The 72,089-nt window shown below is 36.2% G+C and overlaps 4 protein-coding genes and 2 pseudogenes across 6 annotated transcripts; 2 read left to right on the forward strand and 4 right to left on the reverse strand.

Moving 5' to 3' along the window:
* Positions 1–1,242: 1,242 nt before the first annotated feature.
* LOC128125876 (cryptochrome-1-like) lies at positions 1,243–22,974 on the reverse strand (annotated as a pseudogene).
* Positions 22,975–23,362: 388 nt separating this feature from the next.
* LOC111886904 (uncharacterized) lies at positions 23,363–29,093 on the forward strand (annotated as a pseudogene).
* Positions 29,094–44,149: 15,056 nt separating this feature from the next.
* On the reverse strand, positions 44,150–46,269 carry LOC111886933 (binding partner of ACD11 1). 2 transcript variants are annotated; one of them, XM_023883172.3, is made up of 5 exons: positions 46,071–46,269; positions 45,186–45,311; positions 45,043–45,118; positions 44,828–44,905; positions 44,150–44,745 (listed from the first exon to the last, which is right to left on the reverse strand). In XM_023883172.3, the coding sequence occupies exons 2-5, from the start codon at positions 45,221–45,223 to the stop codon at positions 44,356–44,358; spliced, it is 582 nt and encodes a 193-aa protein (XP_023738940.1). In that variant the 5' UTR covers positions 45,224–45,311; positions 46,071–46,269; the 3' UTR covers positions 44,150–44,355. The 2 variants fall into 2 exon arrangements, with proteins under 2 accessions (XP_023738940.1, XP_023738939.1); XM_023883171.3 differs by having other exon boundaries at positions 45,208–45,311; positions 46,071–46,267.
* Positions 46,270–59,148: 12,879 nt separating this feature from the next.
* LOC111886885 (syntaxin-22) lies at positions 59,149–61,402 on the forward strand. Its single transcript, XM_023883127.3, has 7 exons — positions 59,149–59,587; positions 60,039–60,132; positions 60,240–60,379; positions 60,456–60,530; positions 60,613–60,770; positions 60,998–61,098; positions 61,206–61,402. The coding sequence occupies exons 1-7, from the start codon at positions 59,391–59,393 to the stop codon at positions 61,269–61,271; spliced, it is 831 nt and encodes a 276-aa protein (XP_023738895.1). The 5' UTR covers positions 59,149–59,390; the 3' UTR covers positions 61,272–61,402.
* A 468-nt stretch (positions 61,403–61,870) lies between these two features.
* On the reverse strand, positions 61,871–63,794 carry LOC111886903 (probable xyloglucan endotransglucosylase/hydrolase protein 30). Its single transcript, XM_023883143.3, has 4 exons — positions 63,036–63,794; positions 62,844–62,944; positions 62,434–62,642; positions 61,871–62,369 (listed from the first exon to the last, which is right to left on the reverse strand). The coding sequence occupies exons 1-4, from the start codon at positions 63,331–63,333 to the stop codon at positions 61,871–61,873; spliced, it is 1,107 nt and encodes a 368-aa protein (XP_023738911.1). The 5' UTR covers positions 63,334–63,794.
* Positions 63,795–66,014: 2,220 nt separating this feature from the next.
* On the reverse strand, positions 66,015–68,902 carry LOC111886945 (transcription initiation factor IIE subunit alpha). Of its 2 annotated transcripts, XM_023883186.2 has the most exons (9): positions 68,810–68,902; positions 68,563–68,691; positions 68,050–68,170; positions 67,837–67,953; positions 67,649–67,758; positions 67,191–67,569; positions 66,855–67,100; positions 66,463–66,655; positions 66,015–66,344 (listed from the first exon to the last, which is right to left on the reverse strand). In XM_023883186.2, exons 1-9 carry the CDS (start codon positions 68,830–68,832, stop codon positions 66,256–66,258), a joined length of 1,407 nt encoding a protein of 468 aa, XP_023738954.1. In that variant the 5' UTR covers positions 68,833–68,902; the 3' UTR covers positions 66,015–66,255. The 2 variants fall into 2 exon arrangements, with proteins under 2 accessions (XP_023738954.1, XP_023738956.1); XM_023883188.3 differs by lacking the exon at positions 68,810–68,902 and having other exon boundaries at positions 68,050–68,285; positions 68,563–68,786.
* Positions 68,903–72,089: the final 3,187 nt, after the last annotated feature.

The raw sequence follows: 72,089 nt of genomic DNA on the forward strand, positions 1-72,089 counted from the left end.
ATAACGATGAAAAAAAAAGGCTTATAATTCTCAGACTTGGAATTTATAGGAGATGTACGTCATAGACAGTCATATCTTTGCAAAACGAGGCTACTGAACTTTTGGAATTGGCATCAGCTACCAACTCTTCGTTACTAATGACAGTTTTACCCGCGTCAGAAATGCTATCCACCAGTATATATAAGTGGTCGTTAGGGTCATTGCTGGAAGATTCTTAAACAATACCCTACACCAGTAAAAAATAACAAGTGAACAAACCTACACCAGTAAATTCTTCTTTCTGTTTAAAAAAAGTTATCAAATTTATTCAATTATGTTATCAATTAGTCGCCTTCATAACATGAGAGCATTTTTTGATACCCTTCTTGTGCGCAATTTTCTGAGTTCATTTGATATTGCATCAATTGATGCATCCATCTCAAAGATAGCAGTTGACTGAATAATTGGCCCAATATTCACAATTTCAATTCTGCATCAAAGTCCATTTTATTTGACATCCAGAAAGGGCTAGCGGCGCAGCTTGTTGCCCGTTTGTCTTCAATCGATATGTATTGAACTAACAAAAGCAAATAATTTATTAAATAATCAAAGGAAAACCTGGTTTTATCTTTGACATCTGTGAGTCAATAGACAAAAAATATGGACATAATTACATGAATATTCCATTCAATGACATAAAAAAACAAGCTAAGGTCATCAAATATGATTACAAGCATAGAACTTTTTAGGGCATACTGACCATAATTGAACTACTAATGGCAAGGATCATTACCTTGGTCAGATCTTCAATCATAGATGTTGCCTTGGTGTACTCTCCCAATTCTGTTAAGATTACTGCTACCCCCTGTAAAACCACTTAGATAGTATTTGGAAGTTGTCTCATGTGAAGAAACAAATTATAAGATGAAGTCAGGGTCAATGAACATTTGTTTTCTTGCTTATGGAAGTAGATTTTGGTGATTTATATGTGATTACCTAACATACTCATGACCCCGGCCAGGAACCAATATCACCTTCAGAACCCAACAAGCGATACTTTAAACTTGCCATATATAACAAAATGTCAAAAGTACCCTTCTTGCATAATGTAGTAAGAGCAAGAACATCAACATGTACCTGTACAGCTAAACTCATCAACAAATACATGATCCTTAGGATAGGAATCATCAAAAAAACGGATTTATTGCAGTCAAAGCATATCCATGGATTTCATCATATAATATCGCCTCCATATCATAACACTTACCCTGTTTGCGAAAGCCGCCTCCATTTTTTGATTAATTGATGAGATTACGTACGCTTCTGCAAATAAGACGTATCTTCACCAACAAACGTCTCCAAGAAACTAGAAGTGGAAGGCGACCATACAGGCACAATACCCCCATCTCTTTCCCTCGAACTTGAACTCGAATTGTTGGGAGAATTCGCCGGCAAATCATCCGAAATTCTCAATGCCCTCGTGATATCAATCGGTGGCTGCATATTACCCGTTCTCACCGTTTGACCATCTCCATCTCCATCTCCATCTCCGCCTTGATTAATCGGAACCTAAATTTTCCAATTTCTAAAGACGATTCCTCTTCCCCTCCCCTAAACAACAACGTCGTCATACTCGGAACCATTTGGTCTTCATAATGACAGATCGTGGTGGTCGTAGGGTTTGTCCTCAGCGTATTCTCATCCATCTCCATCTCCATATCTTGAGGGAAAGCATTCAGAGCAGTTTTCGATGAGTCTCCAAGCCCTTCTTCTATCCCGTTTTCCAGAATCCCTCGAGAAGATGCTTCATGCTGCCACATTTGAGTAAGCGCTTCATGTAATCGGGCTTTTGCCTCATCTATTTTCACAATCGGGTGAGGGTAGTTGGATCCGAGCTCGATTCCGGCGGCTTGAAGGACATATTCCGGTGTTATGAAGCAGAGGATGTTGGTTCCTGGAATCAGCAAAAGTCAGGAATTCGTGATGGCGAAGAGATTTGGTGATGGTGTGAGTTTGCTGTGGGAGAAAAGAGGAGCAATGAGTATACTAGGGTTTTTTTGGGGTATCTGAGTAAGAGAGAGAAGAACGGTGGTAACTTAATCCTAGGAGGTTGGATTCGGAGTTTGGAGCATTGGAATCAACTGGAATGAATTTTATGAGAAAGGGCTGAAGAACTCGACGAGTTGGTCATCCAACTCGACGAGTAGAGTTGGGTTTTCCCGTTATTGGATTCAGAGTGAACTCGACGAGTTGGTGGGACAACTTGATGAGGGACTAGGGTTTTTCCCCGATCTTATGGACTCTGCATGGACTCGATGTCAAGTTCACGGTCGTGAACACCCTTTCCATATATTTATCTTTCTTTCATTTATTCCTCATTTCTTCCATCCTTGGCCGTAAACCTCTCAAATTCTCTCAAGTATCATGTAACACCGGAAAAATTAAAGCAAATTTTCACATTTTCAAAACACATTGTTCATTCATAATTATTAATAAAATCTCATTGTATCATAACTCGGTTCCACAAAACATTTCCCAAAATCGAATTACATAAAAATCCATGTGTGAGTGTACGAATTATGTCGGCGCCTTCCCGCGCTCCTCACTAGTACCTGAAACACATAACATAAAACACTGTAAGCAAGAAGCTTAGTGAGTTCCCCAAAATACCACTCTAACATACATTAGCCACTCAAGGCTATAACTCTGCTGACCCTCTGGTCAGTGTGTCTCAATGGGACCCTCCAGTCCCAACTCTCTCTGTGGGCCCTCAAGCCCTAACTCTATGGACCCTCTGGTCCTAACTCCGGAAACTCTGAATCATGCATATCACATATCACAATAACACATAAATAACATACAATATACTAACACATAGCTCTGTTACCACTCTAGGTAATGTATAGTGAGAAGACTCACCTCAGATGTCTCGGTAAATCTCTTACTCGGTAGAAATATGGTCTAGCCTCCACCTAATCACATAAAGTAAATACTCTCATAAATATAACTCTCGAGACTAGACTCAACCCTCTCTTGGCATCCTCAGAAGGGTAGAAGACCATTTTACCCCTCTCTTGACACAAAGACCCCATTGTTGACCAAACCCTTAAAGTCAACAAAGTCAACGGTCAAACTTTGACCCAACTCGCTGAGTGCACTTGGGTGTCTCGGCGAGTCTACGCGTGTCGACTATCCCTCTAGTCTCGCATGACACGTCGAGTCTTTCCCCTGCTTGACGGGTTACACCTGGCATGAATCACGGGGCCACCCCTACTCAACTTGTCGAGTCCCATTATGAACTCGGCGAGTTCCGCCATGAACTCGAGTCCTCTAATTCCCTCTGACTCACCGAGTCATTCCCCCAACTCGGCAAGTACTCACTGAGTGAACTATGGGAAACCCTAGCCCTACTCGCCGAGTCTGTTCTTGGGACTCGGAGAGTCTACGCCATGCTCAAGCTCAAATGACCTCCTGAGGTCAGATCCGTTCCTCTAATCCATAGATATGGCCTCCTTAAGCAAAATAAACACATAAAGTCTGGATATTGATGCCCATGCAAAGATCCAATGGCTCTATTTGAAGAAATGGCCTCAAAATGTCACCCTAAGCTCATATTACCCAATGTCACCCCATAAAGATCAGGGAGTTAAGGTCTCTGGACCTCTTTGGATCCAGATCCGCAGCCTCAACACAAGAAGGGACCAATTGCACCATCAATCACACTCTAAATGGGCTAGAAACCCTAACTCTTAAGGATTAACACCCAAAACTGAAGAAGGATCGAATATATACCTCAATATGAAGTTCTTAGGCTCTGAAATCCACAGAATAGCGCCTTCTTTAGCTCCCTCTTGACTTGGTCACCTTCTTCTTGCAAAAACACCCACACAAGGATGAAAAATGGCCTTTCCTTCCTCACAAATGCTCTAGATCGCTTAGGGTTTCACTCAGGGGTCTGGTAGCCGTAATTGGTGGCTATAAGCCCCTTTAAATAGGCCTCAAACCCCGAGGATTAGGTTTTCATTAAACAGCGCGTACTCATCGAGTCCACCAGTCGACTCGCCGAGTCCGGTCAATAACCCGAATGGAATTCGCGACTCTACTCGGCGAGTCTAAGCATCAACTTGCCGAGTTCCTCCAAAATCTCCAAAATAAATGAATAAATAATGTACCTGGAAATCTGGATGTTACAATTCTCCCCCACTAGAATCAGACTTCGCCCTCGAAGTCTCTTTCCACAAATAACTCTGGATACTGCTCACACATCTCTAACTCCGGCTCCTAGGTCATCTCGGAACCCTTCCGATGTTGCCACTGGACCTGAACCAATGGCACCTCCTTGTTTCTCAAAGCCTTGATCCTTCTATCCCGAATCGCGATCGGCCTCTCAACATAGTTCAGGCTTGCATCCACCTGAATGTCCTCTAATGGAACCACTGCCGACTCATCAGCGATACAGTTCCTCAACTGAGACACGTGGAAGGTAACATGAATCTGACTCAACTCCGCAGGTAGCTCCAAACGGTATGCTACCCTGCCCACCCTGGCGGTCACCCTAAAAGGACCAATATACCGAGTCCCCAACTTGCCTCTCTTCCTAAATCGGATCACTCCTTTCCAAGGAGATACCTTTAGGAGCACGAAGTCACCAACTTGGAACTCGAGCTCCTAGCGATGCCTGTCTGCGTAGCTCTTCTAATGACTCTGAGCTGTCAGTAACCTCTGCCTGACCTGCTGAATCTGCTCAGTTGTCTGTAGTACTATCTCTGTACTACCCATCACATGCTGATCGACCTCACCCCAGCAAATGGGAGTCCGACACCTCCTCCTATACAACAGCTCAAAGGGTGGCATACCGATGCTCGAATGATGGATGTTGTTATAGAAAACTTAGCCAAAGGCAAAAATGTGTCCCAACTCCCTCCGAAGTCCAATACACATGCCCAAAGCATGTCCTCGAGCATCTGAATCGTCCGCTCGCTCTGCCCATCGGTCTGTGGGTGGTATGCGGTGCTAAAATGCAGCCTCGTACCCAACTCCTCATGAAATTTCTTCCAGAACCTGGATGTGAAACGCACATCTTGATCTGAGACAATTGATATCGGCACTCCATGTCGTGATACCACCTCTTTCACATACAACTCTGCCAGCCTCTTAGCGGAAGAGCTCTCACTGATAGCAAGGAAGTGAGTGCTCTTCGTCAACCTGTCCACAATCACCCAAATTACATCGACGCCCCTAATAGTCCTCGGCAATTTGGTGATAAAATCCATGGTAATTTATTCCCACTTCCACTCAGGAACCGCCAACAGCTGCAAATTACCATGCAGTCTCTGGTGCTCGGCCTTAACCCTGCGACAAGTCAAACACCTTTCAACGAACCATGCAACATCCCTCTTCATACAGGGCCACAAATACTCTCTCTTCAGGTCCAAATACATCTTAGTGGCCCCGGGATGGATCGAAAACTTCGATCTATGCTCCTCCTCCATCAAGATGGTACGCGTTCCGCCCACAAACGGCACCCAAATCTGACCCTGAAAGGTCATAAGCCCTCGGCTATCGGTGACAAACTCCGATACATGCCCGATAACCCGCTCCCTCTTACGGTTCTCTGGTCTCACGGCCTTAGCATGGGCCCGTCGAATGAAGTCAAACACTGGGGTCATCACTATCAGCCTCATACAAACATCTCGTATCGGGGCACCCTCCGCCCTACGAATCAGGGCAGCGGCTACAATGTTAGCCTTGCCCGGGTGGTACAGGATCTCACAATCGTAATCCTTCACCACATCCAACCATCTCCTCTGTCACATGTTCAGGTTGGGCTGATCCATTAAATACTTCAAGCTCTTGTGGTCCGTGTATATGGTACACCGAACCCCATACAGATAGTGACACCAGATCTTGAGAGTGAACACCACTGCCCCCAACTCCAGATCGTGGGTGGGATACCTCATCTCATGAGGCTTCAGCTGCCTCGATGCGTATGCTATCACATGCCCCCTCTGCATAAGCACCACTCCCAAATAGGGATGTCAAAAAGTCTCGTGGGACCCCGTCCCGTTTGGGGGATTTTTTTTAAAAAAATCGGGGGCGGGGGCGGGGGCGAGCAAGGTTAACCCCCGTTTTATTTTCGGGGGCGGGGGCGGGTGTAGGCAATCCCGTCCCGAAACCCCCATGGGGACCCCGTTAATAAATTACAAATATATTTACATATGTTAATTATATAAATATAATAAACAATAATATGATTTTGAGCTTCCAAAATTCATCAAAAAAACATGTTTTTAAGTTGTTAGTATAATTTTTTAAAATGCTATAACTTTTTTATTTTTAACATGTAAAATTCTACTATAAATAATTATTTATTACCTAGAAAATAGCTTATTTTAGCCTAAATAAAAACTTATTTTAGCCCAAAAAAAGGTAGCCCAAAATCAATCGGGGGCGGGGGAACGGGGGCAGGGGCGGGGGTAATAAAGGAGATTCGGGGGTGGGGGCGGGGGCGGGGGTAGAAAGGCTAAACATTCCGGGGGTGGGGGCGGGGGCGGGGGAATGGGGAAATTTCGGGGGCGGGGGCGGGGGATGCACTCACCGTCCCGTTTGCCCCCGTTGACATCCCTACTCCCAACCCCGATATCGACGCGTCACAATACACTATGAAGTCCTTTATCCCCTCCGGAAGGGCTAACACCGGGGCTTCGCATAGTCTCTGGCGAAGTGTCTCGAAGGAGGCCTGCTGCTCTGGGCCCCATGAAAAAGCAACACCCTTCCGGGTCAACTTGGTGAGTGGCACGGTGATCTTGGAGAAATCCCTAATAAATCTCCGGTAATAGCCTACCAATCCTAAGAAACTCCTGATCTCGGTGGGGGATCTCGGTACCTCCCAACTCATCACTGCCTCAATCTTGGCCGGATCGACCAATATCCCATTCTAGTTAATGAGGTGCCCAAGGAACTGGACCTCTCGTAACCAGAAATTACATTTGGAGAATTTGGCGTAAAGCCTCTCCGATCTCAAAACTCCAAGGATCTCTCTCAAATGCTCCTCATGATGCTCTCTGGATTTCGATTACACCAATATATTGTCGATGAACACGATCACCGAGCGGTCCAACATCGGCCGGCACACTCTATTCATGAGATCCATGAACACCGTCGGTGCATTGGTGAGCCCAAAAGGCATCACCAAGAAAACTCGTAATGCCCGTAACGAGTCCAGAACGCTGTCTTCTGGATATCCTCATCTTGCACCCTCATCTGATGATATCCAGACCTCAAGTCAATCTTGGAGAACCAAGATGCTCCCTGCAACTGATCGAACAAATCGTCGATCGTAGGCAACGGGTAACGATTCTTGACCGTCAACTTGTTCAACTCCCGGTAATCAATGCACATCCGGTGTGAACCATCGTTTTTCTTGACAAAGAGGATAGGCGCTCCCCACGGCGAACTGCTCGGCCGAATAAACCCCTTCCCCAGCAGCTCCTGAAGCTGCGAGGATAACTCCTACATCTCTGGAGGTGCAAGGCGATAGGGCGCCTTGGCGATAGGTGCTGCCCCCGGAACCAAATCGATACGAAACTCTACCTGCCTCTCAGGAGGCACACCCGACAACTCCTCCGGGAACTCGCGCACTATCGGAACCTCATCAACTGACCTCGGCCTCCCTGAATCAACCCTCGTATCCATCACATACGCCACAAACCCACTACAGCCCTGCTGTAGACTCTGCCTCGCTCTAGCGGCCGAACAAAATGTTGACCCAGAATCTGTACCCTCGCCGTACACCGTAAGAACTCCCCCACTAGGTTCTCGTATGGCCAGCAGCTGTCTCTCGCAGTCGATGACCGCTCCAAATTTGCTCAACCAGTCCATGCCCACGATGACACGAACATGTGTCATCGCAATAGGAACTAAATCAATCGGAAACTCAACGCCAAAAATCTCGAGTACACACCCTTGGATCACCTCGGTGGCATACACCGCCCTCTCGTCAGCTATGGAAACTCTTAGAGGTTGACTCAACACCTCTCGACTAATACTGATGTGCTGACTGAAAGTTAAAGATACATAAGACTGACTCGCACCCGAGTCAAATAACACCAAGGCAGGTACAGAACTCACAAGAAAAGTACCTACGCATAACATAATATAAACACAATATCTCAAACATCAAAATAAATACATGAAAGAATACATACCAGCCACGACATCGGGCGCTGCGCAGACCTCCTCCGTGGTCAACTGGAAGGCTCTCCCTCGCGCCTTCGGTGCCTCGGCCTTTACGGGCCGACTGTATGTAGCTCACACTGCAGCAGGGGCAGATCCCTGAGATGCTCCCTGAGCTATCCCTCGTAACTGTGGACACTTTGCCTTCCGGTGTCCGGTCTGGTTGCAGTGGAAACATACTGCAAACCCCTTAGGGCAATCCTTGGCCATATGCCCCTCCTTGCCACATTTGTAGCAAGACCCCGCTCTGCACACCCCATCATGGCTCTTGCCGCACTTACCACAAGTTCGGCCCCTCTGACTCCTAGGTCTCGAATCAGCGGGCTTGACCCGCTTGGCTGTCGGCTGAGATTGCGTCGGTCGCCGATCTCTCCCCTGAGACTCAGCCTCCTCCCTATCATGGGTCTCTAGCTCTATCTCCCTCTTCCAAGCATTTTATTGAAGCTCAGCAAATGTACGGTACGTCAAGTTCGCCACGAACTCCCGTATATCCCTCCTCAAAATGCTCAGATATTGGCTCATTCGTGCCTGCTCGGAGGACACGTGCTCCGGGCAGAACATCGCCCGCTCATGGAGCATCCTCGTAATCACTGTAATAGACTCAGTACCTTGCTTGAGGGTCAGAAACTCCTGGGCCAAACGCTCCCTCTCCACCTGGGAACGTACTCATCTCGGAACATAGCAGTGAACCTCTCCCAGGTCACTGCAGCAAGCTCAGCAGGTGAATAATGCGCCGTCACAAACTTCCACCGGTCCTTCGCTCCCAAGCGAAGCTAATTCAATGCGAACCAGACTCTCAAATGCTTTGGAAATGAGCAAGTGGAGAAACACCCCTCGATGTCTGAGATCCACCTCATCGCTGCAATCGGGTGTCCACTAGTCGAGTCCACTAGTCGACTCTCAAATGCTCTCAACGCGAATTGGGTAGCTGCAATTGGTGGCTATAATCCCCTTTAAATAGGCCTCAAACCCCCGGGGATTAGGGTTTCATTAAACAGCGCGGACTCGCCGAGTCCACTAGTCGACTCGTCGAGTCCGGTCATTAACGCGGATGGAATTTGCGACTCTACTAGGCGAGTCTAAGCATCAACTCGCCAAGTCCCTCCAAAATCTCCAAAATAAATGAATAAATAATGTACCTGGAAATTCGGATGTTACATATCATCCAACAAAGACTCTCATTTCACCCCAAAAACGTAAGTGTCTCATCTCTTCTTGTTGTTCCTTGAAATCCCTTACCTTTCCATCTTGATTCATCATCTTTACATCACTTTTCCTCAAAGATCTTCAAGTTTGGGGCGTGAACCCTTCATGTGTTCATCATTGGGCCGTAAACCACTCAAGTGGGCTGTGAACACCCATCAATTTGGGCTGTGAACTCCTTGATTGGGCCATGAACACCCCTTTAACCTCCTAACTTGCTTCTAGCACTCTTTTGGTGAGTTATTCTTGCATCCTAGGTTGTTTCCCAATCACCTTTGTAGTTAGATTCGCTAATCACATGCCTATATGTATCAATATATGTCATTTAGGACTCGTTTGTGCCTTGGGACTTCATTCATGGAACTTATCATCCTTATTCAAATCTTCAGTTGAATCACCCACATAAGGTGAGTTCATACCCTTATAATCTATCTTTTAAATGGTTTTAAATGCTTTTTTTTGGGGGGGGGGGGGATACAAGTTGAACACTATATTATTGTGTTAATAATATTTACCTTTGATAACCATCACATTCAAGGGTTTGTTATGCTTTTGTAAGTAATCAAATCAATTCAAAAACTCTTTTAAATGATGTTAGATTATTGTTTATAAAACTCTATTTTTAAAGTACATGCATAACTTAGTAGATAATCGAGTCTTTTCTACAAATCAGGGACAGTTCAGGACAAACATATTAGTAAAATATAATAGGTATAGTTTAGGGGTTCAGAACATACTATAACAAGAACAGAAAGGAACATACATACTTTTACAAGAACAAGATAACAATAATGTGAAACTACTACTTCACGACATAACAATATACTTGTTATGTCGCGTTTTGTAACCAGAGTCTCCTGGAGGGGGAGCGGGCATTGTGTGTGTGACAACCCGAAATTTCTATTTTGTACAACATTTCAATTCAATAGAAGTCAGAACAGTTTCTGCTAACTTTCAAGCTTTTTGGAATAATTTTGAGTCTTTGTAAGTTAGTACTTCGGGAGATTTCAGGAGAGAGGATACCCTAGGGTTTATTGTACAACAATAGAGTTCCAAAAACTTCAAGATTTTGGAGTTTACGACCCAAATAGAATTTGGACCGTAAACCCTAGTGACTATATATATATATATATATATATATATATATATATATATATATATATATATATATATATATATATATATATATATATATATATATATATATATATATATGGCACTTTGCCATTTTTCACACTTTTTCACCATTTCAAAGTTAGAACTCAAATCCTCTCAAGTAGCATCCGACTTTTCCTCCTAGATCTTCAACTTGTAAGTGTTTCTAGCCTTATTAAGTTGATATACTACTTAATCTAGTGATCTAACACATTTTCATCCGTGAAATCATTCCAAAAGGCTAGATCTTCAAGTTTCACCAAGAACACACGCTAGTGTTCTTGGACTTTTAGCACCTTTTCAAGCCTTTATCTTGTAAGTACTTCTATCCTGGAGTATGTTAAGGATTGATACACTTCTTTACATCAAGAAAACACCATTGAAAAGCCAAGATCAAAGGTGTTTACGGTCCAAGAACACCTTGGACCGTAAACCCTAATTTAGGGGCCAAAGTGACCCTAGTCCCTTCACAAGCTTTGGAAACTAGTCTAGACTCATTCCTTTATATTTTTAGGACTTGAAAACATCAAAATACCATAATCCATAAGGGTTTACTGTAGTAAACCCAAAAGGAAATGGTCTTAGGGCCTTAAACTCCTCAAAGGAGGGAAATGGTGCCCTAATCTCTTCCAAAGGCTTAACCATCAAGTAGAAATGCTTCTAAAGGACTTGTAGAGATTCAAAACACAAAGTGGTCAAAGAAGCATGAGTTTACGGCCGTAAACTCATGGGTTTACGACCGTAAACTCAATGAGTTATGGTCATAAAACCGTAAACTCATGTAGAGGGTCCTCTTGAACCCTAAACTCAATAGCCAAATCCTACAACCCTTAGATACAATCCTTAGGACTTATAGCACTTAGATCAAGTGTTTTACAAGTCTTAGGATGTCTAATCTTGGTTAATTATTTGTTTAAAGACTAATTGGATACATATATGTGTTAATATATGTTACTTAAGATCCTTGTGTGTGCTCAAGTCTTCACTTGACACTTAGCATCCTATTCAGTCCGTTCATCCCAACCACTTGCTACAGGTAAGTTCATACCCCTTAATCAATATTTTAAATGTTTTTAAATGCGTTTATGGGGGGGATACAAGTTGAATCATGCTAGTTATTATATCAATCACATGTGATTAATAACTAACATACAAATGGATTTACTACACTTTTAGCTGTTTTACCAAACAGATTACTTCAAATGGCTTTCCAAAACATTTTTACTCGTTTAAAACTCTTTGTTAAACTGTCTTACATACTGAAGGTTTCTTTTTAAACCCCATTACAATTGTGTTTCAAAACAAACGTTTTCATTATACTTAAAATTGTTCTTATCAAATAAACTGTTTTCCAACCATTTTACAAACTGACATCAAGTCATCTTTTCTTAGTTGTTAAACTTTCATTAGGTTTTACAAAACTTCTTTTATACTTTTATATCATCAATTGCATGCCTATATATTTATAGTTATATAGACATAAAAGTTCTATCAGTCAATTCAATACCCTAGGGTAGCAAGGGTATAGGTTCATGTTCATACGTACATGTCATATTACTAGTAAACCACGATAGTCGTAGTTTAGGAAGTTACTAATACTATTACTAGAACGAAGAATCATGCAATGAGTCAGTTCTTTCATGATTTAATACTTTCTAGATAGAGAGAGAGAACACACGATACAGCTAGTACACACAGTACATTACAATACATACAGGCTAGACAGAGGGAGAACATACAATACAACTAGCACATTCATTACATATACATTCATGCAGTTATGTGAGCCACTAAACGGGGCATAACACTACCTGTCATGGTCGTTTTTGTATCCAGAATCTCCTTAATTGGGGAGCGTATGAGTTTGCATGTAGATCTATACTGGATTGACTATCCTACACCTTGTTGCTCGCTATAGTGGGACTTCCAAGTCTATGGGTGCCAGATGTCATTTCTTACGGCGTCTTACATCGTCGTTTTACTAGATTCGGTAGCAGGATACAGGCCGATCACATGGTACTTTAAATTACAATTGGTTTAAGGTAGTTAGTACAACGGTAGTTACTTATTACAATACTACAGTACTATAATATTTTCCCATTACATTCACTTCGTGAACATTCACACGATGCACGGTAATGTAAAAACTATGTTTTTGGTTAATGATAGTCGGATTTGGGAAAATACACACTCTTACAAGAGACACACACACACAGATACTAGATGCCTTGGTAGAAGGCCACTTTTAGTAGGAAACATAGGGTTTCTAGGAGGTTCAAAACTTTTACATACTTACAATTCACATACTTACAAATACTTTCTTACAAATTTAAACACTAAACTACTTATGATCTCACCAGCCTTAAAGTTGATACTCTCTTTCAAAATAACTTGTATCCTCGGGTCAACAGTAGACATGTACCGATACAAGGTTTAGAGAAGATGGAGCTCATTCAAGACTCATCTTTGATTTTGATTTATACTTTAGTGTCTATTAGACATGACAGAACACTTGTATTAAAATTATATTATTAATGCAATGGATGATGTTGTTGCTTGTTTACTACTATTTATTGTTGTGATACTGTACATGACGTCCTCCACCCCAGAACGTTTTCGTCGTTCCTGGTTTTAGGGTGTGACAGTGTGTATAGATCTATACGGGACTGACAATCCCATATCCCAACTGTTAGCTACAATTTGGCAGACAAGCCAAGGGGTGACAAATGTCACATTAGTTTCGACGCCAGCAGGTCGTCGTGTTACATACTAGTCAATCATCATGGTTATAACCACCTCACATTTTAACCTTAATTAAACAAATTGGTTTTAAGGTAGTTAGTACTTCAGTACTTACTTTATACAACATTACTGTACACTTTCATTTTCCCATTACATTCATATAGTGATATTTTCACATAAAAGGTAATGCAAACTATTTTCTAGTAAAGATAGTCATAAACTTGGGAAAACATACATTCTTACGAGAGAACAAACAAACAAAACACTCGGGTCTTGGTACATTCAGTTAGAAGGAGGGCTATAATGCTAACTTTATGATTCCTCGGTAGATACATGATGTGTGTGAAACAAACTAGTTTTAATCCTACTAACTTAGACACAAAATAAACACACAAAAGGCAGTGTACCTATCGATTAGTAATATAGTTCAAGCAAGTAGGGTATCGAACACAGGGAACGGTAAACAATTAAAATAAATGCTAATATTATCTAAATAAAACAAATAACAAAAAGGGGGTTTTCTCTAGTTTTACAAGACTAGAAACTTAATTAGAATAACCAACACACAAATTAACTAACTAGCAACTAAAACAATTAATTACCAACTAAATTCAATAGTAAAGAGGACTTCTGTTTAGGTACGACTCATTTGTTCCCATAGATGATTTTAATGTATCGGATTAATTCTTCATTGGCTACCGATTAAGATAATTAGGTTCACGTTCGCTATTTCTAATTCTTAGAAAACAAATTAATTCAAGCAATGGCCAGTTGTCTAAATTAACGGGTTTCCTAGATTATTGATTCGGGTTAAGTAAGACTTGTAATGGTTAATTAAATTGACCCTTCAATTAACCTATTGTTGATGTTCATCAAACAATCTCACACATTAACTTACCTATCTTCTAGTTAATTCTAGTTTCACATTCGTTATTCCTAGACATACAACTATGTGGTCACAATAAATCATATGAAATTAATAACTAAGAGATGTTCATACAACTTAATTACTGATTTATTAACAGAAGAATAGTTATTGTCAACACATAAGGTTCTTTAACAAGCTTAACTAAACATAATTACCAATTAAAATTATTCCTACTCAAATAATCAATCCATGTTCACAAAATTGTCTACCCGAACAGAAGAATAAGTTTTTAGCTCATGATTGCAGTAAACATAAACTCAAAAACAAAATCAAAGTATGTAAACATGATTCAAATCAAAAAGTTACTAAGAATAAACCAAAATTGTCTTGATTCTCTTCACAATTGAATGTAGGTTTGATTCTTCAGTTCCTCACGACCTAGCAGCACTTCCAATCGTTTCTTAGCCTCCTAGGGTTTCTCTCCATCCTCTGATATCGATCTGAAAGTCCCTTTATATAGATTTTCACAAAACAGAGGCTACTCGGCGAGTCCAGTGACCTACTCGCCGAGTCCGTCACTTAAAACACGTGTACGGCAAGTCAGCGCGTCCAGAATCGCGAAACTTCTGACCAACTCGGCGAGTAATCGACCCTACTCGCCGAGTACGTTTCGAATCAGCATTTTCTCAAAACACGAAAGTCATCCGAAATTGTGTCTACTTTTCAGAACATTTTGAATCTCATCAATCGGAGTTACGGTTCATGAGATATGGCCAAAACACTGACGAGGGGTCAAGCTGTCCAACAACATCCTTCTTTCTTCAAAATCCAAGATCCAAGCCTCCAATTGCTAGTTCCGTTTCCTTTTCTATCCGAGCATGTAATTGTTGCTGAAAAATGAAATTATAAACTAATTAAGCACTTTTTGTTCATTAAATGAGATAAAAACAACATAAAGTATTAAGATAATGCATGAATTATATGACTAAATATGCCCATATCAAAATACCCTACACTTGACTTTTGCTTGCCCCCAAGCAAAACTGAATTTTAGTACACTAATATTACATAAAACAATCCCAATTGAACCCATCCATTATGCCAAGACCGCAACGCATGCATTTGTGTCTAAAATTTTCCTAATAACCTCCCATACTCCAAATACTCACAATCCTCATAAACATTCGCCCACTTTTTCCGAACAATGCTCATTTTATGCATCCCTCCGAATCCATCCTCAGAAAACCTCTTAACCTCAAGGTATTTTTGGTTGAGCAACCCAAGCATACATAATCTAGACAATTACAATTTCTGATACCACACTGGAGCTCTTTGGAATTCTTAACTTCTTTGACATTTGATCTTTAATTTTTGGGTATCTTCAACTTTTTTTTTTTCAGAACTTTGATCTTTTAACTTCATACTTTAACTTTGATGCTCCAAAAATTTTTCAAACTTTTCTTGTAATTCTCTCTCTTTTTTTTTAACATGTAACTCACTTTTTTTTTCACTCAAAACCTACATGCTTAAGCAGGGGCGCTCAACTTCAACCTTTATTGGTTAACGATAATAATTTTCCTGGATACATTTCTGGTACACGATGCTAAACATATTGCATCCTTCAAACTAAGCGAGGTTATGTTTTTTTCCCATGATTTCACTAGAATAAGGAAGCCACAAATGCACTAGAACGTATATAGGCTCAACTAAACATTTGGGTCTTCATGCAATCATCAAATATAATACTAGCATGATCCCTAATTGCTTTACCAAAATTTTCTAACTTAGCCCTAGCAATTTTAATGCAAAAATTTCAAAATTAACTAAAATTTCAAGATTTTCGAATTTTAACTAAAATTTTAACTAATATAACCAACCCCTACCCCACACTTAATTTTTGCAATGTCCCCATTGCATATTATGCATGATAAAGAAAAATACTAAAGTAAAGAGGGAATTGGAACAAACTCCCCTGGGATAGCAGTGGCGAGGCTGATCATCTTCAATTTAGCTCCATCTTCAATTAACTTTAGACATGGGAACAACTCTTCCATGCCTTGGGTGTCAAGTATCGTGTGGTATACAGCTCCAAAATATATGGGAAAAACTCTTGGAAATGCTCGGAAAATGATATTCAAAGAATAGAACCAATGCCCATATCAAATGTCATCAAATCTTCAGCTCAAAAGTAAGAAGAATGAGCGACTCGTCGAGTAAGTATGTAGACTCGCCGAGTTGAAGCGTAAATGGCAGAAGAATCGTGAATTTTCACATGGACTCGGCGAGTCCATAAGATGCACTCGGCGAGTAGACCGCTGTGTAACAAAAATTTTATTCTGCCCAAGTCCGTTTCTAATGTATGGGGGTTATATAAACTAATAAATTCCCTCATTTTTCTTCAGGGAATAAACACTCTATAACCCTTCTATCAATTGGACTCATAGCTTGACTCAAAACTTCGTTTCCTCTCTCGCCTAGACTCGATTTCTCGCTTCGTCAGCCTTGACTCTAGACCCTCACATTCATCCTTACACTCAAACTGAAAAGATCAAAAACAAAAACCAAGTAATAAAAAAAAACATTAAAATAAAAAAAAATCCTAAATTATCCTTAAACACTAAAAGTTTAGAAAGAAAAAGAAAGGAAAACTCTAATGACGGGTTGCCTCCCGCAAGCGCTTCTTTTTGTGCGAGTCTTGAGCTGGACTCTCAACTTAATAAACTTCCATTATACTCAATGCCAATCCACCCATTGCATTGAATATTTTCTTTGGACCAATTTGTAAAATTTGGCTCTTTTCTTCTAAAATTGGCCAAACAAGCTTGAATACATAAAACCCAAGAATATTGACAAGGGTTGGGACCGGTCGGGTACTAATCAGAAATGGATCGCGCTTCAGAACTTTCTCCAAAGTTGGAATCGTCACCCCATGCTTCGAAACACAAACCGGAAGAACATGGGACCATGTCGTGGTAATGGTCAAACCACAACTTGGTTCCTGCAATTCAGCTTGTTCTTGTTCTTCGTCTGACCTCTCTGCTAGCAACCTTTGTAGCTCCTCCAAGTCTCTTTCTGGATTAAATTCATCATCTTGTAAATCTAGCTCTTGTGACTCAGATTGTTCTTGATCGTTAGACAAGATGATATCTAACCATTTATCAAATTTCTTCAAATCTTCATCCGAGTCATAATCCTCATCTTCCTGCACTACTTCCTCAAGAAAAGCATCAAAAGCATCGAGATTTGGAAAATACATATCAAATAAAAATAAAGATAAAAATTAAACTAAATAAAAAAAATAATCAATAAAATAAAACCGATAACAATTAGCAAATAAAATTAACTATTCGAACCGTTCCCCGGCAACGGCGCCAAAAACTTGATGTGTGTGAAACAAACTAGTTTTAATCCTACTAACTTAGACACAAAATAAACACACGAAAGGCAGTGTACCTATCGATTAGTAATATAGTTCAAGCAAGTAGGGTATCGAACACAGGGAACGGTAAACAATTAAAATAAATGCTAATATTATCTAAATAAAACAAATAACAAAAAGGGGGTTTTCTCTAGTTTTACAAGACTAGAAACTTAATTAGAATAACCAACACACAAATTAACTAACTAGCAACTAAAACAATTAATTACCAACTAAATTCAATAGTAAAGAGGACTTCTGTTTAGGTACGACTCATTTGTTCCCATGGATGATTTTAATGTATCGGATTAATTCTTCATTGGCTACCAATTAAGATAATTAGGTTCACGTTCGCTATTTCTAATTCTTAGAAAACAAATTAATTCAAGCAATGGCCAGTTGTCTAAATTAACGGGTTTCCTAGATTATTGATTCGGGTTAAGTAAGACTTGTAATGGTTAATTAAATTGACCCTTCAATTAACCTATTGTTGATGTTCATCAAACAATCTCACACATTAACTTACCTATCTTCTAGTTAATTCTAGTTTCACATTCGTTATTCCTAGACATACAACTATGTGGTCACAATAAATCATATGAAATTAATAACTAAGAGATGTTCATACAACTTAATTACTGATTTATTAACAGAAGAATAGTTATTGTCAACACATAAGGTTCTTTAACAAGCTTAACTAAACATAATTACCAATTAAAATTATTCCTACTCAAATAATCAATCCATGTTCACAAAATTGTCTACCCGAACAGAAGAATAAGTTTTTAGCTCATGATTGCAGTAAACATAAACTCAAAAACAAAATCAAAGTATGTAAACATGATTCAAATCAAAAAGTTACTAATAATAAACCAAAATTGTCTTGATTCTCTTCACAATTGAATGTAGGTTTGATTCTTCAGTTCCTCACGACCTAGCAGCACTTCCAATCGTTTCTCAGCCTCCTAGGGTTTCTCTCCATCCTCTGATATCGATCTGAAAGTCCCTTTATATAGATTTTCACAAAACAGAGGCTACTCGGCGAGTCCAGTGACCTACTCGCCGAGTCCGTCACTTAAAACCCGTGTACGGCAAGTCAGCGCGTCCAGAATCGTGAAACTTCTGACCAACTCGGCGAGTAATGGACCCTACTCGCTGAGTATGTTTCGAATCAGCATTTTCTCAAAACACGAAAGTCATCCGAAATTGTGTCTACTTTTCAGAACATTTTGAATCTCATCAATCGGAGTTACGGTTCATGAGATATGGCCAAAACACTGACGAGGGGTCAAGCTGTCCAGCAACATCCTTCTTTCTTCAAAATCCAAGATCCAAGCCTCCAATTGCTAGTTCCGTTTCCTTTTCTATCCGAGCATGTAATTGTTGCTGAAAAATGAAATTATAAACTAATTAAGCACCTTTTGTTCATTAAATGAGATAAAAACAACATAAAGTATTAAGATAATGCATGAATTATATGACTAAATATGCCCATATCAATACATTAGCGATATATATTAATCAAATCCGAAAAACAATAGGATGTGTGCTTTCCGCTTCATTTCCTGTTCCTTGTTTGGTTGTGGGCTTAGAGCAGATTCACACAGTCTAATTTCTATTCGATCTTAGCTATATATATATATATATATATATATATATATATATATATATATATATATATATATATATATATATATATAAGTAATCATAGGGAGTAACATGTATGGGTCAGGTCATAGCATACAAATTCAATATACCGCTTTCTAGTACAAAAACACACTTTTCGGATAGAACATTAAGTAGGTGAAACTAGAAACTTATCTGTAAAAGGTTTAATTCGCATTATTAAACCATTATAACTTAAAGGACCTTAAATGGTTAATCCTATAATACCTTAGTTTATACATCATGTTTATATATAATTAACATCTGATAGGCAGTGGAATGTAAGCTTTCCGCCTTACTTCTTGTTCCTTGTTTGGTTGTGGGCTTAGGGCAGATTCACACATTTAACTGTCTGTTCGATATTAGATTAAATATAACTAGTATAAACTAAGTGATTATAAAAGGAACTATTGTGGTTACCATTTTACTAAAGGAAATATATGACTTTCTTAAAGAATGTTTTCATCAAATATAAAGAACTATTACAGTTAACTCCGTAAGTACCAAATGAATACGCCAGGGTTATATAAAATGAAGATCTAACAAACAATGGGATGTGTGACTTCCGCCTCATTTCCTGTTCCTTGTTTGGTTGTGGGCTTAGGGCAGATTCACACAATCGATTGTCTGTTTACTTTGGATTGTATATAAATTGTATCCATTTAGTACTCATAGAAGGAATTATAGAGTCATTTTTACTTATCACTCACCACATCAGAAAATATAGGATTTTCTGGTGGAACAGGCGAACTTTTCTAAAGAACTTACAGTTTACTTTTCATAACTAAAATACTTATGAACTCACCAGCTTTAATGCTGATCTACTCTTTCAAAATAACTTGTATTCTCAGGAACTAGTAGACAGGTACACGCATTGGGATTCAGAAGATGGAGTATAATATCCTCATGTCTTGTTTTGTTATTTACTTTTGGAGTCGATCTTTTGTGAATCACATACATTGTAAACACTTTAATATTAATGCAATGGTTGTTTGTTACTTTCATTGCTATAATGCATGTGTTGTGATACTACATATGACACCCTCCACCCCCAAACATTTATGTCGTTCCGGTTTGGGGGTGTGACACTCGACGAGTTTGCTAGCAACTCGACGAGTTGACTCGGTTTTTCATGATTTACTGAGTATTGAGGAACTCGACGAGTTCATGAGTTGCACTCGACGAGTTGGGTCAACTTTGACTGTTGACTTCCTTTGACTTTAGGATTTTAGTCAAGCTGTGGATTTTGGAGGCTATGGAGGGGTGGAGTCTAGACCAGCAGTTCGAGTGTGGGATATATTGCTTTACTGTGTGACCTGAGTCTTCTCACTATACTTACCTGAGTGGTAATATTGTGTGACCGGGGGTCTTATTTGAGTTATCGAACGGAGGTTCCTATGTGTTTATATTGAGTTATGTGATATTATGCATTTTGTCTTTGTGATATATGCTATATTATTCTGTGCCTTACTGAGTTAGGACCGGAAGGTCCAAACCGAGTTGTGATACCGGAGGGTCTTCACTGAGACACATGACCGGAGGGTCCACACCGAGCTGTGAGACCGGTGGGTCCTCACTGAGACACATGACTGGAGGGTCCATGTCGAGTTATATCCATGATAGGCTTATTATTTGTGTATGTGGTATTTTGGGGAACTCGCTAACCTTCTTGCTTACCGTGTTGTGTGATATGTGTTTCAGGTACCTCTCAGAATCGCGGGAAGACATCGACTTGATTGTACACACCAATTAGAGGTTATGTTTTTGAGGATTTTGGGATCCTATAAAATAATTGTTGACTTATGTTTTGACAACTTATGTGATATTGGGTATTATGTGATTTTAAAAATGAAAATTTGTTTGAAAATTTAAAGCGTTACACATTTGTAGGTTGAGATGGAACTTCGGGATCTTTCGTAGTGGTGTGTTCCTGTTCCATTTCTTTCGTAGCGTCGTTAATGATTTTTTTCAATTCGTCTTCCTTGTTGTCTGCTGCTTTGGACTCTGAGGAGATTGATTTTTCTGGTTCGTCAAATAAATTCAAGAACTCCTCGTAGAGATTGGAGAGTGGGATGGTAGCATGATTCGTTTTAAGAAAGATTTCCTTTGATGGACCGTCATTCTTCTGAAACTTCTTTAAGTAATTGTCATCAAAAGTGACATAGTACGTTTCTTCTATCCTTTTGGATCTTTTGTTGAGAACCCTATATACTTTAGAAGTTAAAGAATACCCCAGGAAGATACCTTCGTCAGCCTTCACATCAAATTTTTTTGTTGCTCCTTTGAGTTGAAGATAAAGCACCCGAAACCAAAAACATGGAAAAACTTCACATTAGGTTTTCTTTTATCTATGATTTCATATGGAGTGACAGAGAATCGCTTATTGAGGATGGATCGGTTTTGAGTAAAGCAAGCAGTTCCTATCGCATCTGGCCAGAAATAAAGTGGCAGATCAGCGAATGAAAGCATGGTTCTTGCAGCTTCGCACAATGAACGGTTTTTTCTTTTGACTACACCGTTATGTAGAGGAGTTAAGGAGCCAAAGAATTGTGAGTTACTCCTTTCGCAATCAAGAATTCTTCTAACGTTTGGTTTTTGAATTCAAGATCGTTGTCACTACGAACGTTACGAACCAGCTTTCGCAGTTGAAGCTCTATCTACTTTATGAAGTCCTTAAGCTTAGGAGTTGCTTCTGATTTCTATTTAAGAAAATATACCCATGTAAATCTGGAAAAATCATCTACAATAATGAGAATGTATCTGTTACCACCAATTCTTTCTATTGTAAAAGGACCACAAAGGTCTATATGCAAGAGTTCAAGTGGTTTAATGACTTTTGTGTTTACAATCATTGGAGGACTCTTTCTGCTCTATTTTCCCATTTCGCAAGCTGCACAAAGATGTTCTTTGTCAAATTTTAGGAGTGGTAACCCTCGCACATGATCTCCAAGAACGAGCTTGTTGATATCTTTGAAATTGAGATGTGAGAGTCTCCTGTGCCACAGCCAGCTATCATCAGTGGAAGCTTACACTAGTAAACAAATTTTTGGCTTCCCTTTGATGGGATTCATATTCAACGGATACATTTCACCTTTGCGTTATGATTTCAAGAGCACAGTCGTGGACTTCTTTTCAATTATTTCTAATCCTTCTTCGTCAAATGAAACTTTCAGTCCAATTCCCACCACCAACTACGAAACACTAATGAGATTGTGTTATAGTCCTTCTACGTACGCGACCTTGCGAATTGAAAACTCTATGTTGGTTATCATCCCATAACCTTTGATTTCTCCAAGGGAATTGTTGTCGTATTTCACTCTTCCTCCATCCTTTAATGCTTTGAACTCTCGCAATTCTCCCTTCCTACATGTCATGTGATGCGAGCAGCCACTGTCGATGTTCCATTCAGAGTCAAACTGCTCTTCACGAATCACCTGCGAAAGTTAAGAAAATTTAGGAACCTAAAGTTGTTTGGGTCCTTATGAGTTTTTCACAAGAAAATTAATAGCAGGATCAACCAAATAAGTTCGTTTTATTAAAGTTATTTTATCTTGCTTTGTGATTTGAAAAAAAGTAATAGTAGGATCAACCAACTTTTTCTCAACTATCTTAGGATTAGTTTTAGATCTTTTGAAAGGAACTTTAGGCTGCGAAACTATCTTTCCTTTACCTTTAACATCTTGCGATGTCTTGGCTGAATGCGAAACATTCTTGTTAAAGTTAGAGTTGGATTTCTGCACAGATTTCGCATGATTTGGAAAGTAAGGTTTTGACAAACTTTTTGATTCTAGACCTGTGGAGACTTATTATGATGAAAACTCTTAGGGGGTGTTTGGTAAAGGGAAATAAAAGCAGAGAAAAGGAATCAATTCCTATTCTCTTGTTTGGTTAATAAAAAAATCAGGGAATTGAGAAATATACCAATTCCTTTTTCCATTATAACAATTCCCTCTTAAAAATATAGAAAATGAGAGAAAAGACAATACGACCTGGGTCGAGAATTAGAAAAGAAAAAGCGGAGAAATCAAATCTCATCCTATTCGATCCTCCTTACCTACATCTGATTAGATTTTTTTCAACGATTTCATCCTAGCATAATGGATTTCATGCATTCGGCCCACGTTCTTGCGCTACTATTTTCCCTTCCACGTATTGCATTTCACACAACTAACGACTTCACTGGGTTGCTCCTTCTTGTCGATTTTGTCACCAAAACCTTTCAGTTCAAGGTATGCTTGCACGATTCTTGTTAATCGTACTATGGAATATGTTTTGTGAAATTTATTTTTTAGTTCTTGTTCAAGAATTCCTTTTCTGAATTTTGTATGTATAACATTTTTGTATATGTTTGAATCTTGCTATGTTGAATCTAAACTTGGTGTTTGAATCTATTAATTTAGTGTTGATTGATGATCGATCGTCATTTGTTACTGGTTTCTGCTTTAGTTTTATCATTGTATGTACAGGGGCTGTTAGGGATGTTGTCTAATCTTTCAGCATTGTTTTGTTTTTCTCTAACTTTGAACCATCAAACAATACTCATATGAGCTCAGAATGAGGCTAATTTTTTATTTCAAATTGTACTACTCTTTATTGTCTATATTCGAGAATAAAAAAATAGCTTATTTGGTTAAGTTTTGGCAGTGTTATTCATCCATAAACAGGGGTTGTTAAGAATGCTGTCTAATCTTTCAGCATTGTTAGTTTTTTTTCTCTAACTTTGAACCATCAAACAATACTCATATGAGCTCAGAATGAGACGATTTTTTTTTTCAAATTGTACTACTCTTTGTTGTCTACATTAAAGAATAAAAAAATAGCTTATTTGGTTAAGTTTTGGTTGTGTTATTCAGCCATAAACAGGGGCTGTTAAGGATGTTGTCTAATCTTTCAGCATTGTTTAGTTTTTTTCTCTAACTTTGAACCATCAAACAATACTCGTATGAGCTAAGAATGAGACAATTTTTTTTCAAATTGTATTACTCTTTATTGTCTACATTTTAGAATATAAAAATAGCTTGTTTGGTTAAGTTTTGGTTGTTTTATTCAGCCATAAACAGGGGCTGTTAGGGATGCAGTCTAATCTTTCAACATTGTTTAGTTTTTTTCTATAACTGTTAACCATCAAGCAATACTCATATGAGCTCAGAATGAGGCAATTTTTTTTTCAAATTGTACTACTATTTGTTTTCTACATTTTAGAATATAAAAGTAGCTTATTTTCTTAAGTTTTGGTTGTGTTATTCAGCTATAAACAGGGGTTGTTATGGATGTTTAATCTTTCAGCATTGTTTAGTTTTTTTTCTCTAAATTTGAACCATCAAACAATACTCATACGAGCTCGGAATGATGCAATTTTTTTCAAACTGTACTCCTCTGTCTTGTCTACATTTTAGAATAAAAAAACAACTTAATTGGTTAAATTTTAGTTGAGTTATACACCCACAAACAGGGGTTGTTATGACTGTTGTATGATATTTCAGCACTTTTTATAAATTTTGTCCAACTTTGAACCATCATAAAAGCTTCATATAAGCTCAGAATGATGCGATTTTTTTTCAAACTATACTCCTCTATGTTTTCTGCATTTTAGAATCAAAAAACAACTTAATTGGTTAAGTTTTGGTTGAGTTATACAGCCCCAAACTTAACCAATTAAGTTGAATTACTATTTCAAACATCTATTATGTAAATTTTTTTGTAGACATGGCAGGGAGAAACAAACACACATGGACTACTGAAGAGGATGCAAAGTTAATTGAAGCATTGTTGGAGTTAGATGTATCCGAAAAATATGGTGGTGCCGACAATGGATTCAAACCCAGTTATTTGAAGGTAGTGCAACAATTACTAGATGTAAGTCTTCCTAACTCAGGTTTGAAAGTAGGGCCTCATATTAAATCGAGGATGAAGACATGGAAAAAACATTTCAACATCGTGCACGAGATGGTATATGGAACAAACACGAGTGGATTCGGCTGGGATACGGATAAATGGTGTGTTACTGCCGATGCTGAAGTTTGGGATGAGTACATAAAGGTACTATAATGATTATGTGTCACAACTAGCATTGTAGCTAGGAAATTTTATTCCCGTGTAATCATTCAACTATTGTAAAACATATACTCTAAGAAAATATCACCAAATGCTCATTTAAATTCACCTTTTATGTTCAACAAAAGATCTGAAAACCCTAAGGATCCCGATTTGAGTCCATATTGGACTAGGATTTTCTTATTGGGCCTAATGGACCAATGAGCATCCAATTCAATTATTTTGGACATGGAAACCCTATATGGATTCTAAATGGACCCAATTCACAAATATATATAGCATTTTGGACCATTTAGGCCTAGAATGGTTCATTCTAACCCTAATGGGCCTTATTGGGCCATAGCTAATCCAATTAACCTTAGTGAGCCATAAACCCATCCTTTTATTCTATTGGGTCGTAAAAGTTTCCAAGGGCCTTATGGGCCAAAAATTTTATGTTTAGGCTCCAAAGATCCTAACTAAAGTTAATGGTCTCAACTATTCCATTCCTACCCTCTTGGCCAAAAAATCTCGGCCCAACATCAATTAAAAAAAGGGAAATGTGATGATAGTTGACTTAGGAGGTGCCACCTCCATATTGTTCAACATGTAACAATGTTAGATCCCCCATACTTCCATGCAAGTCACCTCACCAACTCTCTCCCCTCTCCTCTTGATATTTCGGTCGAGAACCAAAAACACACATACACACACTCTTTCAAACACTTCCTCAATCACTCTCAAGCATCATTCTCCTCCTTCCTCCAAGATCTCGAAATTTTGCTAGAGTTCTAAGGATCTTCATCAAGTCATTCCAATATTTGGTAAGTTATTGTCAAACACAAGTATCTTCTTTCACCTTAACATGAACAACTCCTTCTTACATGGTTTTATTCCATGATCACACCTTAGAAGCTTCATCAACTCAAGATCCATAACCAAGGGTGTGCTAAGACCAAAAATCTCTTCCACTTCTTCTTCAAAAACCAAAACATCTAGCAAAGGTGAGTTCATACCCCCTTGTTTTTGGTTTTCATATGATTTTTAGGGGAGAATGCAAGTAAAATGTGTAGATCTATGTGTTATATGCATGTCTTGTGTGATTTTTTAGTTTATTTGGTAAAAATGTGTTAGATCTTAGCAAATCTCGAAATTTTAAGTAATATTGAGCAAATATCTATGAACTATGACATTATATACATCACATTATCAATCCAAAAGTGATTACATGTTTAAGATACAAAAGATTTCAACAAAAACCTTGTTAAAGGTCAAAAATTGTCAAGAAAACAAAAGATAAGGACTAAAAGGGGCAATTATGTTTTTATTGGGACCAAACAGGTCCTATTTGTATAAAAAGGGATTTTTATGATAAACATATTTTCCAAAGGGCCAAAAATATAAATTTTAGCTTAATGGGCCAAATTTTTGGGCCTCACGGTTTTGGGCCCAAGATTGCGAAAAAAATGAGGTTTTTGGGGATTAAAAATGTAAATTGGAAAAAGTTTGAATCATAAATGTAAATAAACCAAATTTTGGGGTAAAAATAACATTTATTCCTATATTGGACAAAAAATGTAACTTTTATCAAAAATTGGGCCGAAAGTGACAACTTTTACAAACAAGAGGTTGAAAATGAAATTTTCTGCAAAACTAGGCCATAAATGTCAATATATAAAATTTTCGATTAAATTTGTGAATTTCTAAACATTTGGGACAAAATTTCAAATTTTTATAAATTATGGACTAAAGTGTCATTTTTACAAGACTTTGGGCCTTAATTAAAAATTGGAAGATTATTGGCCAAAAATGTCATTTTTACAAAAAGAAGGCTTTTATCATCAATCTAGTAAACCTCGAGCTAAAACAAACAACGGAACAAAACAAATGAACGAAATACGTCAATAACTATTTATTTGGCCTAATATTCACGTTACTTGGCCATTAGGCCTTATGGGCCCATTTAAGTATATATTGAGCCCAATGTTTTCCGTGACGTGTTTATTGGGCCTTGCAACCCATTTACATGTTAATTTGGGCTTGAGTATGGGTTACATGTTTGTGGGCCTTTGTGGTCCTTTTACATGCCTATTGGGCCCAAATTACCCTCTTATATGTTATTGGGCCCTTGTGGTCTATTTACATGTTAATTGGGCTTGGAATGGAAATTCACATGCTAGTAGATCGTAACTATACCTTTGCGTAATCATTAAACTTCATATACTTATATATGTACCTTTCGAATACGAAAACATACCACATATATGTAAACATTAAACATAGTACAAAAGGGGTTGAGAATCTAGTGAGACATGTCGGTTGGCACCTCTGAGTGTACAATCGTAGCTTGTAGTTATAATCAGAGTTTCCTGGAGGGAAAGCGGGAGTTTGTGTATAGATCTATACGGGGTGACCCCCCCCCCCCCCACCCCACCTTTGTTGTTTGCTACAGCTAGACTAGGCCAGTCTAGGGCGACAAAATCTTGAGCAATACCGACATTTGGAAAATGCCAAGACGGGCAACCTAGTCCTTATCATGCATGGTTATAACGGCTCATATAGGGATTCAATACCAAATTTAACCTTTCGAAGATAAACTCTTCGACCAAGTCAATGCAAAACGACTTATTTAACGATACAAGAATCTAGACGTTGTTATGAAACAGAAAATATCAGATTTTCTAGGGAAATTATTCATATACATTTATCACTTATTCATAATACAATGAATCTAAACTACACTCAAACAACTTATAACTATGAAATTCACACATGCATTTATACTTGATTTTCACATCATTTTCAGACAATTTAAAGAAAATATCAGATTTTCTGGGTTTTTACGAAAGATACAAAGACTTTTATGCAACCATACTTATGAACTCACCAACATTATATATGTTGACCGTTTTCAAAATAACTTGTATTCTCAGGAAATCATTAAGCAGGAAGGATTTGCAAGAATATATGGATTTATTTTGTGTAACCTCACTTATTGCACTTTTATAAACTTGAAACTATGTAACTTATAACAATGTACTTGATGTGAATAATTCTAGTTGTTATATGTAATGTTGGTGATGAATGTGTTATGTTTCATGTATATTCATTGTGATGATAATTCAATTGTTAGTCACATGAGCTCCCGGACGTTTTCGCCGTCTGGTTCGAGGGTGTGACATTATGTTTGCAGTATTTTTAGCATCACTAAAGCATATTGTAAATGAATAGTAACCAGTTAATTTTGTGCCAGTCTTGTAGAGTCATAAAGGTGTTGCATGTTTTCGCAATAAACCATTTCCCCAATTTGATAACCTACGTAAAATCTTTGGGAAGGATAGAGCTACTGGTCATGGAGCTACGGATCTTGGTGAAGATGTGACTAAAGAGACACAAAGAAACTGACATGTTGATGTGGAAGGGTTGGAAGAGATTGTTAAAGAGATGCAACAAACTGCTCGTGTCAATAGTAAATGCAAAAGGACTCCAACGGATGACACGGAAAGCTCTTATAAGGAAGCAACGAAAGAAATGAAAGAGACTTTCAAGGAGGTTGGTGAAAAACTTAATGAAACAATATACAATATAGGAAGACAAGAAAATAAGGAAGCATGTGATACGATAGATAAAGTTATCGAAGATATACATCGCATGTCAAATATCAATGTCAAACATCAAATTAAGGCGATTGACATGTTTAGTAAAGATCAATTTCGTGCCCGAGCGTTTTTTAAGATGACTGAAGAAGAAAAGATTTGTTACATGGAAATGATTGGAGATGACTCAATATCATGATTAGGTTATTTTAAGTTTTTTTTTTTAGTTTTTACGAATATTGAAGTTGAATCTTTGCACATTTTGTATTAGACATAATTATGTTTTTTTTTTTAGTTTTTAGGAATATTGAATTATACTTTTTGCATATATCCTACATTGGACATAGTTTTTGAATAGTATGATTTGCATAGTTCTTTAAAAAGATATTTGTAAGTTATTCTTTTATATTAGAAATATGTTTTCCAATACAAGATGTATAAAAAATAATATTAACTAATTAGAAAATAAATTATTTAGTAACAATTAATATTAAAATAAAAATAATAAAAACATAAAAGATGCGTATTTTGACTAACCAAGATGTACACCATAATGCATTTTTATAAAAAAAATGTTGTTTGAAAATGAATAAACAAGGTAAAAAACTCATTTTCATTTCATTGATTAATACAACCAAACATGAGAAATGATTCTAAAACACATTTCTCTAGTGGATTCTCGATTCTACCAAACTAGAGAGTCAATTCTCTTTCTTTGCATTTCCATTATGTGCAGCAATTCCATTTCTCTCTACCAAACGCGCCCTTAGGGTTCGCATGTGAAGAGACTTTCTAATTTGGATTAGACTTTTCTTTATGAACAAAGTTGGGATTCTTAGACTGCCATAACTGCTTTCTTTCCTTGAGATTCTTTTTTAATCTGGCATTCCTTTGGCGTTTTTGAGCTACGAACTGCTCAGATGATTTGTGAGAACTAACCCTAGGTCTTGACTTTCTGATTTGAGATTCGGTCCGAACAGATGATGTTTCACTTGGAACGTTCTTAGTCCCACTAGGACTACCCTTTTTTGTAGCTTGAATTGACTTTGTTTACGGGTTCTGCTACATATCGGCTCTTCGTTTTCCACGAGGTCATTTCAGATAGACCTTTGGTTTCGTCTACATTGTCGTTTAGAGCAGACTAGAAGAACTCATCACATCCATCTTTGTTATCATCTTCAACCATGGACGTTAAGTCAACTGTTTCATTTTTGTTCAATCTTTTAGTTGTAAAAACTTGGTTAGGAACAGTTTGGGCTTTAGGGAAAACAGTTGCTTTCGCTTTTGAAACTTTAGATTTGTTTATGGAAACAGGTGTGAAATCAACTGAATTTTCAGAAATGAGTACTATATCAGGTGAAGGTTCATTTTTAATAAACTCAGAGCAGTCAACCTCATCCTCCACAAAGATTTCACTCATATCACTTTCATCGTCGAATTCAGAAACATTTTCAACATAGAGTTTATTTTCTGAATTTAACTTGGTGCTTAATGAGTCAAACTTCTGTACAGTTTCAGATTGAATTTTCTCTTTATCTTTTTCATCCAAAAGTTGTTTAAGCATGTTTTTGTGGACTTTGGACTTTATGAAAGATTCAATTTTGTCCAGTCCTACCCTTTAAGCATCTGAAGTTTCGTCTGATGAGATGATGGATTCGCACCTGTAACATTCAGCGTCTATTTCATCCTCTTTTGGCTCAAGAAAGGGCATAATCATCTTATGAATTTTCTTTCCAATCTCACAATTCAAATGAAACTAAGTAATGTGAAATTAAAGTCTTTTTGCAATCAAACAGAAAATGTTATGCTGTTTTAAAAGACCCAAATTATCCCTCTGCAAATAAATAGACTCATCCCTAGACTTAGATAAATTATACTCCAATTTTTCTATCCACATGCGTCTCTCTTCACTCTTTGACGAAACCCTACCGATTTGATCGGTTAAATTAGAATTTGTTAAGCGAGTTTGTTTTAAACTTTCACTGAAACTTGAAAATGTGTATTTTAGATCGTTTAATTTAGTTTCATATCTAGATAGAGGTATATTCAATGATTCAAGAATGGAGTTTACCTTATTGATCACCTGCTCACCTTCGCTTATCTACTCAGCAACCGGTTACGCAGCGAAACAGCTATCGGGCCGCGTCCACTATCCGTTGCATAGCCTCTCGTCTCCGACACCTCGCTTGTAACCATCAAACATCTACCACTAAACTATGAACCTTCATCCTTCGCCACGAAACTCCTTCCATGAGAAGGTCTGCGAACCTCTTCGTCTTCAGAGTCAGTCGACCAGACCTCGACTTTGCCAAACTCAACTTTAGCTTCATTTTCCAACACAATCAAAGCAGGCATGGTGTTATCAGCATTCGTCTTCTTTTTTACTACCTTTAACTTTCAAAGACAATAAGCTTCATCATCTTCTCCTTCCTTCTTCTCGTTCAACCTTCTTAGCATGCACTCCTTAGCCAGATGGTTTTTGCCATGACAGTAGTCACAATTATAGCCATAGTCCTACATGAGCTTCTTATCCTTCTTCGCTTCTTCTTTCTGAGAGTTATTCACACTCTCCTCTTTACCTTTTCAGAGCTATAACAGCCCTACCAGTTTCTATTCTTGTTTCGACTGAAGTTCTTCTTTGCGAATCTCTTTGGATTAGATACCATAAAAGCGAACTCCTCCTTAGAAAGTTCATAATTTGAGAGATCAGACCCCAAACCATCATCATCTACAGACTTTTTTCCCTTCGCAACAAGGGCCAGTAATCCCATTCCAGAAATTAACTTCCCTCTTTCGTCACATCAGCTTCATGTGACTTCAGTATTCCAACCAGCTTTGCCAATGAGTAGTTCTTGAACTGTTCATGTGCTTTTATAGTTGAAACAACAGCCTTCCATTTAGATCTCAGCTAGTTCATGAATGTGACTTTTTGCTCGATAAGTTCACGTCCAATCATGTGCTTCGTCGTCCTACTGAGAAGATGATTATAGCGATTGAAAGTTTGATCCAAGATTTCTTCTGACTTCTGTACAAAAGCTCCAACCTCTGAAAGTAGTAGAGTCTGAGTGGAATGCTCTAGATCAGCATCATTTGAGTACAGTTCTTTAAGCCTATCCCAAATGGCTTTTGTTGTGTCATATGAACTAACCAAACAAAAATTGTATGGTGGCAAGGTAAACCTAATGATCCTCATTGCTTTAACGTTGCTTATCAACCTATCCTTCTCATCGTGTGACACATATTTATGTCAAGAAGAGTTGGTTGTAGTCTCGCTGAGTTTTGATTTCTCTTCTCGTTCCTGTATGAGTAAACGTCTGGATAGTAATTGCTTCCCATATCAAATAACCATGGTCTTCAAGCCCAAGTACGTAGTCTTCAAAATGCAACACCCACACTTCATAATCGTTGGGAAAAAGGATGGGAATTATAGTTGTAGATCCAATGTTGCTTGAAAGATTTATTGAGTTAACATGAGAATCGTCCGTCATGTTTAGAGATTGACAAAACCTGTATGAATCAGATGTGTAAACTAAATGGTTTTTGGGTAATATAAAGATCAAAGATCAGCGTCGATAACAACTATGACGGCTGAACCAGATCCAATAATAGCGGAAACCCTAAAAACTATGTCAATAGAAGAGATGCGTATAGATTACACAGTCTCCTGCTCTTATACCAATTGAAGAGATATGAACTCTAAAGATCGATTAGATTCAAACAAGTATATGCAATCAAAGACAAAATATAGATCAAGAATATGTCGAATGATTATAAATCACAGCCTCAGAAGAGGTCGATAAAAAACAGATACTATAGAGGTGTGTAGGGTTTATAATGACATGATTTAAAAATACACGATGCTTGCATGCACCTTAAATAGTAAAACCCTAATTAATAAACACGCGTGAACAGGCCCAACCCAGATATACAAAAGACTAAATACAAAGGCCCAAAAGACGCAACACTTAATACTTAACAAGGGTTTTATGGATTATGGAACTCGACAAGTTGATGGAGCAACTCGGCGAGTTGAGCCAACCAGGATGTTGACTTTGACTTTGACCATTGACCAAAGTTGACCCTTAAAAGGGTTATTAGTATGAAAAGGTAATTAAAGGATATAATTATGTGTGGGAGTTTGTGTGACAACCCGAAATTTCTATCTTGTACAAACCATTCACTTCAATCTAAGTCAGACTCGTGTTGCTATCTTTTAGCACTGTTTGGGGTCTATTTTGAGTATTCTAAGAATAGTGCATCAAAGGAATCAGTATTTGGATGTGTCAGATTAAGTTCTAAACTATCTAGCAAACCGTAAACCTCCTCAAAAGGAGTTTAGGGTCAGGACCTTGAGTTTACGGTCAAGGTGGCCGAAAAACTCCATGCTATATATTCAAACCTTAGTCATTTTCAATCACTTTTACCATTTCAAGCCAAAGAACTCATTCTCTCTCAAGTATCGTCCGACTTTTCTCTCAAATCTTCAAGATTGTAAGTATTTCTTCCCTTGATTGGTGGATATCCTTCTATATCTAGTGATTATACATGATTTCATCCATGAAATCTCTTCATTTTGATAGATCTTCAAGTGTTCTTCATTTCACCAAGAACACCAAGAACACATACTAGTGTTCTTGGATCCTAATCCCCCTTACAAGCTTCTAATAAGTAAGTACACTACCCTTAGCTTGTTATATGCTTGAATCACTTGTTAAACACCTAGAAAACATCAAGAAACTCAAGAACAAAATGTGTTTACGGTCTAGTGAATCTTCATATACCGTAAACCCTTTTGAAGGGTGTTCTTATAGCTTTTACCCTTCCTAAGGCTAAGCATGGTCCTTAGAATCTGATGCCTTTGAATTAAGCCCTTGAAAACCATCATTTGTGAAAGATTTGGTGAGTTTGCATTTGGATCTCCTTAGGCCGTGAACTCCATGACCGTAAGGTCATTAGACCATGAACCCAATAACCGTAAACTCCAAGGACCGTGAACACTTGGACCGTGAACTCCCTAGGTCATGCCATTTGGACCGTAAACTCTATAGGGTGGCCATATACCCTAGTTATGCAATCATATGTGATTGTATCCCTTCAATATAAGAGTTTTCTACTCTATTAGGGTGTTATCCCTTATAATTAGTTGTTTATACACTAATCAAATACACATACATGTCATTATATGTTTGTTAGGATCTTTTTGTGCTCAAGGTTTCACCTGACACTCTATATCCTATTTCCAAACATACTTTCATATCACTCACTACAGGTGAGTTCATACCCCTTAATCTATCTTTTAAATGATTTTAAATGCTTTTATGGGGGGAATACAAGTTGAAACATTTTAGTTATTATATCAATCACATGTGATTAATAACTATCAAACAAATGGATTTGCTATACGTTTAGCTATTTTATCAATAAACTACTTCAAAATGTTTATCAAACTATTTTATGTGTTAAAACTCTTTATCAAACTTGTTCTTACATGACAAACCTTTTCCTTTAAACTCTTTTAAACTTATATATTGTCAAAATCGTGTCTAATGCATATATAGTTATATAAGTAAGGTTGGAAGGACTTAGGACTGATAACACACTTTATTTCCTTTTCCTTGTTTGGTTGTGGACTTAGAATACCTTGTTGTTTGTCCGAGTGTTGTTTAATCCTTAGTTATATATTATGTATATATGTATAGACATAAAAGGTTTTATCTCAATTCAATACACTCCGTTATACAAACAACTCTACTAGTAAACTATAATAGGTATAGTTTAGGAAGTCACTACTCATTACTTATAGTACAATGAAACATACAAAGAGTCAGTTCATACATGAGTCAATACATACTATTACGAGAAACTAAGAGAACATACTATTATGAGAAACTAAGAGAACATACTATTATGAGAAACAATACATACTATACACTATACAAGAGAACATACTATGATGAGAAACAAAGAGAACATATTACATACTAGACAGAGAGAACATACATTACACTAGTACATACAATACATATACAAGAATACTATAACATAAATGTGAGCCACGGTTTCGGGGCATGGCATCACCTGTCATGGCTCATTTTGTATCCAGAGTCTCCTAGAAGGAGAGTGTGAATTTGTGTATAGATCTATACTGGATTGACTATCCTATACCTTGTTGTTCGCTACAGTGGGACTTGCAAGTCTACGGGTGCCAAATGTCATTTCTTCCGACGTCTTTCATTGTCGTGTTATTAGTCGATAGTATGGTGTAAACATATCACATTTTACCTTAAATAACAATTGGTTTAAGGTAGTTGGTACAACAATAGTTACTATAATACAACACTTATTATTTCCCCATTGCATTCACAATGTGATCTTATCACATAAACGGTAATGTAAAACTATATTTTTGGTTAATGATAGTCACACTTAGGAAAACACACACTCTTACAAGAAACAAACATACAGAATATTTGATGCCTTGGTAGAAGGCTACGTTTAGTAGAAAATATAGGATTTTCTAGGAGATACAAACATTTACTACAAACACCTACAAACTTATACATCAAACACTTACAAACATTTTCATACAAACAAATGACACTAAAATGCTTATGAACTCACTAGCTTTAAAGCTGATAAACTCTTTCAAAATAACTTGTATTCTCAGGTCATCAGTAAACAGGTACCGATGCCAGGTTTTAAGAAGATGGAGCTCGTTCAAGACTCATCTCTTATTTTGATTTACATTTTTGGTGTCTTATAAACTTCACAGAACACACTCGTATTAAATTATATTATTAATGCAATGGATAATGTTGCTGCTTGTTTACTACTATGATTTGTTGTGATACTGTACATGACGTCCTCCGCCCCAGAACGTGTCTGTCGTTCCAGTTTTAGGGTGTGACAGTTTGAGAGGAGTTGATCCAGGAGTCGAGGACATTTCAGCTACTTCACGACATTGAGGTGAGTTACCTTCCAGCAGGAGTGGGTCGAAGGCACCAATGTCGGCCCATTAGTATTAATTATAGTTGAGATGATTGTCTTTGTGATAATTATCTGTTATGCCACTATCTGTTATGTTTTATGTGCTAGTATGTTATGTTATTATATGGTAGTGGTAGGGGTGAAATAGTCCCTAGTTACCGGTTGAAAGATACCGAAGGGGAGGCCAGCACCCATATATGCTAGGCATCTACCGGTTGAAATATACCGAAGGGGAAGCCATCACCCATATATGCTAGGTAGTTACCGATTGAAAGATATTGAAGGGGAGGCCAACACCCATATATGATAGGCAGTTACCGGTTGAAAGATACCGAAGGGGAGGCCAGCACCCAAATATGCTAGGCATTATGTGTTTATATGGTATGAGGCATGATAGGGGAACTCACTAAGCTTTGTGCTTACAGTTTTCAGTTTTTGTTTCAGGTCCTTCTTCTTCGAAGGGAAAGGAGTCGGCACTATAACAGTGCATCACACACATACACACACACATTTTCTGCATATAAGATCCCTGTGATTTGTACTCTGACATTATTACTATTTTATGACATGTTTTTAGATGTGTGATCTATGGTTTTTATGAAATAAGATAACTTGATGATGTTTACTATAAATTGTTTATGAATGATTAAATCAAAAATGAATCTTTTGGTATTAAATTTTGAGATGTTACAAATAAACTCCATGATTGAATGATAATGGTATATAAGTTTGTGGGGATACCGTAAGAGCATTATATAACTCTTTTCAAATTTATTTATACATAGAAAGAAATTTAGTACAAAAGTTTAGAAACAATTATGCATAACTTCTTCTATAAAGCGAAGTGACTTGATGATTTTAGTCGTGAGTTGTTAAGCCGAAAATGGTGTACAACCCACTACAACCAATTCAAAATGTGATTACAAACCTTGTCTCTGGGCTTGCTAGTAATATTGATCCGACTTTAAGTTCAAAAAACTATATTTCTTAAAAACCAATTTTTTATTGGTTTAATCTCTTTGGTTCAATTGAATTTTTCACTAAAATTGATGTTTTTTCCGTTTAACTGCAGCCGCCATTTTAAAATTCGTAAATTGGTAACCTCATTGGTTTCTCGTTGGTCAGGATTTTCAAGGTATATGACCCAACCCGCAGCAAGTATTACAAAATTTTCATTTTTATTGATTTACTTTTGGTTAGGAAAATAAGTAATTTTTTTTATTCTAGATTTGTCACTATGTATAATACGACACTATTAACACATGCAAGTCAAACAAGAAAACGTGTTTCCCATGACAAATCACAAATGGGTGAATAACACATAAAACATGTTCCCATGTCTTTAATCAAATTTAATTTCGTTAACTAAAAGTGTATGGAGGGACATATTAAATCATATAGCAAGTGATGGTCTAAATGGTAAAAAGCATTCCACTGCTAGGGGCCCTCCTTGAGCCAACTGCGTTTTTCATAACGCCGTAAATGTTCGAATTTTATGAGCGATATTTGTTGTAAATAGTGTTTAAAGAATTTATAAAAAAATAATACATGTTAAAAAAATGCAAATGTATTTTTAAAAGAAGTTGTAAACTTAATAAAATTGTAATGGGAAAGGTTGTAAAAAGCATTTGTATCAAATTTGTAAAACAAAGAGAAAATTGGATTAAAATTATAATAAATGAAAGTTTGGGAGAAATTATAAAAAGAAAATTGTACCAAATTTGTGAAAGTATTTCAATTATGGGAAAAAAGTGTAAAAAACAAAAGTTGAAAGGGGAGAGGGGTATGCCCCAAAAAAATAAAAAAAATTATGAGATTGAAGAGGAATTAGAACCCGAGGCTCTGGCTAAGAGATAACTAACCAGCAGGAGACAATTTTTGGAGTATATTTTAGTACAAATATTTTTTAAACATTGCCCACAACTAAATATAATAGTAACTATATATATATATATATATATATATATATATATATATATATATATATATATAGCAAGTATTAGATGCAAAGGTTTCACGCTATAACGATTGGACTCAAACAAGAATGTGAAATAAAGTTAAATCTAACCTTCTAAAATTATCTAATATGTGTAGCATGTAACCTAGCATATTCGTTTAATAGTTAACTTATATTAATGAAGGTTTCTAAAAGCATGAAACAAGCAACATTCAAACATCGAGTTAGCTAATCTAGTGCCTTGCCTAATTTGGCAATCCTATCCTTCCAATTCTGCAACCCATACTAGCATGCAATTCTAAAGGCTCATGCGATAGGCATACAAATGCATCTTTCATAGCATTCTACAATGCATTTCTGAGCAGATCATTAGCCTTAATTTAGCATGCTATATAAATATACGCATACTAAAGCACATAAACATGCATGGGTAATTCGGGACATATTTACTTAAGTTTGGCTAATTGCAAGCATCGCACCCCATTTTTTTTTTTAAACCCTCTTTTTGAAAATTTATCATTTCCTCAGTTTGAGTTCATACACACTCGAGAGGGGTCCAAATCCCATGATTGGCTTAACAAATTTGGGGGCTCTAAGTGAACCAAAAATTGGGGGCCCTTTGAATAAAAAATTAGATAACCGAACAAACAAGAAACTGAAATCTGAAAAGTTTATAAGCTATTTTTTGGTTTGTCAAAAAATAGACAACTAATTTAATATTTAATTTATAAAAGCAAATATATCTTAAAAAAATAAGATATATAAAACGAAAACCCTCATAACGTGAGGCGCGTCATGGCGTGAGGCGTGGCTTCGCCGTTACGAAAACTCTCATAACGTTGGTGTTAGGCGTGGCGTGTGGCAAGGCGCGGTATGGCGCGCCACGGCGTGTTATGGCGCGTGTTTTTTCGTTTGAGACACAGTTTTTTGCTATTTGTTATGTCTTTTCTAATCGGAGATACAAGTATTGTGGCTTTTGTTAACTTTTTGTTATTAGTTATTGATCTAATATTTCTAAAAAGTAGTTATATTTAATATAAATTTATATTTATGTGGTAATAAAATTTTAAATTAATATAAAATCGCCGCCTTACATCACGCCTTGAAAAACGTCATGGCTCGTTAAGCTTGAGGTTTGGCCTTGCCGCCACGCCACGCCTCACGCCATTTAGAACCTTGATCATCACCCACCGTTGTGTTGGTTCAAAAGTTGTCATGCACTACATATTGTTGGCTACAAACTACAAAGTTATCAATATGAGGTCGGTTGCAAAGATACAATATATCCAAGTTTTGTTAATTCAAGGGAAATCTACCTGAAAATACAGATGGAACATGGAACTTGGAAGAAATAGTTTATTACCGTTTATGGAGTTTGGGGAATGCATGCTTCAATGGAGACGGAAGAAACCTGAAACCATATGCAGTGGAGAAGGAAGAAACTGTAAGTGTATGTAGTTGTGCGACACAACTTATGTTGTGAATCAGAACTCAGAACTCAAAAGTCAGAAGTCAGAAGAAGAAGAAGATTGAGCAGATCAGCAGAGCAGGCGATGAGGGATTGAGGGCGCAAACACAGAAATCGTATGTAGTGGAACTATGGAAGAAGAAACGTCGTTTTTTTAGCCTTTTAGAGCCTTAGCCGATTATGGATATAATACATGGACTCCTTGGTTTGTGGGGCCCTCTTGATGTGGGGGCCCTAAGCCCTAACTTTGATTTACTATGCATTAAGCCAGCCCTGCCAAATCCTCAAACCAAAGCTCTGATACCAACTTGTAACGTCCCAAATTTCTAAGTAAAATTTTTTGAAGGTTTGTATTGATCGAATACACTCAAGTATGAATGAAAAAGAACAAATACACTAGGCAAAGATTAAACAGTACAACTAAAGAACACAAGTAATCACAAAGATGCTTTCACTAAGAAACAATGTTCTCACCAAGAAAATGAGGTCACAAAGACGGCCACCAAGACATACGTTAGGGTTTCACCCTAATGTTGATTATATACGATTACAATAACTGATATCCCACTAATTAAGGGATGTATACCTATCTAAGTAAAGGTATGATCCTAATCATTAAGATTACAGATCATATATCTGTTCTATATATATACAACATACAACTGCCTAATATACATAAGTTATTTAGATTATGAAGTTCACACTGATGCCGATAAGATCCGGTGCTAACGTTGGCACTGGTAGTCAGCGTGTAGTGTTTGACTCATCAGATCATAAAGTGTGACCTTATATTCTCCTCCTATCTGATGATGTCAAAACTAATTTTCAACAAGCTCTTTAGCATTTGCTCCCCCTAAATATGAGAACTTCCTTTCTTGAATCTGATGGCATTGTCTATTCTTCACTCTGAGAATTTTACCCGAACACATATGAAAGTATATCGAGGACAATATATGAAAGATCATATGTCGAAAATACCCCCCCCCCCCCCCCAAGCAAATGAAGAGTAATGGTATCTTTATGACTCAAATTTGTTTTGGACCTTTTTAGTCCCCAAGAATGGATCTTTTTGACTCAAATTCGTTTATAAGCCTAGGGTTGCCACCTTTGATGCTAATGGTGTCCCTATATCAATAAAGTTTCGATCTTTGAGGTCTTAATGGGTTCATGCAAGAGTTAGGACCACATTTATGGAAGTTGATTGCTATTTCTTGAGATTTGGAATCATGGGGACATGCAAAGTCACCAAGTCCGTGACTTTATGACTCTAGAGGTCCTATATAGCTTGGATATGTGATTAGATAGCATGGCTTAAGGATTAAGTGCTTAATGGCCCGTTTTTGAAAGCTGGACGCAAATGCCATGCGTAGGTCCTGGGAATGCGTTGCGTTCCCACTGGGGCTTGCGATTTGAACCAAGGAGCAACGCCCAACGTTCCACATGGGAACGCCTTGCGTTTGATGCGACTGTGGGCCTTTTGGGGCCATTTCCTTAGACTAGTTGATTATGGTCCTTAGTGGATTATTCTTTTGGGATGATAATGGAACTTATTGTATATTGGATTTAAGGGAAGGCCCATTTAGGAAGTTGGGCCCAATCCAGAAAATTGGGCCATAAGTGGGCCATTAGTGGGCTTGATGGATTTGGGCCTTCATGTTATGGATTTGGGCTAGGTCATGGGTCCATTTAGATCAGGGGTAAAATAGACATTTTACCCTAATAAGAATTGTTTGGATTTTGACTAAGTGTTATTTGGTAATGATAGCCGAGGAGTCGTGGGAGCAGTCGATAGAGATTCCTTACCGAGAGATTCAGCAGCCAGCTTTGTGAGGTGAGTTTTCCTCCGGTAGGAACGGGTCGAAGGCACCAATGTCGGCCCGTTTATGTATGTTAGAATATGTCGAACGTAGGTCTGATGTCGGGGTTAGCTCGATGTAGGTTGTATGTTTCCGGACTTCAGTTCGATGTCGGGGAAATCCTGAGGAATGTTTATATGCTTGATGTCTTTGTGATTCTAGCATGTGTTTGTTTATATGTTCTGGGCTTCAGTCTGATGTCGAGGCAAGCCCGATGAATTTTTAGCTTATATGTTATGTGTTTATGTTATATGTATGTTTGATACTTATATGTATACCGGACATTAGTCCGATGCGAGATTTCGGTCTGATGTCGGGCGGGTCCCGATGCCGGATTCGTCCGATGTCGGGCGGGTCCCGATGCCGGATTTGTCTGATGTCGGGCGGGGTCCGATGTAGTGGGCAAGACCCAATGTATGCTATTATAGTGATTATGTGTATGGTATGTGGTAGTTTGAGGAGACTCACTAAGCTTCGTGCTTATAATTTTCCTTTTTGGTTTTAGGTACTTCCGCTAATAAGGGAAGAACCCGGGATGACTGCATAACACACACCACAACTTTTAGTCTGGGAGGATTCACCCTGATGTTTTGACATATGATTTTGATACATTGACAAATGTTATGATATTTTTGAGATGCACAATTTATGTCTTTTTGATACTTATGGTTTTATTAATGAATTAAAATGAAAATTTTGGACTGTATTTTCGAGATGTTTCAAAATCCTTTAGAAATTCTTCAGAAGTAGAGCATGACCCGTGCTTGGGCAATGAAGTTTTTTAAACCCTCACAAAAAGTTCATAAATCCTCTAGTTAAGTTTCATAAGTGGAGCATGGCCCGTGTCTGGTCTTTTTTAGCGTTTCGACTCCAGATATGTTCCGGTTATATCCAAAGGCTTTCAAACTACCACTCAATTTCAAATTACCTTAGAAATAGACACCAAAACATGAACAATACAAGAAATCTTACGAAATACATTAGTTGTCCATTATTTAAATGAATGTGAACATTTAAGCATAAAATATGATGCAAAATACGAATAAAAATTAATATAATAGATACATAAAATGACATCTAACACTCATAGATAACTATTAAAAAAAGAATAACAATATTATACAGACATGGGTGAGACGATAGTAATCGAAAATCATATTTTTTACAAGTTCAAATTAAATAAAGGAAAAAAAAAAACATCCTAGAAAAACACAAAACGTTGGTTCGTTCTTCCAACTCCACGAACGGACGCAAAGGGAAAAAATGTGGACCAATCACCGGCTCCCAAACTAAAACCGTCAACTTCCGGCAGCCTCCTCTTTGCCCTGCCTACGACAATTCCAGCCGCTGACATACGACAATCCTTAAATAATAAACTACATGCTCTCGAGCCGCTCCATACCATACCGATCTAGGTCCCATTTCCATTTTTTGATTTTGTCGGCACAAAGTTTATAATTTATTGCATCTCTATGATTGCTATGAAAAATTTCACTATTACCCTTGTTGAGTTTCAGTTAGCTACCCTTAAGTATAGAAAATGTCGCATTCCATGTCCTCCAAATCAAGATATCAATATGGCTATTTGCATTACTTTAATTCCCATAAGGAGTTATTCTGATATTCTCGATGACGTGTGGTTATTAAGTTGGTTTGGTTAATGACAAAACCTTGTAAACGACAAATGTGACAAACCTAAACAAGCTATGCCATATAATAGTTTTATATCGATCCACAAAATATATAATTGTAGGATTATGACTTGGGTTGATAATTATGTAGTTCCGTATTGACATCTAATTTTCGAAACAAATATATGAAGTTCTAAAAATATATTATGAAAAAATATATGAAAACAAAGAAAAAAAATGAAGTTGTAATAATGGATTTTGAAAAAAAAAAAAAATGTAAAACAAGTTAAGTCGTAAAAATAGACTAAGAAAAACAAAATGACAAAAAACGCAATAAAATCAAAGTTATAAAAGTGAATTATGAAAAATAACATGTAAAAAATTAAAGTTATAAAAATGAATTGTTGGAAAAAAAAAACATATAAAACCAAATGAACACAATTTCAAAAGTTAGTAACTGATTACGACTAAAAAAATTGACCTAAAATAGCCAAAAAAAAAAAAATAATAATAATAATAATAATAATAATAATAATAATAATAAAAATTCAATGACTTTGGATAGAAAAAAAAATGGAAACTTGTTATTGTCAAAGACAAAGACCATTTTAGCAAAAAAAAAATTAAAAGATAAGTGACAAAAGTTAAATGACAAAATACAACATAAACCCATAAAAAAACCCCAATAAATCATGTGAACAGTTTTTTGGTTTTTTTTTTTTTTTTTGTAGAATATAAGAAAATCATTCAATTAGTTATCATATATCCAAAAGGACTTTCAAATTTCATTAAAGACAAAATAAATTGTTGTGTAATTAATTGTACACATGTATTTGCAATAACTCAATTAGATATTAAAAAAATCCAAAAGAGCTTAACAAAACATCCTTATGACTACAGCCTTCTTATAAAAGATAAAACTCCAAAAAATAATAATAATAATAATAATAATAATAATAATAAATCGTGCATAGAAACCACTAATTGGTATTTGGTTGCACCATTCTTGCATATATAACTTTTTCAAGTATGAAAATTGTTATTATTTGTTTAAATAATTTATTATATAAAAACCATTATAGTTTGTTCTTTTTTTCCTTCGAACAATCATTATATAGTTTTTTCGTTTCTTAATAAAACCATCTAAATGGGTAACATAACATTTCCACAGGTTATTTGTTTAAAGTCGAAGGTAGGTACAACAGTCAGTTGGATGTCTGGACTTCAAAAATGTATTATATGGTTGAAGAACTTCATATCATATGAAACAAAATAGCCATTTTCTTCATTGTGCCAACGTTCATATCACGAATACTCCGGTGTGAATGTTTCACAGTAGGCCGAAACACATTCAGATGAGGATACCCTTTATCAATACTTCTAACTATTACATAGATTCTACTAAAATTCAACAAAACACAATCTTATTTATAAAAAAAGAAAAAAAAAACCCTTCCAAAAGCATAATAGAGAAAGAACTAAATAGCAACCTAATGATATGAAAAAAAATTTAAGAACTAAATAGCGTCTGTACACAAAGAAAGGTGGATCCGTGGATTAAACTAAAGGATCAAACCTTGTACTTGTGAAGCCTTAGGTGGAGAAGGAGGCTGCTGAGTTGGCGCCACGTCATCTTTCTCCTTTGTTTGCTGTCCAACTTCGGATGCTGATTTGGCCACTTTACTAAAAGCGTCTGTCACCCATGAAGCAGCAGCTGCATACGCTGACTTAGCCTTTTCAGAAACCTGAAGCTTCTGGTCAACCTCTTTGACTTTTTCATTGACCATGGAGGTTCCTGTGGTCACCTTCTCACTGAATCCTATCTTCTCATCAAATGATTTGGCTTTGGAAACAGCATCTTTTCCCAGAATAAAACCCTTTGAAAGCATGCTGCTGATTACATCTTCAGCTTTGCTCATAACAGATTCCTCACCTTCTGTAACGCCACGTGCCTGTAAAATGGAAAATTATTTATTTCTGATTACAAATAATGCATGGAAATAATTATGTATAAAAAAAAAATGGATTTCTTACTGCTGATGTGGCGTCTGGTGGGAGATGGTAGTCTGGTGCTAGGGTTACAGTGACAGTCATGTCGACTATTGTTGCTCCCTAATGCAAAACCTTATTAGCTCAACATAATTGAAACTTTTTAATTATTTGATGAATCATGAACGTTTTTATGTTTTATGATAAATAAATGTGGCATTATGTTATATGAAGTCAAATAAAAAGACAATCTTGCTTACTGAAAGGAGAACAGCAGTATCTGCTCCTTGTGAATCTGTGAAGGTGACAAATGCGTTTTGGGAGAAATCATCATCGCTGCAAAGTAAAACATTATAATAGGTGTTAAAATCAAATAAAGGAAAAAACTGAAGGTGAAAATTACCTTGATGTCCTTTCATACCAACCTTTGCACCTCAACATATACAATATCTCCAGAAAAGGAAAAAAACTCCCTTACATCTCGTGCAGAAGCCTTCAAAGAAAGATTGCCAACTTTAACAGTTTTCACCTGCACAAATATCAACCAAAAGTTATGAAATGCATGCTTTTACATTAATGAAAAAGTGACAATTGACACTCTTGGTTGTAAATGCATACACCATCCACTCATAAACAAGAAATTCACAGAGAAAAATCAGCATTGATCACAAAGAGTACTTTTTAACAAAAACAGTTGTCTTAAGGTACTCTACTCAAACTCAAACACACAAGCTAACATCAGTTAAAATTGCGCATTGTAAAATGTAAATGTAACATATCTTTGTAATTTATTAATTGATGGAGACATCTCAACAAATCCCTCTTGGGGGATATTTTCATAATCTAAGACCAGTGTTGGGCAATGATGAAATCGAGACTTGTATACCAATAATAACTGAAAACTTCTGAAATATGCATAGTTTTATTATGTAGAAAAGAACTCAGCTAACAATATATGAATAGCGATCTAGGTTAAGAAATGATCTTTGTATAATCGTATCCAGAAAACGTTTTCTAAATCTTTTTTATAGACAAAGAACAAAATAAACACCAAAGTGAAAACTTTTTGAAAGATGCAAAGTGTTCTACTCTGCTAAATCCAAATTAGAACCGCTCAGCAATATTGACTCAATCAACTAATCTGTCGTGTTTCACATGCTTTTAGAGAAGCTTGTTTAGCTGATACAGATCCATATAAATTAAAAAAGTCACAAATCATAAAAATAAATCAGAATATCCGATAGTGAAAGCAACAAATCAACAAAGACGTTGTACTATTAACACTTACCGACATTGCGAAAGCTCAATAAGAAATCCAGATATCAAAGAGGAAAAACTCGGTAAAAACAACCGATTCGCCGGAGGAACACCGATTTACACGAAATGGTAGCCGAAAACCTAGCGATTCAGACAGCGTACGACTGTGTTAAGAAAACGTATTGAATTTTGAAATGGTAAAGGGAAAGGGAAAGGGGGCTGTGGGTTTATTTCGTCATTTCATATAAATACAAAATAAATAAATAAATAAATAAATAAATAAATAATAAAGGTGCAAATAATATTGCAAGAGGTACTGATTGTTGATGCATGAGTAGATTGTACGATCGTGGAGTGCAAGTTTCGCGTTTGGACTAGGATTCTTGGATGGGCCCGATTTCACCGGCCCCTGTCGACTTGTCCATTTATGATTTATACTAGTACTATTTTTTCTTGCTTCTATATGTGTGCCAATGTTGTTTGATAATATTTGTTTATTGTGGGGTTTACTTGTTTGGGTATAATATTATTTTGTATGATTTTTTTTGGTTTGTTTTCAACGAGTCAGTTTTATTTATAGCGCTGATCATTATTAGTCGTTAGGCTATTTTGATGGTATTAAAAAAATTGAATTTTTATAAGGTTGGGTTCCTTGATTCCATATTGGTGGGGAGAAATGGTAGGTGAGTGCTTCATTCGTCTTCAGCCTTCCAAGACTTTGGCAGAGATTAAGGGATGGACGAAGCAACACACGCGTCTAGTAGAGCTGTGGACGTGCGATTTAGGCGCACTTTGCACTTTGCATATGGGTTGGACCGACTCGGTCAACATTGACTTCGTGGATTGATTCCATGAATATTCTAGAACTCTTTATAAATCGGATAAACACCACGAAATCATGATAGGGTTGTCGTTCGATTTTTGTGTCACTAGGGCTTTTCGAGTAGTATAAATAATGGCTCTCAAGATAATTTGATTCGTCTACTTTTCCCCGATGATCATCATGTTGGTTTTAATTTATGTTACACATTTTATTTAGTATGAATACATGATAGTTGCTTCTACCAATTTCTTACAATCAAATCTCGCTGCAAATCATCAATTTGATTTCTAGGTGAAACTTAGCAACAATAATAACAGTAATTGTATTTTTATTTGCAACTAGTCGACGTTTAATTCTTAATATTATTTGACAGCTTTTTGGTTTCTGTTATAATGAATGGATATTTATCACATATATTATATGTCCACTCGTTAGTTTTTGGTATTACTAAATAATTGAGTATTAATTCGTAATACTAAATACTATCATTTAATTATAAAATACAATATTGAAATTAATCAAAATCGATAACTGGTGTGCCACACGTATATTATATAATGTAAGTAATTATTGACATCTAGTAATTCAATAAAGGGAAAATGACTTATATGGGTAATTATGTTTCAAAATCGTTCAAAAAATATCATTCAAGTTTGGCGTGTCCAAAAAACATCATCCAAGTAAAGCATTTGTACAAAAAACACCAACGAAGTACATTCTTTGTTCAAATTTGACCTTTGGTAACCGACAATTACCGGTAAAAATAAGTAAAGGAAAAAAAAACAATATGAAAATGACTCAAAGAGGTAACTGTATTTCAAAATCGTTCAAAAAACACCATCCAAGATTGGTATGTTCAAAAAACACAGTCCAAGTAAACTTTTTGTACAAAAAACACCAACAAATTATATGATTTGTTCAAATATTACACACCGGTAACTGGTTCTTACAGATTAAATGATAACTTGGCTTAACTATTATGACATGACATAATAATGATTGACAAAACAATAAATGATATATTCCTCCTTTAAAAACCGATTTAGGGTTCCTTCATGAACGAATGACTTATTTTTCTCCTATGATTGCTCGTCTTCTTCTAAGGTGATGATCTCGAACTCAAGTCCAAAACCCTAATTCTTAACTTAAGGCAAAAAGGGATCCTTTACCCCTGCCTCAATGAACCTAACCTCCCCTAAGGCCCAAATCCATAAAAAGCCCAAAAAGGCATCCAACCCCAACTACAAGACATCTAAGGCCTAATATGGCCCAAGAACCTCCAACATGGCCTTAAGCCCAAAAAATGACCTGCTACAATCAGGTGGCCCCGAGGCCTAACTTAAATAAGTCTGTGCATAGTCCCATCATATGTTGAAGCCTCTGCGATCCGGATGTCGAGCCAGTACGTCCGGCGTACTCCTAGCGTATGCCCAACGTACTCGGCTAGGGTCAAGAACCGCCAATCTTCCGAAGGTCATAACTTTTTCATTCTAAGTGTGATTTCGTTATTCTTTATATATATACGAGAGCTAATTTAGGCATCAGACAACCATACCGAGGGTTATAGCCTTCAGATTGCAATTCTTAGTGTTACCTTATTGTTAAATTAGATTTCGTCATTACAAGGTCCAACCGAGGGTAGGGACCAAGTGTTCGGTTTGTGTTTGAGCCCAAGGGCATATCATTAAGTATTAGTTCGAGCCTTTATGAAGTTTAGGTTTATGTTAGAAACATTTTATGGCAAGGGATAGTTGATAGTATTGTAGAGCTTCTCATAAAGAGCGAAATTGGACTTAGAATGAAGAAGTTATGGCCTTCAGAAGATTGGCAGTTCTTGAGCCTAGTCGAGTACGATGGGCGTACGTAGGAGTACGATGGGCGTACTTGCATAAAATCCAGATTGCAGAGGCTTCAGCATATACTGGGCGTAAGAATGGACTTGTTTAAGTTAGGCATCGGGCCGACATAATTGTAGCAGATCATATTTTGGGCTTAAGACCATGTTGGGGGTTCTTGGGCCATATTAGGCCTTGGATGCCTTGTAGTTGGGCTTGGATGCCTTTTTGGGCTTTTATGGATTTGGGCCTTAGAGGGAGGAGACCCATTGAGGCAGGGGTAAAGGAGCCCTTTTTGCCTTAAGTTAAGAGTTAGGGTTTTGGACCTGAGTTCGAGATCATCACTTTAGAAGAAGAAGAGCAGTCATAGGAGAAGAAGAAGTCATTCGTTCATGAAGAAACCCTAAATCGATTTTTAAAGAGGAATATATTATTTATTGTTTTGTCAATCATTATTATGCCATGTCATAATAGTTAAGCCAAGTTATCATTTAACATGTAAGAACCAATTACCGGTGGGTAATATTTGAACAAAACGTATAGTTTGTTGGTGTTTTTGGTAAAAAAAAAAGTTTACTTGGATGGTGTTTTTTAAACATACCTAACTTGGATGGTGTTTTTTGAACGATTTTGTAACATAGTTACTTTTTTGAGTCATTTCCTATTGTTTTTTTTCCTTTACTTATTTTTACCGGTAATTACCGGTTACCAAATGTCAAATTTGAACAAAGAATGTAATTCGTTGGTGTTTTTTGGACACACCAAACTTGAATGGTATTTTTTGAACGATTTTGAAACATAGTTACCCATATAAGTCATTTTTCCAAGTCATTTTCCCTTCAATAAATGAGGTTTTGAGAGTTTTAAAAAGTTGGGAAAATGACTTATATGGGTAACTATGTTTCAAAATCGTTCAAAAAATACCATTCAAGTTTGGTGTGTTCAAAAAACACCATCCAAGTAAAACATTTGTACAAAAAAACACCAACGAAGTACATTCTTTGTTCAAATTTGACATTTGATAACCGGCAATTACCGGTAAAAAATAAGTAAAGGAAAAAAAACAACAAGAAAATGACTCAAAGAGGTAACTATGTTTCAAAATCGTTCAAAAAACACCATCCAAGTTTGGTATGTTCAAAAAACATCATCCAAGTAAACTTTTTGTACAAAAAAAACACCAACAAACTATATGTTTTGTTCAAATATTACCCACCGGTAATTGGTTCTTACAGATTAAATAATAACTTGGCTTAACTATCATGACATGACATAATAATGATCGACAAAACAATAAATGATATATTCATCCTTTAAAAACCAATTTAGGGTTTCTTCATGAACGAATGACTTATTCTTCTCCCATGCATGATTGCTCGTCTTCTTCTTAAGTGATGATCTCGAACTCAAGTCCAAAACCCTAACTCTTAACTTAAGGCAAAAAGGGCTCATTTACCCCTTCCTCAATGGACCTCCCTCACCTAAGGCCCAAATCCATAAAAGCCCAAAAAGGCATCCAACCCCAACTACAAGGCATCTAAGGCCTAATATGGCCCAAGAACACCCCAATATTGCCTTAAGCCCAAAAAATGACATGCTACAATCAGGTGGGCCCGAGGCCTAACTTAAACAAGTCTGTACATAGTCTCATCATATGTTGAAGCCTCTACGATCCGAATGTCGAGCCAGTACGCCCGACGTACTCAAGGCGTACGCCCAACATACTCAGCTATGGTCAAGAACCGCCAATATTCTGAAGGCCCTACCTTATTCATTCTAAGTGTGATTTCGTCATTGTTTATATCTACGGGAGCTAATTTAGGCATCAGACAACCATACCAAGGGTTATGGCCTTCAGACTGCAATTCTTAGTGTTACCTTAATGCTAAATTAGATTTTGTCATTCCAAGGTACAACCAAGGGTAGGGACCGAGTGTTCGGTTTATGTTTGAGCCCAAGAGCATATTAGTAAGTATCAGTTCGAGCCTTTATGAAGTTTGGTTTTATGTTAGAAAAGTTTTATGGCATGGGAGAGTTGATAGTATTGTAAAGCTTCTCATTTCCTTCACGTGGATATAAAGAACAAAATTGGACTTCGAATGAAGAAGTTATGGCCTTCGGAAGATTGGCGGTTCTTGACCCTAGCCGAGTACGATGGGCGTATGTAGGAGTACGTCGGGCGTACTTGCATAAAATCCAGATCGCAGAGGCTTCAGCATCTGTTGGGCGTATGAATGGACTTGTTTAAGTTAGGCATCGGTCCCACCTGATTGTAGCATGTCATTTTTTGGGCTTAAGGCAATATTAGGGTGTTCTTGGGCCATATTAGGCCTTAGATGCCTTGTAGTTGGGGTTGGATGCCTTTTTGGGCTTTTATGGATTTGGGCCTTAGGTGAGGGAGGTCCATTGAGGAAGGGGTAAATGAGCCCTTTTTGCCTTAAGTTAAGAGTTAGGGTTTTGGACTTGAGTTCGAGATCATCACTTAAGAAGAAGACGAGCAATCATGCATGGGAGAAGAAGAAGTCATTCGTTCATGAAGAAACCCTAAATTGTTTTTTAAAGGAGGAATATATCATTTATTATTTTGTCTATCATTATTATGTCATGTCATAATAGTTAAGCCAAGTTATTATTTAATCTGTAAGAACCAATTACCGGTGGGTAATATTTGAACAAAACATATAGTTTGTTGGTGTTTTTTTTTTTGTACAAAAAGTTTACTTGGATGATGTTTTTTGAACATACCAAACTTGGATGGTGTTTTTTAAACGATTTTGAAACATAGTTATCTCTTTGAGTCATTATTTATTGTTTTTTTTCCTTTACTTATTTTTTACCAGTAATTGTCGGTTACCAAATGTCAAATTTGAACAAAGAATGTACTTTGTTGGTGTTTTTTGTACAAATGCTTTACTTGGATGGTGTTTTTTGGACACACCAAACTTAAATGATATTTTTTGAACGATTTTGAAACATAGTTACCCATATAAGTCATTTTCCCTAAAAAGTTTTATCTTTTTTTTTTTTTTTTTAAATTTAGAATTATAAAATAGACTTTGTTTAGGAATACAAGCTTAAAAATTTTATTTTAACAAAAATCTTAAAATTAAAGGTTATTTTAAATAGTTTTTGAAATTTTTTAGAGCATTTCCAATGAGAGTAGTATAGAGGTTATATGAGGACCAGGTGAACTGGAGTGATATATGATTTAATGTCTATGGCCATTGAACGATCAGATGGATCCTTATTATTTTTTCTTTCTTATGCAATAAATATATAAAGAATTTGATAAAATAATGTCATGAGGTGGAATGGTATGACGGTTGTATTCACTAGAGAGGGTTAAAGAAAAAGTTGCATAAAAGTAGAATGATGGGTGAAGTGACATGATGGTTGTATGTAGGCCTGTCGAAAAAACCGAAACTCGTTCTACCCACCCGATCCGTTTCGAATTCGGGTAGAATGGGTAACGGGTGTGAACATTCGGGTAATAGGTTAACCCGATAACAATATAGGTCGGGTTTTAGGTATAAATATTTATTTTCGGGTACACCCGAATACCCAAATTCGTTTTTTAAATAATACCGAATATATAATGCAGTCACGTACGCACACTTCAAATAAAACAAAACCCTTCATTTCCTTCTTATGAACGACAGCTCGACAGTCAACGCAAACTTGCAAAGGGAATACGACGTTGAAACTGAAGTCCTGAACCGTCATCACAATTGTCAGTTTCTCACTATCGCACATAACAGAATTAAAAAAGTACATAACATATTATAATGGTTTGTATTGTTATTATGTATGTACTTGTTAATTGTATGGAGTATTTTCCTACCCGATTCTTTATTAAACCAACCAACATGTAAAAAAAAATTATCAATAAGTGTCATTTAAGAAATTTTCGGGTATACCCGATAATTACCCGACCCGAGCTCAAACCCGAATACCCGAAACCCGAAAACCCGAATTACAATATAGGTCGGGTATCGGGTATTATTTTCTTAAGGAAATACCCGTTCTACCAGAAACCCGAAAATTTTACCCGTTCGACACCCCTAGCTGTATGTATTTGAGATGTTTTTATGAGCTTTTATTTTTTATGTTTTATGTCATATTACATATTTCAAAAGCTTACAAATATTTTTCGTGAATACTTCCACTCAAATAAAACACACAACTTTCAACTTCTAGCTTTTAGTAATCAATTATTATTATTATTATTATTATTATTATTATTGTTGTTGTTGTTGTTGTCGTCGTCGAACATACCTTATGCATGTTGTGTGTTTGCTTACAAAATACCTACACGAATAGTACATGTGGTTTGGTAATTTACACGCTTGGTCTCTAACTTTTTTTTTTTAACTCGGACGGTCCCTATAATTTGGTTTTGTTGCGTCTTTGGTCCCTTCCATACATAAAAAGCTTATTTTACCCTTATTATTATTTTTTTGATTTAATTTCTAACTTTTATTATTCATAATTAATATATATATATATATATATATATATATATATATATATATATATATATATATATATATATATATATATATATATATATATATATATATGAAGCTTAGGAATAGTAAACTTGATATTTTTTTGGCAGAAATGGTCCCTGCACTTTGCTTCTCATTCTTTACCTATTTTGACATTTTTGGTCATTGCAATCAATATTTTTAAACTTTTTAGGAACCTTTTAATATTTAAAGTTTGGCCACAAAACTTTAACGGTTTGAAAACTTTGATCCCTTTTCTAAAAATTTGCTAATTCCTACCCCTTTAATTCTTTAACCATTTTGAAACTTCTGATCCTTGCAGTAAATTTTTTTATATTTTTTCATAAAAACATGAAAAAAACGGTCCGGGGCAAACTCTGGGCTTTTCATCCTTGCACTTTCTACGTCTATCATATTTATCGATTCGGAAACAATATTGAAAGCTTCTGCCCCCGCGTAGTGAGAGTAACATTTCTAGTTATAAAAGATAAAAATGTATTTGAATATGAGAGATATCATTCTTAAATCTTCACACACTATCTCTTCGATTGTTCGTCACATTCTCGCCGAAGGTTACTTCACTAAAATCCATAGTCGTAGTTCATCACCAAAAGAAATGACAAGATTTCATCACTAAAACAAGTTTGCTGCCCTTCACCAAAACCTCTCACCGAAGCTCATCGATCTCGTCAGAAACTGTAGATTGTCCAGATCTTTCATCGCCTCTCATTCTTCTTGTAACGTCCCAAAATTCAAGACTAAAAATTTCTTTTAATAAAATATTACTTAAAGTAAAATCATCATTTCAAGACATAAACAGAGTATTAGTTTTCAAAACACATGTTCATTATCAGAGTAAAACATTCCCAGGCTGACTGATCTATGGTGTGTGTCATGCGATCATCCCGAGCTCCATCATCCGCTACTGGAAGTACCTGAAACAAAAACTGAAAACCGTAAGCACGAAGCTTAGTGAGTTCCCCAGATACCACATACCATACAAACCATTCATAGCCAAGAACCATACATAACCGACTTATCCATAATCAAGTAAGGTGTTATGTGCCAAACATAGTCTTGCCATTATGCCACGGGCCGCGCATGGTCTTCCTGGTCAAGCCTGGGTCGCTCCTTGGGTCTTACAGACAAGTGCCAAGGGCCACCCCCTGGTCTTACAGACATGTGCCAAGGGCCACCCCCTGGTCTTTTATGCAAGTATCACAAAGACAACTGTACATACTACTCTACTTAGCTAAACAACATAAAGTGTGCCAGAAGCGACCTCCTGGTCTTTCATATATAATAGCATACAATGCGCCAGGAGCCACCTCCTGGTCTTTCTTACATATTGCCTAGGGCTAACCCCCGGGTCTTCCTATCATCCATAATAACATACTGTATGCCAGGAGCCGCCCCCTGGTCTTTCATGCATATTGCCTAGGGCTAACCCCCGGGTCTTCCTATCATCCATAATAACATATTGTGTGCCAGGAGCCGCCACCTGGTCTTTTATGCATATTCTAAATGGGTCGACATTGGTGCCTTAGACCCATACAAACAGTGAGGAGACTCACCTCGCACTGCTGGACTCTGCTGATAATCCTCTGGCTGCCGACCGACAACTCTCTGAACCCCTGCTCCACTCGCTCCCCGAGCTACCAATGTCAAAGCAACACTGAGTCTAACTGACCCCCGAAAGACAACCAAGTCAACTCTGGGAAAAGTCAAAGTTCTGGTCAAAGTCAACCTTCCAGGTCAACCCTACTTGCCGAGTTACCCTATTGACTCGCCGAGTTCATATGTTCAGAGTCCTCCTCTTAGCGGCTCGACTCGCCGAGTCAGTCCATGACTCGCCGAGTCTATCGATTACCGAGTCCTGACCTGTCCAACTCACCGAGTCTCCATTCGACTCACTGTTTCGAGTCTCAACTCGAAGGGTTTGGGGTTTCGCGACCTGACTCGCCGAGTCCAAGACAATCTTCATCCAACTCGCCGAGTTCATGCCCAACTTCATCCGACTCGACGAGCTGTTCATCCCACTCGTCGAGTTCCTCCTCATCTTCAAGCTACTCGCTGAGTCCACTCAAAGGACTCGCCGAGTCCATCCGGTCCTTCATACATGCAGAGGACTTTTGAGTCATGTAGGGACTCAAATCTGTAGATCTACCCTTCCCAAGCCTATTCCTCACGTAAAGTTGCAAACTTTACGTGTAGAGAAGGAGATCTAAGCAAAATACACCATAAACTAGGGTTTAAGGCCAAGGGGCTTCCACATTGACTCAAGGGCTGATACTTTATGCTTCTCTAGTCCATAACACACTTGGATCTTAAGTAGCAACTCCATATCCGGCTTCTAACTCAAATGGGTGACAAACCATGGCTTAAAAGCCCCAAATCTCACAACCATGGAAGATCTAAAGGAGAGAGATGACTTATTACCTCCAATATCTCAGAAAGGCTCCACAAACTCCAGATCTGAAGCCAATCCTTGAAGCTTCACTGATTCCCCTCTTTCTTCTTCCTTCAATTCACCCAAAAATGGCTTGGAAGCTTGAATGCACAACAATGGAGGCTTTGGGTTCGCTTTCTGAATGAGGGAGGCTCTAAGGAACCCTAATGGAGAGAATAAAGAGCTTAAATAGCGCCCAAAGTCCCGGATTTAGGGTTTTCCTCACACATACCAGACTCGTCGAGTCCACTTGGCTGACTCGCCGAGTTGGTCACTTACACCTCGAACCGGATCCCGCTCGGACTCGCCGAGTCGCCCCTAAAAACTAGGGTTTTCTTTCATTTCTTGGCCTTCAAAACTTTGGGTGTTACATTTCTCTTCTCGCCAACGACAATTTTATTTTCCAAATCTGCCATGTTTTCTCCGGCTAGCAAACTCTACCACACCTAGAGAACTTGGTTTTTCTTTTGCCATCAAACCCTAGCAAAACCGATCTTTCAAGACAAGTGCAGACTGTGCAGTTGGTGTCATTGGAAAGACTGTGCAAATGACTCAATTTGGGATTTATGCTTACCATGTATGATTTTAGATAAAAAATTTTTACTGATTCATCAAGCTAAGGGTTTGATTTTGGTGTAGGTCAAATGTTTGTTTTAATTAAATGTCTTAGGAACATAAATATTTTTTGTGGTTTCCTTGTTCATCATATTTAATTTGAGGGATTGTATTTCCGAAGTTCATTTTGATTTGATTGTGTTTCTAACGATTTAATTTGAGAGATTGTATTTCTCTGTCTCGGGAGGTTCATTCTGATTTAATTTCAAGGAATGTATTTTTAGTTTCCTTGTTCATAAACCATCTTTTGTAGGATTTTTGGTTTGATTGTGTTTCTATTGATTGTATTTTAAATGTATTTGGTTTGATTGTATTTGTTGCTAGAAAGATGTTGGAGTACCCTAACATGAATGGAGTTGTCGGAAAGATGTCAGAGTAAAGGAATTGTTGGAAAGGAAGAAGAAGAAGGCGAGGGGTGAGTTGGTAGAGTGGTAAAGAGATGGTGGGGCCTATTGGATTTAATAATTATAGAAGATGTAAGTTAAAAAAAAAGAAATTAACAAGGGTAAAATAGTCTGTTTATGTCTGAGAGGGACCAAAGACACAACAAAGCCAAATTATAGGAATCGTTCAAGTTAAAAAAATAAGATAGCGAGACTAAACGTGCAAATTATCACCAACCACATGGACTATTCATATAATTTACTCTTTTCTTAAATGATTCTTTATGACTAAATTAGATGCGAGGAAAACACAACTAAAGTCATATGGTATACACAACACACCACCCATGAGATGTGAATGTGGCTACTTATTCCTGAAGTGAACACCCCGCAAATGATGTTGATGTGGAGTGCCTCCCCATGGCCACCCCCACCCCCTTTACGACTGATTTATCTCTTGTTTCTTCTTTTATTGCTTCTTCTTCACACCCATCACTCAAGTGATCACTACACCCTTTTTCTTTGGAGCTGATCGATCGGTGTGATGATGGTGATGCAATGTATTAGATGATATTTGTCAGGTGTGAAAACCACACGAACAAAGCATTATGGTATGTGAAAGTGAAAGATTTTCTTGTCTCGTTGCAAGAAAATGACTCAATTTTAATTTTTTTAAGGTTTAAAAATTATAACCTAACACATATAAGTAATGCGACCACAATACGTGCCTATATAAAATTTCATTGAGAAGGTATATGATTCAAAGTCACACGATTCAAAATAATACTAATATTCCATAAGTGACTTCCGATGCAGCTTGGTACGGATTTATATAGACGCTATACTTTGTAACTTTTATATGATTTCGTAAAGGGAAAACTGCAATAAAGTCCCTACATATTGACCTCATAATCGATTTAGTCCTTATATATTTTTTTTATTCAATTAAGTCCCAAATACCGGTAATCGTATTCAATTTAACCCTTTGACCCGGTCAACAGGTCATCTAACTTTCAAAAATTACATTTTTGGCCCAGATTTCAAATTTTATTACAAATTTGGTCCAAAATTTACACTTTTTGCCCAAATTTTAAATTTTGTTACAAATTTGGTCCATACTTTACCCTTTTTGCCCAAATTTTAGAATTTTATTATGAATTCATCCTAACTTTAGTTTTTTTACAACTTCTTTTTCTAAAAGAATTGTTTGAAATATGCTTTATCTTTATAATATCATATTTATTAAAAAAAAACTTATTTTCACATAAAAATCTTATATTTTATACATAAAAACTTTCTTCAAAAAGTTTTTTGTATATGAAATATTTAGTTATAAAAATAGGTATTTATTAAGTATATAAATATATAGAAATCCGTTTTTATAAAAAAAATGTATACAAAAACATATTTTACAAAAAAATGTATACAAACACCTATTTTATCTATATTTTTTTTATAAAATCGTGTTTGTTTATATATTTTTTTTATAAAAACGTGTTTGAATATTTTTTTATATAATACGTGCTCGTATACATTTTATAAAATGTATACAAACACGATTTTATAAAATATATACAAACACGTATTATATAAAAACTTATTCAAACACGTTTTTATAAAATGTATACGAACACATATTATATAAAAAATTATTCAAACACGTTTTTATAAAAAAATATAAACAAACACGATTTTATAAAAAAAATATAGATACACACCTATTTGTGTGCATTTATATATATATATATATATATATATATATATATATATATATATATATATATATATAAAGGTGATAGGTGTTTGTATATATTTTTTTATAAAAACGAATTTATATATATTTATATACTAAATGAATACATATTTTTATAACTAGATATTTCATATACAAAAAACTTTTTAAGAAAAGTTTTTATATAGAAAATATAAGATTTTTATGTGAAAATACATTTTTTTTGTATAAATATGATTTTATAAAGAAAAAACATATTAGAAACAATTTTTTGAGAAAAAAGTTGTAAAAAAAACTAAAATTAGGATGAATTCATAATAAAATTCTAAAATTTGGGCAAAAAAGGTAAAGTTTGGACCAAATTTGTAAAAAAATTTAAAATCTGGGCCAAAAGTGTAAAATTTGGACCAAATTTGTAATAAATTTTAAAATCTGGGCCAAAAATGTAATTTTTGAAAGTTGGATGACCTGTTGACCGGGTCAAAGTGTTAAATTGAATACGATTACCGGTATTTAAGAGTTAATTGAATAAAAAAAATATACAGTGACTAAATCGATTATGAAATTAATATATATAAGGACTTTATTAAATAGACAACGATTAAACGCATATAAATTTAAATGTGATCCATTCGAAGCTTCCAATAAACAAAATAAATACTTGATAACTCTTGGCTACGCACCGCCGACGTGTCCCTTTCGGTCTGACTTTCACGCGCCGGCGTCAAATACATACAACCACGTATCCCCCCTTCGATATCAATATATCATTGCTTTTGCGGCAATTCTCCCCCAAATTGCGCTAAATAATTCTTCATCAACCCTCACGTCACGCCGATTGCCAAACCCGCTTACAATCTTCACCCTTTCGATCGAGACAGACCACCCTGCTCGATCGTTAGGGTTTTTCATCTCAATCGAATAATTCTTTGTCGTAGGATTCGCATCAAATCTCCAAGTTTAGGGTTTATTCGAGGGATACACAAGTTATTAGGTATAAGGTAAGATGAGCTTTCAAGATCTTGAAGCCGGTCGCCAATTCAATTCAAGACGAGGGGCATACGCAAATGGCGTCAGGAAACAAGATCCGACCCAAGCTATTGCTTCCGGAATTTTCCAGATCAACACCGCCGTCTCCTCGTTTCAGCGGCTAGTCAACACCCTTGGTACCCCTAAAGATACCCCCGAACTTCGAGAAAAACTGTACGTCTTATTCTATAATTTTTCTTCGATTATAATCTTTTTAGGGTTGTCGATTGCAATTTGATCTAAAACCCTTAGTTTTTTTTTTTGTATAATTGTTCTCAGCCACCGACAATTAGGTTTGAATTGGTACAATTTGTTCATCCACTGAATGAGTAATCAGAGAATTATAGGTGCTGTTGACATACAATTGAATTGCAAATCGAGCTTACAAATTATGCGAAACATGTTTATAGAACACAAAGAGTAGTTATTTAAATACCCTATAAAAACATGTTATTAACAGATTAACGAACCGAAGCATACAATTTCAATTTCTACTAGGATCAGTTAATAACTGAAACAATGTTCCAATCATCTTTTTGCTAAAACTATTGAAATCGTTAATTGCTGTCAAAAGATTAGATAAATTACGTGATGAATATTGACAATGAGTTTACTCAAACAATAGGCACAAAACAAGACTACATATTGGGCAATTGGTGAAGGATACTTCAGAGAAACTCAAACAAGCTAGTGAAACAGATCATCGTGCTGAAGTTAGTGTAAGTAATTGATACCTTCTCAATTCTCATACACAAACACATCAAAAAAAAAAAATTACATTCCTTTCATGCCACGGTGATTGATTTTTATTTTTGTTTGCATGCAGACTAGCAAAAAGATTACAGATGCTAAACTTGCAAAAGATTTTCAAGCAGTTCTAAAAGAATTCCAAAAAGCTCAACGCCTCTCAGCTGAAAGAGAGACAGCTTACACTCCTTTTGTTCCTCAAGCTGTTCTTCCTTCAAGGTAAATGTCCAATTCACATAAATTGAACTACAAATTAACTTTGAGAATTAACAGATTATTATGATTTTATTTGCAGTTATGCAGCCAGTGAAATGGATATAAACTCAGACAAAAACCCTGAACAACGTGCACTTCTTGTGGAATCTAGAAGGTGAGGTGTTGTTGTTCTTCCGTTTTTACCCTTTAAGGCCACGTCATCATTAATTTTATGAGTTTTTTCTTGTGTTGTGTAGACAGGAGGTATTGTTATTGGACAATGAGATTGCTTTTAATGAGGCAATAATTGAGGAAAGAGAACAGGGGATTCAAGAAATACAGAATCAAATTGGGGAAGTAAATGAGATTTTTAAAGATCTTGCTGTTTTGGTTCATGAACAAGGAGCCATGATTGGTAAGTAGAGCATGAGTTTCTCTTTTTCTCACTTGTTTTTTGGACTAACATGCACATGGGCCCGGACAATGACATGGCATAAAAACCTGCCATGTCATCGTAATTCAAATTACAATCTCCTAATAAGGAATACCTTCAAAGTACAATGTTGTAATGAAAAAAACAACAACAAAAGTGCAATGCTATAATTAAGGAAAGTAAATTACATGATGTTTGGTTTTTTTCAGATGATATTGGGTCAAATATTGAGAATTCTCATGCTGCAACTGCACAAGCAAGAATCCAGCTTTCAAAAGCATCCAAAACTCAAAAAGCAAATTCTTCAATGGTAAATTGTTAATATATATATATATATATATTGGTTAAGTAATGTTATTTGTTATTGTGTTGATGAGGGTTTTAATTTTAAATATTTTTTTTGGTGTGTGTGTGCAGACTTGCTTGCTTTTGGTGATAGTGGGAATTGTTCTTCTGATTCTGATTACGATACTTGCATTTTGAGCCTAAAAGATTGTACAAGGATTGATTGTGTGATTACAATAAATATATAACCTACTTGAAAATTATATTTGTTTGCAGGGATTCTTTCTGTAAAATTGACAATATCATTGGTTCATCTTCCTTGTTTTTCACCATTGCAACAATTTCCATAAATTATGGTCACAAAGCTTTATCACCTTTTTTTACCATCAAAGTTGCAACAATTAATTATACATTTCTTTATTAAAGCGTTCTTCCAAATTCCTATGATGTACAACAAAGGATTTAATAATTTAAATCCAATTTTATTCAAATGATATATAGCTTTATTAAGCATGGATTTTTGGCTTTACATGTTAAGTCAAGTTGTCCACATATGATAGCTGCTGATTGATTCAACTTCTAACATACATATTATTGTATACCCACCTCTTACCTGATTCAATAATAAACATATCAGCCCCAAAATAAAACATTGTGGATTTTTGATGTATATCTAATTAAAATAGACCAAGTAGTTGAACACGTTGTATAATATGTATACAGTTATTCATGTAGTAATGTGTTGTATCTTACAAACATAATACAATTAATTATACATGGCAAGTTTTACATGAGGGCTAATATACGGCTGTTGTATTGGGCCGGCGACGAGGGCGGCGCCTCCGATGAAACTTTTGCCGGTTTTTTAGCCTCCCACTATTCTTAAACAAATCCTGTTCGGAAGAAATTAACAAGCACTCCGGAAATGGAGAAGGGTACCTTAACCGGTCATAGCAGTAACTGTAGTACATATACTTTTCCCGGAACCACTTCTTGGCTTGCCGCTGCCGGGGAGTAATGGTCGCGAACTCCGACGATTCCAGTTCATCAAGGGCGTCAAGGCAATTGGTGGAGGTGGCGTCCATGGGGTCCACCGGACAACCTTGGAGGACCAGATCCCGGAACTCGGCGGCAAAGGGTTCGAATCGGTAGTCCACTTTATTCCGGCCACCGTTAGTGGCCCATGAAGAGGCGTCCCATACGGTGGCGTATGATGACATCGGCTTTGATGGATAGTCGCCTCCCATATTGTCGTCTCGTAGAACTTCTCTTATTGGGATTTCGTCAACGTAAAATCTGAAGAAAAACAAAATCCTCAGAAATTCATCAAACAAATCAACAAATTAATTAATGGAAGTACATGATCTTGTTTCGTGCCCAAAGAATGCTGTAGCGATGAAACTCTTTGCTTGGATCAAACCACAACCGGTATCTCTCTTCACGACCACGGGTTGTGCTACCATTACCGTAGATGTTTGTCTGAAACCTCCATGGCTTCCCTCTTACGTTTCCCAAAAACTCCAAATCCAACTCATCATGAGTCTTGGTGAACATATCTACATTAGATGTCTGCACCAGAATATTCGATTCTCATCTGATCATCAAATTTGAGCAATAGATTAAACTGAGTTGTTCTTCTACTAAAACTCTGTTCTAACGTTTTTTTTTTACCGAATTTTGCCCTAATTTTCTCAAATCAGATCACAAAATGTTGATGAGGAAAAGTAAAACGAAATCGAAATCGAAATCAGGCGATGATGAATTACATACATAAAAGGCGACGACGATTCCCGCGGTGTACCTCGTTGGCAATTTGATTTTCGCACTGAAGAATCCATAATTGTAATAATCGGTCGATATAATACCAGAACCTGCATTCATTCATCCATAAAATGTAATCAATCCATCAAATATTCATAAACAAAGGGCATTATCTCTCTTTCAATTCTGAACCTGACATACCAGATTGACGATTGAGGATGAGACGGACGCTCTGATCGTCGTCAGATCGATCGATATTGAAGTCGCTGAAGAGAGTTGCGTAGCCTTGATCGAAGGTTATGGTGTTCAGGTCAAAAGCCATTGCCATATTTATAGGATTATATCCGCTAGAAATATGGTTAACACATAAGATAAACAATAGGAGGTGGTGGAGGGAGGAGGACGACGTCAACAAGGTTGTTGTTTTTGTCTCCGATGACGGAGAAGAACATTGTCTCCGGCGACGATGGCGATTAACACGGCGATATCTATGATCCATATTTTATCTGGATTTTAGCATACAAATCTATATGCATGCATGCATGATGCATCCTCATACGGAGCGTGAAAAGGAAAAAAGAAAGACCGGGAATTCAACGAGGATGGACTTTTTTTTTTTTTTTTTTTTTTTGGTAGTAGTAGTGGCAACGGTCTACAAAGACCAAACTGCCCTTCAAATAAATCAAAATATTTTACTTTTTTTTTCAATATTTTTTTTTTCCAAATTTGCTAAATAAACTAAGTTTTTAACAAAAATAACAAAGTGTTTGGGTTTTTGCAAAATCATTATTTTCTCCAAAACACGGTATTCTAGACTTTACTACAGTTCATATCCATGAGTCAGCATTTAATTTTTTTTTTTTTCAAAATAAACTTTATAAATAGTTGTATATCTAAGTTGTCTCACACCACCTACCTAACAATATATGAAATTAAATTACCAAACACATTTCTACCATTTTACTCTTCAGATACCACTTTATTATCATACAAAAACCACCTAACTATTTATGAATTCTCACATACCACTCAAATTCGTTAGAATGCCCACATATATATATATATATATATATATATATATATATATATATATATATATATATATATATATATATATATATATATATATTCATGTGCTATTTAAATCATCTTAGATCTTAACATAATTCACACCAAAAGCCATTAATAACATATTTCAAAGCAAAAATCATTAAAATCCATTTTTAGAAAATGAATTTCGATTGGATGAAATTCATTCTCACTGTTAAGCAAGGCCGGTCCAAACATATATGAGGCCCGGGGCGAAAAGAAAAAAAGTCCCTCAAAGACAAATATAATAAAGATTAAAAAAAATATCATTTATTCTTCACTATAAACATCTTCAATTAGCAATAACAAACAAGCCAAATTGTTTATCTTTTGAGCTAATTTGAGTTTAAACCAACTTTAGACCTTAAAAATTATTTAGGTAATATATATATATATATATATATATATATATATATATATATATATATATATATATATATATATATCCCATAAATTATGGGCCCCTTGGAGATGTGGGCCCTGTGCGATCGCCCGGGTTGTCCACCGTCTGGACCGGCCATGTTGCTAAGTGTCTTTCAACCTCCAAGATAAGGTCTCAAGGCACCTCTGAATTTATTAGGAAGATAGTAGAGACCAAAGAAGCATAATGCAAATAAATGAAAGCCCAATCGAAGTGAGTTAGGCGCTAAATGTAGGATAAACTACGATCCATCAAAGACAAGAAAAAGTGGATAGTGGACACAATAAATAAATGCAAAGTGCTGAGCATTGGGTAAAAAAAGTTACACGGGCTTGTATCCTTGTTTGATAACTCATCCGTGGATTTTATCAAATACACTCTTTATATATTCCAACCAAACCAAGTTGTTCATTTTAATCATAGGAAACAGTCGTAACTAAAACTCATAATCGGACTCCGAAGCTGAGAAATAATCACCAAAACAGAATAGATAATACGACGAAAAAGTCCTCCCAAAGGTGAATTCGTACTCGTCGATCTCATAAAACATTTCCTCTACTTTGTGGGTTTGTAATTCTTTTCATAACATATAACACATAAGCAAATGGTCACATTCCACGCTAATAGGAACATCGAGACACTTACAAAAGCACAACTGCCGGGAAAGTGGCTCGTATAACGGTTTCTGTTGTAACTTACCAGAATATCGACACCAATGCCATGCGTTTATGACATAGTAAGAGGGGTCTTGAACGAATGTTCCTGCCTAATATCAAGCTAACCCAAGTTAGTTATGTTGTTTGGGACATCATTTCAAAGTATATTCCAGACAATTTTCTTCGCAATACCGAAAATGTTCTTCGCATCCCAGACTCTTCTTCGTATTCAAGAATATGGCATACCATTCCAAAATGGTCAAAGGCCGGCTAAAGTCAACGACGAGAACCCTATACTAGTTTTCTAAGTTATTAGAGGGTCACTAATGAAAAATAAATAGCTTTATAAGGTTTTGGATACGAAATAACATTCCACTATGTTTTTTAAGTTGTTGGTTCCTAAAAAACACCAGGAAATGAAACAAGGACCAAGCCATAAAGTGCAACATTGTCAAAGATCGAGTACCATTTTTTATTTCACCAATAAGTATGAGATTTTACACTTAGTCCGAGATGTAGTATCTTAATAGGTCAGGCTGAACTCGAGTCTCAAATTACCCATTCCAGGTTTGTTGGTTATTTTGCCAATTTACAAAAAATTGCATGGTATTTTGATTAAGTGTACTTAAAATTATGGTTAGCTTAATCAATATTTCTAGATAAAATAAATGAATTAATAATGAGGTTAGTTTGAATAAAATGTTGCATGCATAAACATGGTATTTTATGGACTTAATTGTTTGCATCTAAGTAACTAAAAAACGAACCAAAACAAAAACGTTTTTCTCAGTCTGATTTGATTCTGTGTACCATATACCTACATACTTATCTGAATTAAACTGAACTACCGGAAGAATTAAATAAGAAGTTAGATTTAATATGTTATTTCCATACTAAAAATTCCATGGAAGAACCGAATAAGTTAGAAAATATAGAAATTAGGCTACTTGATGTCCATATTACTTTCATAGCATAATAGAATGAAAAGTAAGGAAATATGAAAATTGGTATCCATTTCTTAAAACTGTAATTTTATATACATACTAATATCATCAATTTTTTGTAGATGAATTTTCAATTGGATAACAATCATCTATGTAAGACGATTGTATTTCGTTAGAACTTAAACATTTCATATTCACAAAAAGGTGTACAATAGCAACATATCTAGAAAAATCTCTAAAAAAAACTCAATTTTGCATAAGTAGAAGGTTTTCAAGGTTATTTTTTTTCCTTTTCTTTTTCTAGTAAGTAATTAACCCTCTTCCCAATCAATTCCATCATCATCATCATCCCCTGAAGGCTCTGTTGCTTCCACATTTAAGTCAACTTTGAAAGTCTCATCTGCAAAAAAAGTCAAACAACAATGGCTTCTTAGGGGAAACTCAATTTGATCTAATGTTGTTAAGACTTTAGTAGATAAATTACAATTACAAATGTAATATGATTTTATAACTTATACCTGCAGTTGGAGTCTCTTCCCATTCCACATCACCTTCCACGTCATCATCACGTTGGCGTTTTCTTGAATTCAAGGCCTCCACGTCAGCAGAGTTATTATTATTCTTTGATAAATATTGTTCCTTTTTCATGCCTTGTTCGTGTTCTTTTTGCCTCTCAAGTAAAGCAGCATAATACGCTTTGAAATATTCATCCTACATCAACCACCACAATAATTTTAAATCCCAACACCATAAATTTTACAAACACCCCCTCAAACAAAAGGGTTCTTGTCACAAAAGCCCTTATATTTTCACCCTCTTTCTGAAAAAGCCATCCCAATGTCTTTTCTTGAAAAGTTCCTAGTTTAATTTGACTATTTATACAAATTGTAAAAAAAAAAAAAAAAAAAACCTGAAGATTCTTGACATCATCCTGTTGACTAGTCAACTTGTTGTCATCTTTGAAATCGATAGCAGCAGCTGCAGAAGAAGTTCCTCCTTCCATTTTTGATTCTTGTTGGTTTACACCTCCACGCTGTTCATTTGTAAGATTCATCCCTTGTTTAATCATCCATGGTGGCAACACTTTCATAGCTTCATCTTCATCCTCACATTTTATCTCCCCTTTTTCTTCCTCACCACAAAACGCCACTTCAACCTAATAATAAGTAATAAATAACAAAACTGTAATTCCAAGTATTCATCAAGGGCAAAATCGTCATAACGAAAAAAAAGAAGAAGCAGAAACCTTTGTCTCTCCAAGAAACGGCATACGTGTTCCTCCCTGTCCATGTCCATTTGTAGTAGGATCATATTCATTGGCATTAGATGCACGTGCAACAGCACGTGCTCTAGCTTTCCATGTTTCAAGAGTTCCATAATCAGGGGCTTCAAGGTCTTTTAATCTTCCAAGCTGATCTATTAATGGCGTCAATTCCATCTCCAATTTTTGAAGCAAATCTCTCAATTTCTCACGCCTTCGTCTTCTTGCATTATCATCACCATCTCCCAAATCTTGTTCGGAAGCTAATTTGTCACTTTCTGCTACTAATTCAGTGTTGCAAATTTCACAATGAAAAGAGTCGTCTTCAAAACAGATCAATTGAATGGCATCCAACGCGTTATATCTGAAAAGGGTGAGAATCTTTTTCAGTTTTGACTGGTCAAACATCGTTAAAGATAAGAAAAAAAGAAAAAAGATGGAACCTTTTTCCACATTTTGGGCATACGTATTCTTGGACTGTGTTCTTGTTGTCTAATTCATCTTTCAACTTTTTCTTCATCCTGTGCAATCTATACCTCACCACATCATGTATCTACAACAAATAATAATAATTACTATTAATGAAAATTAAAAGAAAAGGTTAAAAAGAAAATGTAAATTAATTATTAACCTGTGCATAGTCCAGACAGCAATAAGAGTGAGTGTGATATTTAACCTTTTCATCTCCTTCTCTTCCAGGGTGACTATCAGCAGCAGCAGCACTATAGGCTTTTGCACCTTTGGCAGTCTGTAATTTTTTTTTTTTAATATATACATTTAATGAAACAGATTATTGTATATACATATGTATATATATAATAATGCAAATATATTAGTATCTAACCTCTTTCATGTGAACCCTGCTTACAAGTTTTTCTTCTTCAAAGAACTGTAAAGTTCGGCGAAGTTGTTTTAAATGCAACTTTAAATCTTTTGCTAAATCTTCTTCGTGTACCCATTGGCGTCTAAAGTAACACAAGATAAATGCACCATGGTAGGAGCATATATAAAAAAATATAAACCCTAGTTTTCCAGCCTACTTCATCAATTGTTTGTTCTTTTCATGGACAAACTAAGGTCCTGTTTAGGGATAACACTGAAATAGATAAATGATATCTGTTTGGAGTAGGTGCTGTATATAAGAAGCTGTTTCTTTTTTCGACTGAATATAAGTAAATCAATATGTGATCATGGATACAATTTAGAAGAAATGGATGGACCAATAGAGGTAATTCATGATTTACAATTGTAACAAATTTCCCAAACAGTTAATCAAAGCAAAAGACGTGGAATATATTATAGAATACTGCATGATCGTGATATTGATATAATGGCAACGAAATTACAACCGAATTACCTCGTAAGAGCGTCAAGAACAACAACAGCAATTCCCCTATTATCGCTCCTCCCTGATTTGGGTTGATGTTGATTATCTCCTTTTGCAGTAATATCATCGTAAAATGCCCTCGCAACCAACTTCACCAATCTAAATCAATCATAATGATAAATTAATCAAAACCCAAATTCATGAAAACGTAAGGAAATTGCACAACTTAACGCTCGGTTAAACTTTTTACGAAGATAAGTAAGGGTAAGGGATTTACTTGTTAAATGGCTCGATGATCATGTTTTAATAACCCAAACTACAAAGTGTCTCGAATAATCGACCATGGAAATAACTGCCAAGATATTACAAGGTTTATACTTTATCCCCCTTTCAAACGGACCAAATGGGCCAAAAATTGAGTTGGGTTTTTAAGTGAAAGCCTTTATCACCCACTTTTCTAAAAAAAATTTTACAAATTTTATAAATTTAAAATTTTACAAATTTTATCACTGAAACATCATGGACCCACTTGAGTTTTACAACAAGTAATAATAGAGTTTGAAAAAGGGGTGCGGTTTTACGGTCGAGACTCGAACTGTATCGGGTTGGGTCATGTACCGTAAAAAAACTGGACCAACCAGTTTAACCTATTAAAACCGATCAGACACAACCGATTAAATTTTTTAAAAATCGATTGAAATATAACTGAAAAACCGCACCAATTAATGAAAAACTAATTGATTATTAGTGCAATGATACCTTATTGTTTGATAAAAACTATATATCATATTTAACCCTATATATTTGAGAGCACATAAGATGTAATGACCCCTAGTAACTTATTTTTTTTTCCTTTTAAAATGTTTTTTTAACACATAAAAAAACTTAAAAGTAGGTTCTTTATTTTTTTTAAGGTAGTTTCCAATTGTTGTGCTATATTGTCACACCCCAAAACCGGAACGACGGAAACACTCGGGGGTGGATGACGTCATATACAGTATCACAACAAAGCATAATAGTAAACAAGCATCAACATCATCAATTGCATTAATAATATACTTTAATACAAGTGTGTTCTGTGAAGTTTATAAGCCACTAAAAATGTAAATCAAAATAAGAGATGAGTGTTGAACGAGCTCCATCTTCTCAAAACCTGGCATCGGTACATTTCTACTAATGACCTGAGAATATAAGTAATTTTGAAAGAGTTGATCATCTTTAAAGCTGGTGAGTTCATAAGCATTTTAATGTCATTGTTTGTATGAAAATATTTGTAAGTGTTTGATGTATAAGTTTGTAAATGTTTGTATCTCCTAGAAAATCCTATATTTTCTACTAAACGTAGCCTTCTACCAAGACATCAAATGTTCTGTATGTTTGTTTCTTGTAAAAGTGTGCATTTTCCCAAGTGTGACTATCATTAACCAAAAATATAGTTTTTACATTACCGTTTATGTGAGAAGATCACAATGTGAATGCAATGGGAAAATAATAAAGTACTGTAGTGTTGTATTATGGTAACTACTACCGTACTAACTACCTTAAACCGGTTGTTAATTAAGGTATAATGTGATATGATTGCACCATACTATCGACTAAAAACACGACGATGAAAGACGTCGGAAGAAATGACATTTGACACCAGTAGACTTGCAAGTCCCACTGTAGCGAACAACAAGGTGTAGGATAGTCAATCCAATATAGATCTATACAAAAATTCACGCTCTCCCTCCAGGAGACTCTGGATACAAAACGAGCCATGGCAGTGATGTCATGCCCCAAAACCATGGCTCACATTTATGATATAGTATTCTTGTATATGTATTGTTTGTACTAATGTAGTGTATGTTCTCTCTGTCTAGTATGTAGTATGTTCTCTTTGTTTCTCATCATATTATGTTCTCTTGTATAGTGTATAGTATGTGTTGTTTCTCATAATAGTATGTTCTCTTAGTTTCTCATAATAGTATGTTCTCTTAGTTTCTCATAATAGTATGTATTGACTCATGTATGAACTGACTCCTTGTATGTTTCATTGTACTAGAAATAGTGAATAGTGACTTCCTAAACTATACCTATTATAGTTTACTAGTAAAGTTGTTTGTATAACTAAGTGTATTGAACTGAGACAAAAGCTTTTATGTCTTATACATATATACATAATATATACTAAGGATCAAACGACACTCGGACAACCAATAGGGTACTCTAAGTCCACAACCAAACAAGGAACAATAAATAAAGTGAGTTATCAGTCCTAAGTCCTTCCAACCTTACTTATATAACTATATATGCATTAGACACGGTTTTGACAATATATAAGTTTAAAAGAGTTTAAAGAAAAGGTTTGGCATGTAAGAACAAGTTTGATAAAGAGTTTAACATGTAAAAGAGTTTGATAAACATTTTGAAGTAGTTGGTTTGATAAAACAGCTAAAAGTATAGGAAATCCATTTGTTTGATAGTTATTAATCACATGTGATTGATATAATAACTACAATGTTTCAACTTGTAGCCCCCCATAAAAGCATTTAAAATCATTTAAAAGGAAGATTAAGGGGTATGAACTCACCTGTAGTGAGTGACACGGAAGTATGTTTGGAAAAAGAATGTAGAGTGTCAGGTGAAACCTTGAGCACACAAAGATCCTAATAAACATATAATGACATGTATGTGTATTTGATTAGTGTATAAACAACTAATTATAAGGGATGACACCCTAATAGGCTAGGAAACTCTTAAATTGAAGGGATACAATCACATATGATTGCACACTTAGGGTGTATGGCCACCCTAAAGAGTTTACAGTCCAAATGGCATGACCAAGTGAGTTTGTGGTCCAATGGTTTACGGTCCAATGGGTTCACGGTCCCATGTGTTTACGGTCCTATGACCTTACGGTCATAAGGTTTAAGGTCTAGTGGGTTTACCACCGTAAACTCACATCCTTTTGTGCATAGGATGATTTCCAAGCATTTCGAAGGGTTCTAAGTTCCATTCTAGGCTTTAGGAGGGTTTAAGGTCTATAATGCACCTTTCATTAGGGTTTACGGTCTAAGGAGATACACTTAGACCGTAAACACCTTTGTTCTTGGATAAAGTGACGATTTCAAGTCCATAACAAGAATCCTAACTAGATACAATTATAGGAGGAAGGTACTCACGATTTGGAGGCAAAGGAGTGTGTTTTCGGTCCAAAACACTAAGGTGTTCTTGATAATTCTTGAAAATCTAGATTAAAAGATGAAATCCATGGATGAATCAAGAGTGAATCATATATATAGGAAGGATTAACACCTAAAGGAAGGAATCACTTACTTGTTTGAAGATTTGGAAGCAAAAACTTTGTGATTTTTGAGAGGGAAATCGGCTCCTATGCTTGAAAAGGGAAAAGAATGATCGAAATGATCATCCACCATATATATAAGGATGGGTTTACGGTCACCTTGATAGTAAACTCCTTTTTGAGGAGGTTTACGGTTGCTAGGTAGTTTAGAACTTAAACTAAAACTTCCAAATACTGATTCCTTTGATGCACTGGAGTTAGAACACTCACA

Source organism: Lactuca sativa, chromosome 6, assembly GCF_002870075.4.
Source record: "Lactuca sativa cultivar Salinas chromosome 6, Lsat_Salinas_v11, whole genome shotgun sequence".
NCBI classification, from domain to species: Eukaryota; Viridiplantae; Streptophyta; class Magnoliopsida; order Asterales; family Asteraceae; genus Lactuca; species Lactuca sativa.

Excerpts from the sequence above, each read along its gene's own strand:
- LOC111886903 (XM_023883143.3), bottom strand. The coding sequence starts at position 63,333 with ATGGATCATAGATATCGCCGTGTTAATCGCCATCGTCGCCGGAGACAA. Across the intron at positions 62,643-62,843 it reads GAATCGTCGTCGCCTTTTAT|ACATCTAATGTAGATATGTT; the intron begins GTATGTAATTCA and ends ATTCTGGTGCAG. Across the intron at positions 62,370-62,433 it reads TGGGCACGAAACAAGATCAT|ATTTTACGTTGACGAAATCC; the intron begins GTACTTCCATTA and ends GTTTTTCTTCAG.
- LOC111886885 (XM_023883127.3), top strand. The coding sequence starts at position 59,391 with ATGAGCTTTCAAGATCTTGAAGCCGGTCGCCAATTCAATTCAAGACGA. Across the intron at positions 60,133-60,239 it reads ATCATCGTGCTGAAGTTAGT|ACTAGCAAAAAGATTACAGA; the intron begins GTAAGTAATTGA and ends GTTTGCATGCAG. Across the intron at positions 60,380-60,455 it reads CAAGCTGTTCTTCCTTCAAG|TTATGCAGCCAGTGAAATGG; the intron begins GTAAATGTCCAA and ends TTTTATTTGCAG.
- LOC111886933 (XM_023883171.3), bottom strand. Across the intron at positions 44,906-45,042 it reads ATACTGCTGTTCTCCTTTCA|GGAGCAACAATAGTCGACAT; the intron begins GTAAGCAAGATT and ends GTTTTGCATTAG. Across the intron at positions 44,746-44,827 it reads CACCAGACGCCACATCAGCA|GCACGTGGCGTTACAGAAGG; the intron begins GTAAGAAATCCA and ends TCCATTTTACAG.
- LOC111886945 (XM_023883186.2), bottom strand. The coding sequence starts at position 68,832 with ATGATCATCGAGCCATTTAACAA. Across the intron at positions 67,954-68,049 it reads GCAGGGTTCACATGAAAGAG|ACTGCCAAAGGTGCAAAAGC; the intron begins GTTAGATACTAA and ends AAAAAATTACAG. Across the intron at positions 66,345-66,462 it reads GGAAGAGACTCCAACTGCAG|ATGAGACTTTCAAAGTTGAC; the intron begins GTATAAGTTATA and ends CTTTTTTTGCAG.